This window comes from Phyllobates terribilis, unplaced genomic scaffold (assembly GCF_046119375.1).
Source record: "Phyllobates terribilis strain yellow unplaced genomic scaffold, ASM4611937v1 Scaffold_13__5_contigs__length_258822181, whole genome shotgun sequence".
Taxonomy (NCBI): domain Eukaryota; kingdom Metazoa; phylum Chordata; class Amphibia; order Anura; family Dendrobatidae; genus Phyllobates; species Phyllobates terribilis.
Window position 1 is genome coordinate 109,984,114 of NW_027362773.1, and position 61,364 is coordinate 110,045,477.

Genomic DNA, 61,364 nt, shown 5'->3' on the forward strand with positions numbered 1-61,364 from the left:
GACATTGCCCCGGCGAAGGGCCGCACCGAGGTTAGCAGCATTGTCGCACACGGCCTTCCCTGGTTTCAGGTCCAGTGGAGACAACCATTCATGAAACTGGTTCTCCAGAGCTGACCACAACTCCTCAGCTGTGTGACTCACATTTCCCAGACATTTCAAAGTAAAAACTGCCTGATGACGTTGAGCCCTGCTGCCAGCATAGTAAGGAGGTGTGCAGGATCCCTTCTGCGCAGTTAGAAAGCGTGTGGCATGACCAGACAGGCTTTGGGTGCAGGTGGAGGACCGAGAGGAGGTTGAAGAGGCAGAAGCAGTGGAGGAACTTCGAGATAAAGAGGATTGACGCACAACTCGTGGGGACGGCAAGACTTGGACAGCAGCCCCTTGTCCTGCTGTCACCATAGTTACTCAGTGCCCAGTCAGCGACATGTAATGCCCCTGTCCATGCCTACTCGTCCAAGTGTCTGTGGTGAAATGCACCCTGTCACACACAGAGTTTCTCAAAGAAGCGGTGATGTTGTGTGCGACATGCTGGTGGAGCGCAGGCACACCTTTCTTTGAGAAGTAGTGCCGACTGGGCATCTGGTACTGGGGCACTGCGACGGACATAAGGTCTCGAAAATCCTCTGTGTCCACCAGGCGGAAAGGCAGCATTTCTGTAGCCAAGAGCTTGCCGATGGTGAAATTCAACCTCTTAGCTTTCTCATGGCTAGGCGGAAATGGTCTTTTATTTGTCCACATCTGAGGGACCGAGGGCTGGCTGTTGTGCTTAGACGGGGTTGATAAGGGTGTCCCCGGCAAACTGCCGGTCTGTGAGGAAGATGCAGGCGGACATGTTAGGTTGCCTTGATCCAAAGGTGGTGATCTCGATGTCGGAGAGCGCTCAACACCAGCTGGTGTTTCCACCTCCAAAGAAAATGATGACCTGCCAATCACGCTGGCTGTTGCAGGTAAAGAGGTGGCAGGTCTGCATCCCAAAACAGGTGTGACTGCTGTCCCCCCAGTCACAGAGGATGAAGAGGCCGCGGATGCACAAGATGGGGCAGACAGTGGTTGGCCCGGCCCACTAGGCCGCATTGTAGCACAGTGAGCTTCCCACTGCAACTTATGCTTCATATCCATGTGACGGTTCATGCATGAAGTACTCAAACTATGGATTTTTTGGCCTCTACTTACCTTTTGGTGACAAATGTTACAGATAACACGAGTTGGGTCATCCTTATCGATCTGAAAAAATGCCCAGGCTATGCAAGGCTTAGCACCCATGCGACCTGAAGAGCCACCACGACTTGTGGTCAGAGGCAGAGTTGTGTTTGAGGATGCAGTTGTTGACGTGCTTCCAGTACTACGTCTCTGTCCAGGAAGACGCAACCTGACCTCGTCGTCACTAGCATCCTCCTCCACCTCCTCTGCTGACCTCATCGACTGGCTGACTGTGGGTTGACAGTAAGTGGGATCTGCAACCTCGTCATCATAACCCTGTGTGTTCTCACACCCGTCGTCCTCAGAGCCAACCTCTTCCTGCCCTGACAAAAAACTCAAGTTGTCATTCCAATCAGGTATTTGAGTCTCATCATCGTCTTCCTCATTGTCTCCACCAACAGGAGTTACAGTTTGGGAACGAGGGTCTACATTATGGTCAGAACCTTCTGCGTCTGGTCCTGGATCCGACTCATAAAGATTCTGGGCATCAGTGCAGATCATTTCCTCGTCTGGATTCACAGAAGCTCTGGAGCCGACCTCTGATTCCCAGGCTATAGTATGAGTAAACAGCTCTGAAGACTCAACCATCTGTTCTACCCCATACTCAGACGGGCAGCTGGAGACTTGGGAGCTGTGAGGAAGCAAGTGCGATTGGGGTGACACCTCTGAGGACTGGAGTATTTGTGATGTTGAAGTTGAGGTGGAGGACAGCCCACTTAAAGGAGCACTTGATATCCGTTGTAGCACCTGCTGTTTTTGTGCCTCATCTGGAATTTGTAGCGATTGGCGTGGCCGTAAGAAAGGGATTGTATCACATTGTCAGGTAAAAGAAGTAGACATCTTAGTTTGGCTGGAAGATGGTCTTTCTTCTGCAGATGTTACTGTTGCTTTAACACCTACCCCACGGACACAACCTTTTTTTCCCTTCCCAACATGCCTATTCCCCTTTCCACCAGCAGCAGGCCTTTTTCCACTCATTTTGGTGGTTAACTAATTGACAACTCTGGAGTTGTTTGCACAAAAAACGATGGATGGGAACCGAGCAGAGCTGAGTGGCCAAACTGTGGTATTAGCCCAAAAGGATTGGCTGGGTTAGATGCAGTAAAACAATTTTATTACATACACAGGTGGTGGAGCTTAGTATAGATGGACTAATAGAATGAGTCCCACACACTGCTACAAGCCCAAAATTATTTTCCGAGCTAGATGCAGATAAAAATTATTTGTAATTTGCAAGCTGGAGGAGCTTAGTATAGATGGACTAAGAATAAGTCCCACACACTGCTACAAGCCCAAAATTATTTTCCGAGCTAGATGCAGATAAAAATTATTTGTAATTTGCAAGCTGGTGGAGCTTAGTATAGATGGCCTAATAGAATGAGTACCACACACTGCTAATATGCCCAAAATTATTTTCCAAGCAAGATGCAGCTAAAAATTATTATTAATTTCAAAGCTGGTGGAGCTTGGTATAGATAGCCTAATACAATGAGTACCACACACTGCTACTATGCCCAAAATTATTTTCAAGGCAAGATGCAGCTAAAAATTATTAGTAATTTGAAAGCTGGTGGAGCTTAGTATAGATGGCCTAATAGAATGAGTACCACACACTGATAATATGCCCAAAATTATTTTCCAGGCAAGATGCAGCTAAAAATTATTAGTAATTTCAAAACTGGTGGACCTTGGTATAGATGGCCTAATACAATGAGTACCACACACTGCTACTATGCCCAAAATTATTTTCTGAGCTAGATGCAGATAAAAATTATTTGTAATTTGCAAGCTGGAGGAGCTTAGTATAGATGGACTAAGAATAAGTCCCACACACTGCTACAAGCCCAAAATTATTTTCCGAGCTAGATGCAGATTAAAATTATTACTAATTTGCAAGCTGGTGTAGCTTAGTATAGATGGCCTAATAGAATGATGCTATGCCCAAAAGGTTTTACTTGGTTAGGTGCAGTAAAAAAAATTGTATTCTATACACAGGTGGTGTAGCTTGCAACACAGATATGCTACTCCACTGACTAACACACACTGCAAGAGGCCAAAAAGGATTTGCTTAGCTAGATTTAGCCAAATGCTGTGAAAAACACTTGCACAACACTGGCACAGACCTGCCTGGCAAAAAGTCCTAGGAAATGCTGTAAAATAGTCCTCAAAAGGACTGCAATTACAATTAGTCTCTACACCCAACCTATCTATTTAAGAGCACAGACCTGCCTGCTAAAAGTCGTAGGAAATGCTGTAACCTAGTCCTCAAAAGGACTGCAATCACAACTTTTCCCTACTCCCAAGCTATCTGTATACTTCAGAGAAAATTGGCTTGAAATTAACACTGAAAGTATAGCGCACACAGCAACAGCGGTGCCGTCTAACACGCAGCTGCAGCAGTGAGAAAATGGTGGCGACGGGGAAAATGGCTGGGTCTTATAGGGCAAGGACATGTGACATACACATCCAATGACACATGCCCCTTTTGTGTGAAAAAAAAGCACTTCGCTCCGTGTGTGCGCTGCTGATAGGCTGACAGATTGCACCTCCCCACTGTAAATGCGGGAAAGAGAAAAAAAAATGGAGATCTTCATTATTTCTGCAGAGATCCATCCCCTGCCCCTCCCCCCACCCCGCTGTACACTCAAACTGCGTATTAACATTAATTTTCATCATTACTGAGAAAAAATCCAGTTATGATTTTGGTGCACGAACAGTTATCGAACATAACCTCGAACAGCCAGATTTTTCTCAAATCGTTCGTGTTCGCCGAACGGCTCGAACACCGCCCAAAACAGCTCGAATTTGAGATTGGTGAACAGTTTGAGTCGAACAACGCTCATCTCTAGTCGTGTCTCTTCGTTCAAACAGGTGGAGATGTTCAGGAAAAAGACTGTCAAAGATTGATGCCCTCCCAACTCCACCTTCAATGAATAATCAGAAAAGCAATTCATTTCTAAGAGATATTTGATTTTTTTTGTATTTCGTATTTCACACTTTATTAGTTGCCGCCCAGTATTGACCATTTACAAGTCATCTTTTTCATAGTTGTGGTTTCCTTCCCACATATAAATTCAGTTTTTGTAGGTTTCTCTTTTACTTGCTACATTTGAGCAGTCATTGCAGTTCACACTTGATTCTTCGCGATGCATTTTACATTCTTATTACTCGCACCTTTGTGTGCTTTTATACACGCGGTCTTCGGGAAAGCTGAAGTGGTGATTGCTTCTTTACAAATATTTTTGTATACTTTCTCCTTTCTACCATTCTGCAGTAGCAGCTTTCCCCTCTTTCCTATCCAGAATCTTTTTGACATCTAATGCATTCTCATTTTCTCATATATCTTTTATTTTTTTTCCCAGAAAGAATTTGAGAAGTTTATCAAGAAATATAATAAGGTTTACAAGAGTCCGCAAGGTAAGTATGGATGAAGTTTCTCAATTATTTGTGTATTATGCTTATTTTTTCTAATATATATATTTCAGTGATTTTGAGACAGACAAAACATAGAGAGACCTATCAAAGCTCCATTTTTAAAAATGATCACAATGTAAATTTAATAGGTTCATTTCGCTTGATATTCTCATTAACAAAATGTTTACACCATTGGTAACGTTATGCCAATTGGCTAAGAAAGTCCGATGACGGCACAACATAATTCATTGAGAACATCATCATCGTATTGCTTAGGCCACTTTCATATATCTATTTTTGGGAATCCAAGGATGGATCGTGAAGCATGAAAAGGTCCACAGGTTTCTTGACCCAAACTGTCTAATTTGGGTCATGAGAACCGTGATCAGTCTATGAACTGTGGTCAGTACTTGGACCATGAAAAACCTATGTGTTAAACTAACCTTAAAAACTGATGGCAAAAGACTGCAAATCAGGTTTAAATCTGTCCTTAGACAAACAATTATCGCTAACGATTTTAATTTTTTTATAATGGCTGAAGGAGAAGTTCAGATTTAAAAAGAAAAACTGCAACACGTGTTGCAGATAGAGCTCGTTTAGTCAAAACAGTGAGCTCAAACAATAACGTTGCAGCCGTGGAGAGTTGTGGCAAACCACTTGGCATGTCAGAATCCCACAACACGAAGACTTGGGTCCTTTACAGGCTGCAAAATAATACTGTCATTTTTTTTTACCCCCTCAATTTTTTGCCAATTTTTGCTCCTGCGCATTGTTTTTTCTCCTACCCTTCTTTCAAAACCCATCATTTTATATATATATATATATATATATATATATATATATATATATATATATCTCGCATCTTCATGTCTGTATGAGGGTTTGATTATTGGGGGATGAGTTGTTTTAAATGACACAATTAATTTTAGCATTTAATAGATTGGAAAATAGAATTTCAAGTGTTGCAAAATGTTTTTTAAAAAACCCTATAGGTCCGCCATAGTTTTTTTCAGAGTTTTAGTTGCAGTAAAAAAAACAGCAAATTTATATATATATGTATGTATGTATATAATATAATTTTGCTGTTGCTGGATTTTTCTCCTATATCTTCCACATTTTTTTTACTGCAACTAAAACTCTAACAAACTATGGCAGAACTGTAGGTTTTTTCAAAAATTCGAAATATAGATTGAAAAAAAAAATATATATATATATATATATATACTGTATACTGTATATATACTGTTTACTGTATATATATATATTATAGGGAGATGTACAGATATATATAGATATATAGATATATACACTGCTCAAAAAAATAAAGGGAACATTTAAACATCAGAATATAACTCCAAGTAAATCAAACTTCTGTGAAATCAAACTGTCTCAATCGGATTCAGGTCTGGGGATCGGGCGGGCCAGTCCATAGCTTCAATGAGTTCATCTTGCAGGAACTGCTGACACACTCCAGCCACATGAGGTCTGGCATTGTCCTGCATTAGGAGGAACCCAGGGCCAACTGCACCAGCATATGGTCTCACAAGGGGTCTGAGGATCTCATCTCGGTACCTAATGGCAGTCAGGCTACCTCTGGCGAGCACATGGAGGGCTGTGCGGTCCTCTAAAGAAATGCCACCCCACACCATTACTGACCCACTGCCAAACCGGCCATGCTGAAGGATGTTGCAGGCAGCAGATCGCTCTCCACGGCGTCTCCAGACTCTGTCACGTCTGTCACATGTGCTCAGTGTGAACCTGCTTTCATCTGTGAAGAGCACAGGGCGCCAGTGGCGACTTTGCCAATCTTGGTGTTCTGTGGCAAATGCCAAGCGTCCTGCACGGTGTTGGGCTGTGAGCACAACCCCCATCTGTGGCGTCGGGCCCTCATACCACACTCATGGAGTCGGTTTCTAACTGTTTGTGCAGGCACATGCACATTTGTGGCCTGCTGGAGGTCATTTTGCAGGGCTTTGGCAGTGCTCCTCCTGTTCCTCCTTGCACAAAGGCGGAGATAGCGGTCCTGCTGCTTTGTTGTTGCCCTCCTACGGCCCCCTCCACGTCTCCTGGTGTACTGGCCTGTCTCCTGGTAGCGCCTCCAGCCTCTGGACACTACGCTGACAGACACGGCAAACCTTCTTGCCACAGCTCGCATTGATGTGCTATCCTGGATGAGCTGCACTACCTGAGCAACTTCTGTGGGTTGTAGAGTCCGTCTCATGCTACCACGAGTGTGAAAGCACAACCAACATTCAAAAGTGCCCAAAACATCAGCCAGAAAGCATTGGTACTGAGATGTTGTCTGTGGTCCCCACCTGCAGAACCACTCCATTATTGAGGGTGTCTTGATCATTGCCAATAATTTCCATCTATTGTCTATTCCATTTGCACAATAGCATGTGAAATTGATTGTCAATCAGTGTTGCTTCCTAAGTGGACAGTTTGATTTCACAGAAGTCTGATTTACTTGGAGTTATATTCTGTTGTTTAAGTGTTCCCTTCATTTTTTTGAGCAGTGTACTGTATATATATAAAACATCACATTTATTAAGATATGACTAAAAACAAAGAAAGAATAAAGAAATATAAAATAGCATGGTGGACACTGGGGCAATACGTTTTGAGCCTTACAGGCTCTTAGTCTTGAAAAAATGTACCTGGCGCCATGCCGGTCAGGTTATTTTTATTGGTACCATTTTCAGATGCATAGAATGTTTTGATCACTTTTTATTGCATTTCGGGGGGGGGGTGCTGAAAAATGGAAATTCTGAAGTTTAAATTTTTTTTTACCATATGAGTTAATTCATTTTATATTTGGATAGATCAGACTTTTGAGGACATAACAATACCATATTGTGTTTATGGAGGAGGAGGGGGTGATCAAAACTTACATTTTAATTCGTTTTTAAAAAGTTTTTTTTTTTTACTTTTTGCTTTTTTTTCGTCCTCCTAGAGCTCTTGAAACTGCGATTATTTGATTATTGATATTACATACTGCAATACTTCTATATCTCCCATCATTTAAGATATTGGGAAATTGGCCTAATAAATGTGGGCTCGAGGACTTAATGCAGGACTGTGAACTCAGCCTAACTGTGTTTGTTATGTTCTATCTCCGCAGAATATCGATACAGATTGTCTGTTTTTACCAAAAATTTAAACACTGCCCATCAACTACAGAAAGAGGAACGAGGAACAGCAAAATATGGGGTCACCAAATTCAGTGACCTTACAGGTAAGTCATTTGTGAAATGAAAATTTAAAAGGATATTTTAGGGAAGAAAATTCATAGTTTATATATTACAATAAATGTATTTTCTTGAAACATCTCTTTAACCCCTTTGCAACTGCAAAAATGTTCATTTTTATCTCCTTTTCTTCCAAAAGGAGATAAAATTAAATTTTTCCATCAACATAGCAGTAACATAATATACTGAAAAATAGGGAAAAAAATCCAAGTAGGACGAAATTGTGAAAAAAAAAATACAATTCCGCAATTGTTTTTTGGTTTTATGACATTCATTGTGCAGTATAAATGACCTGGAAACTTGTTTTGTTTCCGGTCAGTAGGATTACAGAAATACCACACTGGTATAGTGTTTCTTTTATTTAAAGGGGTTGCCCAGGACTGGGGCACAAGTCTGAAGTCACGCTGTCAAGATTCTCCGATGGCGGGAGCTGGAGGGCGCGTGACCGCAAATATGCAATTTGCATACATACGGTCATGTGCCAACTAGACGTGCGTGGCCTCACTCAATGCAAAATATATTGAGGGAGGCCAGACATATCTAGTCGGAATGTGGCCAGAAGTATGCAAATTGCGAGTTTATACAAAGATCATGAATATGGAGTACTCTAGTAATAATCTCCTGCTGATAGAACTGTGATTTTATTAAAACTGCAGCAAGCAGCCTAGTAAGTGATACATCACTGGAATTGGGATCACTGTCTCTACATCATGATGCTCTCAGATTAAGGCCATGGACCCTACTATCAGTATTTGGTCAGTATTTTTCTCAGGAGTGGGAGCCAAAACCAGGAGTGGGTGATAAATGCAGAATTGGTGACTTGTTTCTATTATACCTTTTCTCTGATTGCTCCTCACCTGGTTTTGGCTCCCACTCCTGAGAAAAAATATTGACCGAATACTGACCAAATACCGATAGTGGGGCCGTTGCCTAAAAGGTAAAAACCTGGTGAGAGATTCCCATTAAGAAACAAGAGGGATGTCCGCTCTCTGATCTCCTTTAGTCCCACCTCTCCAGTTGTCTGCGCCTTCTCCATGGTGTATCTGCACAATTATTTTATCTTATTGTCTCATCGACTGTTTTTATTCTCTTCTTTTTGGCTTGTAATTGCTTGTTGAATTTCCTTGATATGTTTAAAAATCTTTAAATAAAGACCTGAATTTGAAGAAACAAGAGGGAAACACCTACCAGTTATCTTTCCAGAGTTTCTTAAGACTTGTAAAGTCCCCATTTTGCTTACATGTTCATTGTGTGTTTAGATGAAGAATTTACAAGAAACACTTTGACTTACGTTGATGCCCTTCCTTCAAATAATGTGAAGCAACTGAAGGTAGAGGCTACACCGGTTCATGAATCTTGTGACTGGCGCAAAGCAGGGGTCATTTCAAAAGCCAAAAATCAGGTAAGAGACAGATACTATGTTAATATTAAATTACATTAGGAATTATGAAATTGCTTCATCATTAGTAATCGACTAATACTTATCTACACTGATTCTTTCAATGGCATTAACAATTTAATTAAAAAGAGAGTTGCCGGGGGAAAATTACATTCTGATTCAGTGTTGGACTGGGATGCCAAGGGCCGACCAGTAACCAATTTTTTCAACTACATGCAGATGTGCCATTATCCTCAATCACAAATTTATATAACAATGAACTAGGCGAATTCAAGTATATAGTGCCAAATACTGTTCATATAAAAGGGTGGTGGCCCACCGGAGGATTCTCCTGTTCTCCTGTGGGCCAGTCCAAGCCAGGGTATAAGCTTCTCCAAAAGCAGCATCTGCATCCAGATTTGGTAAATTAAACCCCCAACTAAACGCACATAGGAAGGAGTTAATGAGGATCTGTCAACACCCCTTACATGTTTGTATTAATAAATAAATTAATTTCTTAAATAATATTCTAAGGAATATAGTATTAAGCTTTTTTTTCTTTGTTTATGTAATGGACATTTTTCTTTACTTTTTTTTCATTCTTTTTCATTCATCTTACCTTTTAGGTTTTTTTTTTCATTCTCATTCAATATAATACTCGTGTATAGGCAGCTGCAAAGGCAAACCTCAGCAATTAAAGATGTCCCATCAAAATTTGTATTTCTTAATGCCTCATAATTACTTATGTAATCATGTGTAAATACATTAAAATACTTACCGATCGCCGACTTCTCCAGTTTCCAGCGCCGCTCTGGTCTTACGTGACCGTTCCTATTTTTGGCCAGTTCACAGTGGGACCATTGTGTGGGGCAGAGCTATTTAATTCACTATAGGCCTACGGAATGGGGCTCCATAGACGTACATTGAGAAGTTGACATCCGGTTTACACATGAACAAACCCTTGTGTGTTCTGGTTAGTCTGTTTGCAGGGGACTGGAGCAGTGCTGGAAACGGGAGAAGACGGTGATGGGTAAGTATTTTACATCAGTACATAGGCAATTAGGAGGGATGAGGAAATAAAAAATTTGATGTGACATCTTTAAGATTGAGGAATAGCTCTCATTTAATGTGTAATAAAACACATAATATGTTGCATATAACATCTCTCTTTAAAATTAATTCTCCAGAGCACATGCGGTTCCTGTTGGGCTTTTACGGCTGTTGGAAACATTGAGGCACAGTGGGGAATCCTTGGACGTCCAGTAAATTTATCAGTTCAGCGTACGTGTCTGCCCTTCTTTGTCACAAATTTGCTCCTGAATTTGTGTTACATAAACCCTATCAATTTTGGGGTTAATTCTCTATTTTTCTTTACTATCAATTCCCTTGGCAAAAAAAAAAATCCAAGTTCACTTACATCTCAATGAAACACTGTTTTATATGAACCATTTTAAACTTAAAAAAATGTCCACTGACCGATGACCGATGTCTTGTGTATGCAATGTTTCTCTGGTGGGAGTCCCAATAACTGTTTCCCATGACTCCACTTCTTAATATAAAGTGATACTTTCCATTGGGGAAATGTATAGGGTTCTGTTAGTTTCTTACAGAGAAAGAATTAGAGGAAAACACAACCCCATGATCTAAGTAGATTGATGGCCTTCAAACATCTGTCTCACCCATCATAGTCCTGCAAAGAACAATGCAAATAACAATGGGTACATTGCTAGGTTTACCCATTTCTGGTTCAATAAAATTCCAGTAATAAATCATATGTACCCCCAATGGTCACAAAAAAATACAACTTGTTCATCAAAAATACAAACCCCATACAGCTACATTGGTGGAAATATTTAAAAGGTAGGGGTCTAAGATAACGACATTCCCAAATATATTTATTTTTTTAAATCATGCTTTTATTACTAAAACAAACAGACACATATATATATATATATATATATATATATATATATATATATATATATATATATATATATATATATATATATATACTGTATCTCCATTATTATACTGACTAGCAGAATAGAGCAAACAATTATCTTTTAACACATAATCAATGGTGTAAAAATGCAAAAAAAAAGCAATGGTGGAATTGTTTTTCCATTTAATAAAAAAATTAAAAACACAAATATTATATTATGTCATATACTGTATATATATATTGGCCAATTTATGTGCCAAGAACCTTCGTTTTTTGTAAGTACAGCTTACTGAATAACAGTTTAGATCAAATGTTTCCATTGTTTTTATGTATCTTGGCCCCTATGGAGTGCTGCGCTAGCTTTATATATATATTGTGCAGTTTCTGCAGCTGGCACCTGTTCACACTTAGGATGTGCTGGTCAGTAATTTTACTATATTTTACTATAGGAGGTTGAAACTGCCTCCTGTCTGACCTTGCACTCCTCCCATTAACCAGCAGGTGATGTATATTCTGTTCTACCAGCCAATTTAAATTGTAGGTGTTTTAGCCCAGAAGTGACATGTTTGTCCAGAGTTGTAGGCTTATAGCCCAAGAGAGGCATGTAGCGTAGAGCAGTACACATCAGATGGGTCACCTTGCCGCGGTTCATAGGCACACAAGAATTGGCCAATCTATGAACTAAGAACCTTTGTTTTTGTAAGTACAGCTTACTGAATAATAACACAGTTTAGATCAAATGTTTCCATTGTTTCCATTATATATATAAAGAAATAATGCAGCATTATTTTTTGCCGATTTTTGCTCAGCAACAAGTACTTACAAAAAACGAAGGTTTTAGCGCATAAATTGGCCAATTCATGAGTGCCCATCAACCGCGGCAAGGTGACCTCCTCCTCATGGGTAACTACTCTGCCTTACATGCCACTTTTGGGCTACAAGCCTACAACTAAATGGACAAACATGTCTTCTTCTGGGCTAAAAACACATACATTTAAAGGGCAAGTAGAGCTGTTTATGCAGTTCAGGATTTTTTTTTTTAGGTCGTTACTCGTGTGGTAAATCTGATAAGGCAGTGTTATTGTTCGGGTCAGTATGATTATGGCGATACCTCATTTATGTCACTTTTTATGTTTTTGCGCTTTTACATAATTATTTTTTCTATAAAAGTTTTTATGATCTTTGCATCGCTGTATGCTGAAAGCTGTAACTTTTTAATTTTTCGGCTGATGGAGTTGTATGGCGGCCTGATTTTTGAGGGACAAGATGGAGTTTTCAGTGGTACCATTTTTATTTACATTTGTCTTTTTGATCGCGTTTTATTCCACTTTTTCCAGCAATATGATGAAAAAGCATAGTTTTCCATGTTGTTGTTTTTTGTTTTTTTTACGCCATTCACTGAAGAGGTTAACTAGTGTAACATGTTTATAGATTGAGTCGTTCCGGATGCGGCGATAGAAAATATGTGCACTTTTTTTGTTTATTTTTTTACATAAAACTGTGCATTAGTGTACTATTTTTTATTATTTTTTTACTTTTTTTTTACTTAGTCCCATTATGGGACTTTCACTTTTTCCACAGGTATAATGAATTTCAATGTACTAGATTGCAGTGCATTATACCTGTGCAGAATACTTCTGAGACCATGCTATGAGCATGGTCTCAGAGGCTTTCCATAGCTTAGTGACCCGGGGGTCGTCATAATGACCCCAGGTCACCATGGCAACGGTTGGGCCCCCGCGATAATGTCACGGGAGCGCCAATCTGAAGGCAGAGGGAGCTCCCGTCCCTCTGCCTGCCCCCTGAATGCTGCGATCGAGCGCGATTGCAGCATTCAGGGGGTTAACAGCCATGGCACGGCGCTGACACCGCTCCTGGCTGTTAGTGCAGGAGCTCAGCCACTGGCAGTGCTGCGCTCCTGCTCTGATCGGGCAGGAGGTGCTGATATTTCAGCATCTCCTGTGCGATCTTGCTGTGATCGGTCAGTGAGAGCGACTGACCGATCACAGCAATCTGGGTGCGGGGACCGCCGGCATGGGTCCCTGCACCTCTTCCCATACCAATAAGGTGTCTGTGACAGCTGTCGGCACAGAACGGTCACTGTGTGTTTACCGTCCTGATGCGCAATCTACCATCCTGCCATGATGGGTTATCCCCATCATTGAACGGAATGAGGTTAATTTGAAGTTATAAAAAAAAAAAGTTTTTAATTGTGTTAAGTGTCTTCTTCATGATATATTCTAAGCTTTAATTTACCTGTGCTTTTATATTAAATCACATAAATGTTTTCTTCCAGAGGTTCTGGATTGTGGTCCTTGTGAGGCCGGCTGTAGAGGAGGATATGTTTGGGACGCTTATGTAACTGTCATGAAGCTACGTAAGATACATTTTGTATTTTTGTACAGTAAATATAGTGTATCATGTAGGATAAGAAATCATCTCAACTGCTACTAGAAGTTTGCCCAGATTGGGTAAAGCAGTGACTAGCCATTTAACCTATGAAGTCACACGCAGAAAAGGACAGCTTCAAATGAATACTTACAGTCAGACATAAAACTGCGAGGGGACTACATAGTAAAAAATGACAGCTCAATCTCAGTAAGGGCTCGAGCACACAACGGATTTTCTTGGACAAGTGCTTTCCGTGGTTTTCATGGATAGCAATCGTACCTATGATATTCTATGGGGCTATGCACATATTGGATTTTTTTTCTTCGGACTGAGTGGTACGCGGAAAAAAAATTGGAGACACGTCCGACTGTCGCATCAAATTCTGCACTGCAAGTGTATGGGTCCGTGGAAAAAAAAAAATCGGACAGCACTCAGATGACATCTAAGTGAGGTCCAGTTTTCACACACTGACAAAATGGAGAAGGTAGAGAAACTTTTATTTCCTATCCACATCTGAGAAAAACTAATGCAACTCTGATCAAAGTCTGATCAAAATAATCCCACTGTTTTTCTCTGAGAAATCTGCAGTGTGACCATACCCTAACAATCACCCACCACTCTTTATCTACATGGGAGAATTACGTCCAAGAGAAATCTTCAGTCGGTGTTGTAATAGTTTTTTCTGTTCCCATATATGATGCAATCTCGTTGAGATAAGGAATATACTCAGAGTACAGATGCACTTTCTACTGTATTATTTTCTCAGGACTCTACAAGGGAGCATAGTCCAGAATAAGGAGACGGAGGGGGAGGACATGAAACATTTGAGGGAGGACAAAAGACAAAAAAATGTAAAACCAGGCATTGTTGGGTGGATTCCTGTAAGGAAATGTAAAAATTGATGGATGACCAAACTACCATTTTTGAAAAAAAAAAAAAAAAAGTTATTCTATCGAGAACGTATAAAACAACAATTCTGTAAATTATTTGGATAAGGCCACACAATACATGTTACCTTTGTAAATACATTTTTATTTTATATTGAAGATATTGGCGCATACAACAACTGCAGGCTTATACTGTAGAGGGACTATGTTAAACATAGAGCAGATGGAGTGAACTGTTATGATAAACGCGTTCAGTGTGAAAAAAACAAGCCCTCACACAGCTTCACCGACAGTCCCAGATGTGAGTCTTTATTGCATTATATGAAATTTATTGTTTTTCTCCTTTTTCCTCTACAGAAGGATTGGTAAATGAACGTGATTACCAATATGTAGGGGTAACACAGAAATGTAGAAGTACTAGTTCTTCAAAAACTTTCATATATGACTTCATAATGCTCCCTAAAAATGAACACGGTAAGAATTAGAATACTGAGACAAATTAATTTTTTGTGTGGTGCAAGCTTTTATTGCAAAGAAATACTCCTGATATTCCTGCATACAAGTTATATACTGTGGTATAAAGAACTGATACAGTTATTCACGATCAGTATCTGGCATCTGACAGGACTCTCGAGGAACGGTACATCCATAGATGGATATGGTTCTCTTCGACAGTATCAAGAATAGGAAGTCCACAAATCCAAAACGACAAAGGACTTCAGTGGCAATCACCAATTGCTTTTAGAACCTCTTGTGACGCTAGTCACTACTCACAGATACTCTTTGAGGCTGGGTAGTTGAGATATCCGAGGTCAAAAGCCAGGAGGGTACGTCATAGAACGAGAGGTGAGACAAAGGCATTGTCAGGTAACAGTCTGAGGTCAATATTCCAAGAAGGTAGCGGAACACGACAGAAGGGCTAGGCAAACGGATGGTCAAGGCAAATCCAAGGTCAAGCAGCAAAGATCAGAATACAAGACTAGGAGAACAGAGCAAACACGCACCTCTTGAGCAAAGCTACAATTGGCAGGAATATAAGTCAGTGAGGTGACTAAATGGCCAGGTAATTACTGTGAACAGGAGCCATATGGATGAAGCCCCGGCCTGATTGGACGGCTAAACTGTCACTGAAGACACTTACAGGTCAGCACACCCCAGCATCCGATTGGATGGCTGAGCTTTCAATCACCATACTGAAAGCTCAGCACCTCCCTGTCCTATATTGGATGGCAGAACTGACATTCACTGTGTCAAGACACACTGATAGGAGGAATTGTGAAATCTCTATTGTACTTTACTAAATGCAAGTATAATGGAGGAGCTGTGCACCCAGCTCAGATGGGAGTGCCACTCCCAAAATAAAGGTTATAAAAGGGACAGATGGGTAACACTGAAGTTCTTTGTATTATATAGTGTGGTACTCTTAACAGATCTTAAAAATATTGTGAAGATCTTAGATTGTGAGCTTTAATAATCACCTAGGCAGGTTAACTATGCAACAATATTTTATTCTTCACATGCAAGGTAATACAGCAATTCCAGGTAAATGTACAAAATACAATTGTCTCAGTCCACAAGATCCCCTTCCCGGGACAGTAGTTCCACTGCATTTGTGCCAATATAATTTGTAGTCACAGTCCTAGATCTCGCCAGGCGACAGGTAAAACGATGAAAGTACAGGTATCCAGTAGCAACAATCCTTTAAGAAAGTTTAAATCCAAACGACAGATCCCACAAAGGGTAGCATGTCCTATTCCTTCGATGTCATTCCACACAACTCCTTGACCAAAAATGTGGTTTCTCTTTTCTTCCTCCCTGGGATCAGTCCCCTCACCCTTAGACATTTGCTTTTAGCTGTAAGAATGAAAAATCTTTCAGACACCCATCACAGGTGACCCCTGTGGTGATGGCTCCTCTGAGAGAACAGTTGTTTAAGGCTCTGGAGATATGGTCATTGAATGGAAGCATTGATTCCTGAAGCTGAACTGATGAGCAAACAAATCAATAATGAGATTACTGGAATGCTGGACACTTTACAAGTGAAGTTAGTGAACATACTGACGAGCAAGCAGAACTCTATAAAACATAACAAGTAAATCACTAATAAAACATAATAATAATATCGACGGAACCAGTGCTCCGTGCTGGAAAAAGTCTGCATCTCTTAGAACAGCGGACTCCGCTCCACTTCCATTAGTCCAATAGTCTTAGAACAAGGCCAACTCCTCACAAATATATAGGCTTATTTTCCTATATAGGTGTGAAAAAAATAATCTAAAAAGATAAATGGCTTTCTTTTAATTACTATTATTGGCATTTCAATTTACACGCCACACATGTTTCATTGGTGGGTGTCTGAGGACTTGACCCCCATCCAAACCAAAAGACAGATGCCCAAATGTTCATTACCAGCGTAGAGGTACACCAGTGGGAAATAGAGAGGCCACAAATTGCACCGGATCAGATTCTTCTATGTCTCACATAGACTACAATAAACTTCACAGATTTTTTTTTAGTGCTTCAAAATAAGATCTCAGAGCTCTGTGCTTCACAATCCCAATTTCTAGGCCTCCTTGGGCATCAGGCAATGATCAAAGAACAATAAAATTGGTCTCCAATTGTTTAACCCCTTAGATGTTGTGAATAATCAAATGCTGGTTCAAGTATTTTAAGCAGTTAGGAACTTAAGAGACCTGTTAATTCAGGTCAGTGGACAAGAAGAAGCCACCGGGTACTCGCCTGTCAATCTGTCTACAGTGAAACCTTGGTCTTTGGCGGCTTTTAAAGTATGTTTTTCAAACATATATAGCTGCGTTCATACTGCTAGTACCTGATACATGCTCCCGCAGATTGGGCAGCACGTATCAGGTTCACTTTGTTAAAATTCTGATTATAGGTAGGGCACCCTATTATTATTGTTAAAGAGGACCTTTCACCAGTTTTGAGCATGTTAAACTGGCCACATCATGGAATAGAGGCTTCAGAGCTGAATAAACCATAGTTTTAGAACATGTTTTTAAGGCCCTACTCAAACATCTGTTTTTCACAAACGAGTTCTAGCTGAGAATTTCATGGATAGAACATGTATCCATTATAAAATATTCAATGAAACTCTGTGCTAATAGCACAAAAGGTAACTCTAAAAAAAAAAGCAGTGACCTTAATTAAAATGCAAATGACAAAGACGTTAATGGTCAAAATAGACCACAATACTAAACACTATTAGTACCCCAAAACTATACAACCATGGTAAACATGAGTTTACCAAATATGTTAAAAATAAACATAAAATATGAATTATGGTTGGATCTCTATGTAACATGGGGAAGAAAAAGACTGAAATAATAAGCGGATTGCCGAGTGCATATACCCTTAGTGTGAGACACGTAATGACTGAAAGTCTGCTCTTCTCACTGATCTCACTGTAAAGCAAAGTGTCCAGAATATACAGGTGCATCTCACTAAATTAGAATATCATCAAAAAGTAAATTTATTTCAGTTCTTCAATACAAACAGTGAAACTCATATATTATATAGAGTCATTACAAACAGAGTGATCTATTTCAAGTGTTTATTTCTGTTAATGTTGATGATTATGGCTTACAGCCAATGAAAGCACAAAAGTCGTTATCTCAGTAAATTAAAATAATTAACAAAAAACACCTGTAAAGGCTTTTTAAGAGTTTATAAAGGTCCCTTAGTCTGTTTCAGTAGGCTCCACAATCATGGGGAAGACTGCTGACTTGTCAGATGTCCAGAAGGCAGTCATTGACACACTCCACAAGGTCCCAGAGTTCCAATTTTCATTTGGAAATCAAGGTCCCAGAGTCTGGAGGAAGAGTGGAGAGGCCACAATCCAAGCTGCTTGAGGTCTAGTGTGAAGTTTCCACAATCAGTGATGGTTTGGGGAGCCATGTCATCTGCTGGTGTAGGTCCACTGTGTTTTATCAAGACCAAAGTCAGCGCAGCCGTCTACCAGGAAATTGTAGAGCACTTCATGCTTCCCTCTGCCGACAAGCTTTTTGGAGATGGAAATGTCATTCTCCAGCAGGACTTGGCTCCTGTCCACACTGCCAAAAGTACCAATACCTGGTTTACACACAACAGTATCACTGTGCTTGATTGGCAGCAAACTCGCCTGACCTTAACCCCATAGAGAATCTATTATAATCTATGGGGTATTGTCAAGAGGAAGATGTGAGACACCAGACCCAACAATGCAGACGAGCTGAAGGCTGCTATCAAAGCCATCTGGGCTTCCATAACACCTCAGCAGTGCCACAGGCTGATCGCCTCCATGCCGTGCCGCATTGATGCAGTAGTTGATGCAGAAGGAGCCCCGACCAAGTATTGAGGGCATTTGCTGAACATACATTTCAGTAGGCCAACATTTCGGATTTTAAAAACATATTTCAAGCTGTTGTTATAAAGTATTCTAATTTACTGAGATAATGACTTTTGAGGTTTCATTGGCTGTAAGCCATAATCATCAACATTAACAGAAATAAACGCTTGGAATAGATCACTCTGTGTGTAATGACTCTATATAATATATGAGTTTCACTTTTTGTACTGAAGAACTGAAATAAATTAACTTTTTGATGATTTTCGAATTTAGTGAGATGCACCTGTAGCATAAATTACTAACACGTTTCAGCTCTCTTCTCACGGCAGTCAGTGTAGGGGGCAGCAGATACAGCCGAGCTGAGCTTTGTCTCATTACAAACACTTCTAGCTCTCCTCTCACAATGTTGTCAGCTCTGCTGTATTCCATCACTTACACTGACTGCTGTGAGATGAAAGCTGGAAGGGATTAGTAATATCTGTTCTACTGCCAGCATTTTGTAATCACACACAGGCTATCTACCATTGCATGTCTCACACAGGAGAAACCGGCTCTAAGCTATTGTGGGGGCGTGTTCTTCTTTCCCCTATATGTTGCCGCCTGCTTATGCTTGGTCAAGGTCATGCAGAGGAAGAAGTATACACCCTCAGTGAAAATCTCTGGTAACACTCCCTAATTATAACCTAAATTATACAAGTAAATATCTCTGCAATGGAGAGGAGAAATAAAAAAATAAAAACTACATTTCACTCAGCTCAGCAGCCACTATTCCATGATGTGACCAGTTTAACCTGCTCAAACTGGTAAAAGGTCTTCATTAATATGATGAAGGAGGAAAGGTGGTAACAGTTAAAGTAATAGAGGTGAAGAACAAAATTACTACATTCATGAAAAACATTTAATTGCATATTGATTTTGTTTATTTCTTTAAGCAATGGCCAATTATCTCAGGAACAATGGGACCATTGCTGTGGCCATCAACAGTACTCTTCTAAAGGTAAATATGGTGTAAGGATTACGTGTACATAAATATGTATTTTCATAGATACAGTTATGGCCAAAAGTGTTGCCCCCCCCCTTTGAAATTGTTCAAGAAAATGAAGTAATTCTCCCAGAAAATTATAGGTAATTATATATGATTTGTTATACATATATCTATTTCCTTTGTGTGTATTGGAATAACACAAATAAACTGAAAAAAACAAAAACAAATTGGACATAATTTCACACAAAAAGGGCATGACAAAGTTGTTGGCACCTCTCCAAAATCGTGGGTAAACAACTGTGTTTCAAGCATGAGATGCTTGTTCAAACTCACCTGTAGCAAGTAATAGGTGTGGGCAATATGAAGATCACACCTGAAACTAGATAAAAAGGGGAGATATTATGTATATATGTTGTTTTTCCTAGTGGAAGAATAAAAAACAATGGGACAAAAATATATTACATACCTAGTTTGCTGATACCAAAAAACTCAGGTTTGCAAGAGATGGCAGCCAGAGCCATTCAATTGAAAAGAGCAGTTCTGTTATGACCTTGGCCAAGGAGCTTCCATGTAGTTGAAAACTGTGATACTATGGTCTGTGGGGTTTCCAAATTCAGACACCTACCAAACATTAAAGAGTAATTATTTTTTTTATTTATTTTTCAAATTGTATGCTGCAGTGCTATTTTAATGTCCAGCTCATGCTCCTTTCAACAGCTTCTCTTCACAGCTCCATACACTATATTCATACAATCTCTGTACAGGAGTGCCCTGTCAAAGAATGGGGTGTGGAGCAAAGAGGCCGATACAGGGAAAGTCAAAATCACAAACTGTTTGAATATAGTGTACTGATTTTTACAGAGCAGCAGCTGAAAGCTTATAAGGGAGCATGAACTGGGCACTGAAGTACTGTAGCATAGTGTTTATATAAATAATACCACCATACTGATCATTAACAAGATCTTCTCTACTAAGACCAATATTACCCCCATATAGTGACCCTCTGGTGTTAGATTGTAGTTATACAACTGAGCTCTGTAAATAGTATATAATGTATAGTGTACAGATAAATCCAATGACTCACCAGTGATTATTCCAGTTGAAATAATTTTTCTTTTCTCTTTTATTCATCTGGCACAGATTAATATGACTTCTCCCAGCCATGACTCAAGTCTACAAAATTGAAACACACAGACATCTATGGCTGATGGCTTCTAAAGCACCCACCCCACTTTTTCCCCCACTTCTAAGCAAACTTTCTAGAGCCATAGAGCTATGTCATGCCTGATACAGAACCTGTACCTCCTGCCCCCCCACAGTAACAGTATCCCCCAATATATGATATATTACAGGAGTGATGTTCCCCTTTGTGACCCTCTCACAGTAGAAAGGTTTCCCTTGGTGGCCCCCATACTCTAATAATGTCCACATTCTGGCCCCATAGTCTAATAATGTCCCCACTGCGGCTTCCCATCTACTATATAATCGGCTTATCCCGTCTGTCTGTCCGTCCAGGAAATCCTGCGTAGCGGATTGGTCCGGCCACAGCCAATCAGCGACGCGGGATTTCATAACAAGATGGCGGCCGTTAGCGGCTCATCTGCCGCACGGAGGTCAGCGGTGATGCAGCCGGGAGATGACCGGCGCTAGCAGGTCATCTCCCGGCTGCTCGCAGCAGAAGTACCCGCACAGGCAGCGCCGCTCCCCGGTCCTCACTAACAAGGTTCACTGATTGGTGGCGTCCGCCGGCCAATTGGCGCCGGATTTAAAATAAGTACGCCACCATCGGGAGATAGCAGGGCTGACTCCGCCCATGTGGTCATGTGACTCACCAACTGACCATGACGTACTGAACATGTTTTGTCAGTCACAGTGTGTGATGTACTTCTGTCACGTTCAATGAATACGTTCTGTCAGTCACAGTGCGACATAGTTCAGTCACGTTTACTAAACACTGTCAGTCAGAGTGTGATGTACTTCTGTCACGTTCAGTGAACACGTTCTGTCAGTCACAGTGTGACGTACTTCTGTCACGTTTACTGAACATGCTCTGCCAGTCACAGCGTGCTGAACAGACTATTTAATTAACCCCCCAATGTATCCCCCCGGGGCCCCTAATGAATTTTGTAATTACATTATGTTGTCAATTCTGCTTGTGACAACATCGCTGACCAACGCACGCGCATTCATTGACAGAGCGCGCGGTGGATGCTGGGTGTGACACGATGGGGGATAACCCCGCCCACAGCCCATCATTCACCGTGGTAGGTGGAACAGGAGACCCCTGGCTGCAGCCGCAAATAGTCGTGATGTAAGCGGAAGCAAGAGCTGGCTGCAGCCGGGGGAATTACGTGCTGGCTGTGCGTGGTCAGCAATGTTGTCACAAGCAGAATTGACAACATGACGTAATTACAAAATTAATTAGGGGCCCCGGGGGGGATACATTGGGGGGTTAATTTAAAGTAGTGCACAACCCATTTAACCCCTTAATAACATCTGACGTACTAATACGCGTCTGTGCCCTGGGACTTAAGAGCCAGACCCGTATTAGTACGTCATGGCGATCGCGCGCGCACACAGGCTGTGCGGGCGCGATCGCCGCCGGGTGTCAGCTGATTGTCACAGCTGACACCCGGTACTATGTGCAGGGAGCGGTCCTGCACCGCTCCCAGCACATTAACCCCCGCGATGCTGCGATCGAAGTCGATCGAAGTCGATCGCGGCATTGCGGGGGCAAGGGGAGGTGATCGGCGATACTCACCTCCTCTTTCGGCTTCCAGCGCAGTCTGCAAAGGCTTCCCGGGTGTTGCCATGACGACCCGATGTCGTCATGACAACATCCGGGTCACCAGATAGCAGGAAGATTGCTTGGGCATGCGCAGTGCATCTCCAAGCAATCTTCACACTGTGCACTTCTGACAGCCTTCATGGCATAGGGATGGTGCTTCTGTTATGTTCTGCTACCAGAGCTAAGGAAAGAGAGGAGATCTGTCCCTACGATAGAACTCAGCTGAATCCCTACGATGTAACAGGGGACCTGATCCTGCGATGAGACCTGCTAAAGTCCTAAGCTAGTCTGTACGGAGACCTATAGATGTGGGGAAGGAATCCCTACAAGTACTAAGGACTGGGAGGAATATGGGACACCTCCTAACAGAAATAGTAGCAGACAGACGAACAAACAAAATATATAGAACATAGAGGTCAGTAGACCAAGCAAACTAACAGAGCAAGACACAGAGCACAGGCTAGCTAGAAAGTAGATATACAATGAAGTCCAGCAAAGCCAGAAGGGCGGAGCAGGATTAAATAGGCCAACAAGGTCATGTGACCAGCAAAGGAAAAAAAACCTAAGAGCAAGGTTCTAACAGTACCCCCCCTTCTAAGAGGATCCTCCGGATCCCCTAGGACCAGGCTTATCAGGAAATCTCCTGTGAAACGCTCTGATAAGTCTGGACGCGGAAACATCATCCGACCTCACCCAAGAGTTATCCTCGGGACCGAAACCTTTCCAGGCCACAAGATACTGCAAACTACCTCTATACCGTCTAGAGTTAAGGATGCGAGAAATTTCATATTCCCCGTCCTCCGCCACCGGAGGAACAGAGGCAGAGGCGTCACAATCCGATACAACAGCTTTTTTCAACAGAGAGACATGAAATACCGGATTAATTCTCCAGGAGGTAGGAACCTCCAACCTAACAGCAGATTGGTTAACAACCTGAAGCACCTTAAAGGGCCCTACAAACTTGGGACCCAATTTCTTTGAAGGAATCCTCAACCGCAGATTCCTAGAGGACAACCAAACCATGTCACCAACAGCGAACAAAACCTCCTGTCGTTTCCTATCAAAGTAGTCTTTAGATTTTCTGTTGGCCTCCTGAAGATTACCACGCACATCCGTCCAAACTCTCTCCAAATCACCGGAAAAATTCTCCTCCTCAGGCACGGCAGATCCCAACTTGGAGAACGACCCAAACGACGGATGTCTCCCAGAACAACAAAAAAAAGGCGAACAACCAGCAGAAGAAGATGTATGATTGTTCAGAGCAAATTCAGCAAGTGGCAGAAACTCAGACCACCCCTCTTGATTGTCTGCCACAAAACAACGCAAGAACTGCTCAACATCCTGGTTTTTCCTTTCTGTCTGGCCATTAGATTCAGGATGATATCCGGACGAGAACGACAAATGAACTCCCAACCTATCACAAAAGGCACGCCAAAAACGAGCCACGAACTGAGGACCCCTATCAGAAACAATGTCAGTAGGAACGCCATGAAGTCTGACAATTTCCTTGACAAAGGCCTTAGCGAGAATTTTAGCGCAGGGCAGTTTGACGAAAGGAACCAAGTGACACATCTTGCTAAAACGGTCCACGACCACCCAGATGACAGTAAAACCCTCAGAGGGGGGAAGGTCAGTTATAAAGTCCATAGCCAAATGTGTCCAAGGAGCACTGGGAACCTCCAAAGGACAAAGCAACCCCGCAGCAGGAGTATGTGAGGACTTAGATCTAGCACATATAGTACATTGACGCACCCACTTAATGACTTCCTTCTGCCATCCAGGCCACCAAAAACTGCGACCCACCAGTCTCTTGGTCTCAGAGATTCCGGGATGACCTGCCAACCGAGATTCGTGACACTCAACAAACAAATCTCTCCTAAAGGTCCCAGGCACAAACAACCTCCCATGAGGAGTGTTAGAAGGGGCATTCTCCTGTGCTTTAAGAATCTCATTTTCCAAAACGGAGTCCAAAGCAGCTATCACAACACCTTCTTGTAAAATGTTCTCCTCTTTCTCAGCACCGACTATGGGAGAAAAACTGCGAGACAAGGCATCCGCCTTAACATTCTTAGTACCAGGGATGTAAGTAACGGCGAAATTAAACCGCGAGAAAAACAGTGCCCACCTAGCCTGACGGGCATTCAGGCGCTTGGCAGCATCAAGATATATCAGATTTTTATGATCCGTAAGAACCTGAACGGGAAATTCCGCACCTTCCAAGAAGTGGCGCCAGTGTTCAAATGCGAGTTTAATAGCCAATAATTCCCGATTACCAATATCGTAATTCAGTTCAGTCTCCAAAAAATTTTTTGAAAAAAAGGCACAGGGATGTAATCCATCCCCGTTATCCTGAGACAATACTGCGCCAACCCCCACAGAGGAAGCATCAACCTCAACCAAAAACGGCCTAGTAACATCAGGCTGCATAAGGATGGGAGCAGAGGTGAACCTCTCCTTGAGATACACAAAAGCTTCAATGGCCTCAGAAGACCACTGAACCGCATCAGCACCTTTCCTGGTGAGATCAGTCAGAGGTTTGACAATACTAGAAAATTTTTTTATGAATTTTCTGTAGTAATTGGCGAAACCCAAAAACCTCTGTATCGATTTCAAACCAATAGGCCTAGGCCATTCCTGCACAGCCTGAACCTTAACCGGATCCATCTCAAAACCTTTGCTGGAGATAATGTAGCCCAAAAAACTAATTCTCTGTACAGCGAACTCACATTTCTCCAGCTTAGCAAAAAGCGAATTGTCCATTAATAACTGTAATACCTCACGCACGCTCCGCCAATGAGACTCCAGATCCGGCGAATAAATCAAAATGTCATCCAAATACACAACCACATTTTTACCGATCAAAGGTCTAAGGATGTCATTAATCAGATTCTGAAAAAATGCAGGAGCATTAGTAAGACCAAAAGGCATAACCAGATTCTCAAAATGACCCACAGGAGTGTTAAAAGCAGTCTTCCATTCGTCACCCTCCTTCATGCGCAACAGATTGTATGCCCCCTTAAGGTCAATTTTAGAGAACCACTTGGCCCCCATTAACTGGTTAAACAGATCAGGAATCAATGGCAGTGGGTAAGGATTGCGTACAGTAATTTTGTTAATCTCACGAAAATCCAGACAAGGACGTAAACCGCCGTCCTTTTTTTTTACAAAAAAAAATCCAACCGCCACAGGAGACTTAGAGGGCCTAATGTGACCGGCGGCCAAACTTGTCTGTATGTATTCCTCCAAAGCCTTCCTCTCAGGAATAGTAAGGTTAAATAAACGACTTTTAGGAAGAGTCGCTCCAGGGACAAATTCAATAGAACAATCATAGTCTCTATGGGGAGGCAAAACCTGCGATTCCTTCTCAGAAAAAACTCTCCAAAAATCCTGAATAGGAACAGGCAATTCTCCCCTATCCAAAGCTGCAATACGCCCGTTACAACACTTGTCATAACATTTATGGCTCCAGGATTTAATTTCACTGGTAGACCAATCCAGTACAGGATTGTGAAATTTTAACCAGGGCAATCCCAATATTACTGGAGAAGGCAAGTTATTCAACACTACCAAATCCAATTTCTCATGGTGAACACCATTAATAGTGAGAGGAAATTCACAGACCTTGAGAGTAATATTCTTCAAAGGGGAACCATCCACAGAAACCACAGCAATGGGGGATGATAAAGGTTCAGGTTTTAAATTGAGTCTTTCCACGAATCCCCCATCAATTACATTCAGAGTAGACCCGCAATCAACAAACACCCGAAATTCCATTAATTTTTTCTGAGCAATCGTGGAAGCCGCTAAAAATATACCCTTGGAATTTAAACAGGCAATACGGGCATGACTGACCTTTTTTTTTTCTTTCTTCATACGAAGCTCACAGCCTTTAATCAAATGACCAGATTTTCCGCAATAGAAACACAAGCCTTCAGAAAATCGACGGTCTTTTTCTTGAGAGCGAGGTGCCACCGATCCAATCTCCATCGGTTCACCACTGTTAGTACACACATTCTCATAACCAGAAACTGACATAGCAGAGGATTTGCTCTCATTAACCCTTGCACGCAGTCTTCTATCCACCCGTATAGCTAATTGCATAGCCTGTTGCAAATCTTCAGGTGTAGGATAAGCAATTAGCAGGTCTTTAACCCTTTCACTGAGCCCAGCAAGAAATAGACTTTTCAGAGCAGAATCGTTCCACCCCGTTTGAGTAGACCAACGACGGAAATGAGTACAATATTTTTCCACATTACCTGATCCCTGTTTTAAACGTCTCAACTCAGTCTCAGCTGATGCGACACGGTCAGGATCATCATATAATAGTCCCAAAGCAGAAAAAAAACTATCCACTGATCTGAAGCATGTATCACTAGGTTGCAAAGAAAAGGCCCACTCCTGAGGCTCTTTGCGCAAAAGTGACATTATGAACCCTACGCGCTGGGATTCATCCCCAGAGGACTTAGGTCTCAAACGAAAATACAATAAGCAAGCATTTTTAAATGAAAAAAATTCTCGGTGTTCACCAAAAAATAAATCCGGCAAACATACCTTAGGCTCCAAGAAATGTGCTCCAGGACAGTTACTCACGTGCTGACGGAGCTCGGCCACCTCCAGAGAGAGTCCCTGCAGGCGATGAGCCAAATCCTGAACCGACACCATGATGGAACAGAAAAATCTTTCCTTAGAGAATTTGCAGGCTGGACTTACTGTTATGTTCTGCTACCAGAGCTAAGGAAAGAGAGGAGATCTGTCCCTACGATAGAACTCAGCTGAATCCCTACGATGTAACAGGGGACCTGATCCTGCGATCAGACCTGCTAAAGTCCTAAGCTAGTCTGTACGGAGACCTATAGATGTGGGGAAGGAATCCCTACAAGTACTAAGGACTGGGAGGAATATGGGACACCTCCTAACAGAAATAGTAGCAGACAGACGAACAAACAAAATATATAGAACATAGAGGTCAGTAGACCAAGCAAACTAACAGAGCAAGACACAGAGCACAGGCTAGCTAGAAAGTAGATATACAATGAAGTCCAGCAAAGCCAGAAGGGCGGAGCAAGATTAAATAGGCCAACAAGGTCATGTGACCAGCAAAGGAAAAAAAACCTAAGAGCAAGGTTCTAACAGCTTCATTCCCGTGCCATGCAGGCGATCAGAAAAAAAAAAGTGAAAGTCCCAGAGTGGGACAAAGTAATAAAGTGTATAAACTGTGTGAAAGAGGAAAAAAAAAAAAAAGGTGCAAAAATATTATAAAAAAATAAAAAAAATAATACACTAAAAATAAAAAATATAATGTACCCATCAATAAATATTATTATAAAAAAAAAAAACAACAAACAATAAAAGTACACATATTTGGTATCGCCGCGTCCGGAACAACCCGACCTATAAAACGGTCCCACTAGTTAACCCCTTCAGTGAACACGGTAAAAAAAAAAAAAAAAAACGAAGCAAAAAACAATGCTTTATCACCATACCGCCAAACAAAAAGTGGAATAACACGCGATCAAAAAGACGCATATAAATAAAAATGATACCGCTGAAAACGTCATCTCGTCCCGCAAAAAACAAGCTGCCATACAGCTCCATCAGCCGAAAAATAAAAAAGTTATAGCTCTCAGAATAAAGCGATGCTAAAAAATATTTTTTTCTATAAAATAGCTTTTATTGTGTATAAGCGCCAAAACATAGAAAAATGATACAAATGTGGTACCGCTGTAAACGTACTGACCCGAAGAATAAAGCTACCTCATCAATTTTACCACACGCGGAACAGAATAAGAAAAAAAAAAAAAAACAATTCCTGAATTGTTGTTTTTTGTTTATTCTGCCTCCCAAAAATCGGAATAGAAAGCGATCAAAAAATGTCACGTGCCTGAAAATGGCACCAATAACAACGTCAAGTCATCCCGCAAAAAACGAGCCGTCACATGACTGTCTGCCAAAATCTGGAAAAATTATAGCTCTCAAAATATGGCGATGCAAAAACTAGATTTTACAAAAAATGCGTCTTTTAGTGTGTGACAGCTGTCAGTCATAAAAACCCCATATGATTCTGGCATTGCTGTAATCACACCGACCTGAAGAATAAAGTCGTCTAATCACTTATGCCGCACAAGGAACGGCGTCAAAAATAAACTCTTGGGTTAGGATTGGGCTAGGGTTAGGGCTGGGTTTGGGGCTAGGGTTGTGCTGGGGCTAGGGTTGTGCTGGGGCTAGCGTTGTGCTGGGGCTAGGGTTGTGCTGGGGCTAGGGTTGTGCTAGGGCTAGGGTTGTGCTAGGGCTAGGGTTGTGCTAGGGTTAGGGCTGGGGTTGGTTTTTTTTTCAAAAGTAAGAAAAAAAGATGACGATATGGCGACTAGTGTTGAGAGCAAGTGCTCGCTACTTGAGTTTGCATCGGGTGCTCTGGTATGCATTGAGTATCGTGGGTATTTGAGTGACATGCTCGAGTCTCTGCCCCATATGCTTCGCGGCCAAAAAACTTTACGGGGATTGCCTGCCATGCACGAGCGATCCCCGCATGTTTTTTTTTGGGTGTCTAATAACCGTGAAACATGTGGAGCAGGGACTCGAGCATGTCACTCGAGCACACGCTGTACATGGTGCATACCTGAGTACCCGATGCAAACTCAAGTAGCGAGCACTTGCGCTCAAGAATAATGACAACTTATTCAATATGAGGACCTAATGTAAACAAATTCTGTGCCGTACCTCTGGGTTCAAAATGTTCACTATACACCTTAATAAAATCCTTGAGGGGTATAGTTTCCAAAATGGGGACACTTGTGGGGGAGCTCCACTGTTTAGGCACATCACGGGCTCTCCAAACGCGACATGGTGTCCGCTAACAAATTGAATGGAAAATCGGCTCAAATTGTTAGCGGACGCCATGTTGCGTTTGGAGAGCCCCTGTGTGCCCAAACATTGGAGCTCCCCCACAAGTGACCCCATTTTGGAAACTAGACCCCCCAAGGCACCTATCTAGATGCATAGTGAGCACTTGGAACCCCCAGGTGCTTCACAAATTGATTCGTAAAAATGAAAAAGTGAAAAAAAAAAAACACTTTTTCATTTTTATGAATCAATTTGTGAAGCACCTGGGGTTCCAAGTGCTCACTATGAATCTAGATAGGTGCCTTGGGGGGTCTAGTTTCCAAAATGGGGTCACTTGTGGGGGAGCTCCAATGTTTGGGCACACAGGGACTCTCCAAATGCAACATGATATCCGCTAACAAATTGAGCCGACAATTTGTTAGCGGATATCATGTTGCATTTGGAGAGTCCCTGTGTGCCCAAACATTGGAGCTCCCCCACAAGTGACCCCATTTTGGAAACTAGACCCCCCAAGGCACCTATCTAGATGCATAGTGAGCACTTGGAACCCCAGGTGTTTCACAAATTGATTCATAAAAATGAAAAAGTGGTTTTCTTTTCACTTTTTCATTTTTACGAATCAATTTGTGAAGCACCTGGGGGTTCCAAGTGCTCACTATGCATCTATAAAGGTGCCTTGGGGGGTCTAGTTTCCAAAATGGGGTCACTTGTGGGGGAGCTCCAAAGTTTGGGCACACAGGGGCTCTCCAAACACAACATGGCGTCCGCTAATTATTCAAGCAAATTTTACAATCAAAAAGTCAAATGGCGCTCCTTCCCTTCCGAGCCCTGCCGTGCGCCCAAACAGTGTTTTTTCCCCAAATATTGGGTATCTGTGTGCCCAGGGGAAATTGCACAACAAATTTTGGGGTCCATTTTTTCTTGTTACCCCTGTGAAAATAAAAAAAATTGGGTCTAAAGTAACATTATTGTGAAAAAAGTTAAATGTTCATTTTTTTCTTCCACATTCAAAAAATTCCTGTGAAGCACCTGAAGGGTTAATAAAGTTCTTGAATGTGGTTTTGAGCACCTTGAGGGGTGCAGTTTTTAGAATGGTGTCACTTTTGGGTATTTTCTGTCAAAAAGACCTCTCCAAGTGACTTCAAATGTGATGTGGTCCCTAAAAAAATGGTTTTGTAAATTTTGTTGGAAAAATGAGAAATCGCTGGTCAACTTTTAACCCTTATAGCTCCCTAACAAAAAAAAATTTGGTTCCAGAATTGTGCCGATGTAAAGTAGACATGTGGGAAATGTTATTTATTAACTCTTTTGTGTGACATATCGCTCTGTTTTCAGGGCTTAAAAATTAAAATTTTGAAAATTGCAAAATTTTCAAAATTTTCGCCAAATTTCCGTTTTTTTCACAAATAAACGCAAGTGATATCGAAGAAATTTTTCCACAATCATGAAGTACAATATGTCACGAAAAAACAATCTCAGAATCAGGGGGATCCGTTGAAGCGTTCCAGAGTAATTACCTCATAAAGTGACAGTGGTCAGAATTGTAAAAATTGGCCCGGTCATTAACGTGCAAACCACCCGCGGGGCTTAAGGGGTTAAACACTGCTTCGCTGATTAGTCGCGCCCGGTCGGCCGCATACATATTCTAGAATATCCGATGCGTTAGAATCGGGCCACCATCTAGTACTATAATAATCTCCCCATTGTGACCCCCCTATGTCAATAATGGCATCCATTCTTTAACAATTTCCCGCATTGGGGCCCCATTACACTAATAATGTCCCCACAGTGAACCTCTTCAAAAAGCTATTTAAAAGTTGGGTCCTTTTGCCTGACTTTAGGGACATTTCTGTTAATAAGCTATATTTATTAAAATTACTAGTTTGTAGATGTTCATTAATTTTTTAGATACTCTTTAACTTCCTCCTTCCTAATCAATCCTATCTTTAAAAGTAAGGCAACCCTTATCATAGTTACTCCATAAATAACTTATAATCTGCACTGTAAGAATTATACTTCTATTTTTTTTGTATTTTACTAGTTTATCTAGCATGAAAAAGGCTCAACTGTTATGTATTTCAGGTGTATATGTGTGTATAGCTATCACAGGAACGTGACTTTATTATACCCTAACATATTCTGTACGTCCTAAGCACAACCACTAAGGAACTACTGCAAACTGGACCCCTAAGCAAACTTCTCATAGCCTGAGCAAACAAATGCTGGTACTGCCATGCTGAAGTTACCACTATTTTATAGACTTACCCCAGGCATTTTTTGTTGCAACAGATCACACGTTTTTTGTGAGCCTCACAAGATTTTTTTTTATTCCTTTTAATTATGTAAATTATTATTATTTATTATCAATTATTATAGCGCCATTTATTCCATGGAGCTTTACATGTGAAAAAGGGGTATACATAATAAAAACAATTACAAAAATCTTTAACAAAGCGTGACGACTGGTAAAGGAGGAGCGAGGACCCTGCCCGCGAGGGCTCACAATCTACAAGGGATGAATGAGGATACAGTAGGTGAGGGAAGAGCTGGTCGTGCAGCAGTATGGTGGAGCAATGGTTACTGCAGGTTGTAGGCTTGTCGGAAGAGGTGGGTCTTCAGGTTCCTTTTGAAGGTCTCCATGGTAGGCGAGAGTCTGATATTTGGGGTAGAGAGCTCCAGAGTAGGGGGGATGCACGGGAGAAATCTTGTATGCGATTGTGGGAAGAGGAGATAAGAGGGGAGTAGAGAAGGAGACATTGTATGGTAAAATGAATAGCATCATTCAAAACTACACCTTGTCCTGGAGAAAAAAAAAGTACCACAATGTTGACAGATAAATAAAAATGTTATGGCTCTCGGATGAAGGGGAGAATAAAACGGAAAAGCAAAAACAGAAAGTAGCCTGGTCAGGAAGGGGTTAACAAAGAAAAATTTAAGCTGTTTTTCAATGGTATGATTCAAGAGAATGAGGAGAGGAAGTGGAGATAAGTTAAAGAAGCATGTTTTTACTGATAAGATGTGTTGCAAAGTTCCTTATATTCACTCTAGCTGCTGATTTAGGCTAAAAGTTTAGTGACCATTTAAAATATCCAATTGAACCTCAAGCTCCCATGTAAGTATTGGTTTACTCACAGGTACAATGGGAATACAGAGGAGATTATTATTATTATAGCGCCATTTATTCTATGGCGCTTTACATGTGAAAAAAGGGGGTACACATGATAAAAACAATTACAATAATCTTGAACAAAACAAGTAACCGACTGGTACGGAGGAGCGAGGACCCTGCCCGCGAGGGCTCACAGTCTACAAGGGATGGGTGTGGATACAGTAGGTGAGGGTAGTGGTGGTCGTGCAGCGGTATGGTGGAGTGGTGGTTACTGCATGTTGTAGGCTTGTAGGAAGAGGTGGGTCTTCAGGTTCCTTTTGAAGGTTTCCACGGTAGGCGAGAGTCTGATATGTTGGGGTAGAGAGTTCCAAAGTAGGAGGAAGCATGGGAGAAATCTTGCATGTGATTGTGGGAAGAGGAGATAAGAGGGGAGTAGAGAAGAAGATCTTGTGAGGATCGGAGGTTGCGTGCAGGTAAGTATCGAGAGGTCACAGATGTATGGAGGAGACAGGTTGTGGATGGCTTTGTATGCCATGGGTAAGGTCTTCAACTGGAGTCTCTGAGTAATGGGGAGCCAGTGAAGGGAGTGACAGAGGGGAGAGGCCGAGGAATAGCGGGGGGACAGGTGGATTAGTCGACCAGCAGAGTTTAGGATAGACTGGAGGATGGATTGGACCACGTTCTTCAAACATCGAAGACTGAATTTTGAATAGCATAGCTGCAATATAGACTGCAACTATACATTTGAGATTCTTGGTACATATTTTGATCAATTTGCATAAACCCACAAGCCAATCTCTTGAGATTAGATCATACAATAATAGTCTGACTTCTGCTGGGCCTAGGCCTACAGGTTTAAAGGACAGGTAGGAGTCCAGCATCGTAGAGATGTAAGAGTGCTTTGTCACTACTCACCAAATGTACACAGAAAGAAATGAAAAATTGACAAGCATTTCCGAGCAAAATGCAAATGGGTGTACACAATTTGATCAAAATGTGCTCTACATACCTCAAATTTTTAAATACAATTTATTTAACAGCAATGCAATTCAAAATTCACATATTCAACGTTTCCACAAACCTCAGTATCATAGCAATCTGAAGCTGTACATTTATTTACGGTTATTTTGCTGGGAAGTGCTTGTCAATGTTGTTGTTTTTTCCCTACAGAAGTGAATATCATTGAACTCTACAGTAGATATGACTAATCTAATCATAAATTATTCTTTAAATTAATACAGGATTACATAGGAGGAGTGATTGAACAGAAATCATGTGAGCCAAACTCTGTAAATCATGCAGTTTTACTAGTGGGGTATCATTTAAAAGGTAATAATAAAACCTATTTCATGTCTAGTTGCGGTAGTTCCGAATATGAGGTGTCCATAACATGCTTTAAACAAGTTACCTGATCACTGATTTCTTTTCTGTTAGGGATTATTTTGCACAAAGCATTGTTTTAGAAAAAATGCCATGTTTTTGTAGCAGTATCTTGCGCTAAAGAGGAAATATATTGTTAGCAATTCTAAAGTTCATGGCTATGAGACTTTTTATTCTTAGCCTAAATTGTAAAACTATAGTAAATGATAGATGGCTGGAGTGCAAATGTAGTAATTCCATAAAAAAAAAAAAAAGAAGAAATAATTATTAAAACTCAATTAATATACAGTTGTGGTAACAAGAGAAAAATTCCTTAGCCAGCGGTGTAACTAGAGTCCAATGGGCCCTGGCGCAAAATTTGGACCTTGGAACCCACCTGCATTTTGGTCAGATGTATGAGGCCTTGTAGCATTCTAGATCCTAAAAAGACATATGTGCTCACCCCCCATATGATGATGTCCCCATCCAGGGCCCCTTCCAGTAATAATGTCTCCCATACTGGTATAATGTTCCCCCCCATCCTAAGCCCCTTCCAGTAAGGAATGTTCCCCATCCTGGACCCCTTCCTGGTACAATGTTCTGCCATCCTGGTCCCTTCCTTGTACAATGTCCCCGATGCTGCTGCTCTTCCCCAACACATTTTAAAAATAAATAAACAATTTTTCTTACCTTTCTCCACTTTCACGACACAGAGGCTGGCAGTGGACTTCCCGTGCCAGTCAAGGGAGGCACATGACGTTAAAGCCATGCGCTGTCAGTGAAGGGCACACTGGCATCAGCAGCTGGCCTCTGATTGACTGGCAGTGTATATTGCAGTGCTGGCAGCCAGTGGGTCTCTTCGCCGCAACACATTTCAGCTGAATGTGCGTTTTCGGACACACCTATAGCTAGCTTGCTTGAGGAGTCTTTTGGAGCAGGTCACTGGAAGTTGTGATTGTTTATACTATATACTGCAATTTTATAGTATAGTATTGCAGGCACACAAGTGGTCAAAATTGTTGGTACCCCTCGTTTAATGAAAGAAAAACCCACAATGGTCACAGAAATAACTTGAATCTGACAAAAGTAATAATAAATTAAAAATCTATGAAAATGAACAAATGAAAGTCAGACATTGCTTTTCTGCTTCTACAGAATTTAAAAAAAAATTAAACTCATGAAATAGGTCTGGACAGAAATGATGGTACCCCTGAAAATAATGTGACAAAAGGGACATGTTAAATCAAGTTGTGTCCACTAATTAGCATCACAGGTGTCTACAATCTTGTAATCAGTCAGCGGGCCTGTATATAGGGCTACAGATACTCACTGTGCTGTTTGGTGACATGGTGTGTACCACACTCAACATGGACCAGAGGAAGCAAAGGAAAGAGTTGTCTCAGGAGATTAGAAAGAAAATTATAGACAAGCATGTTAAAGGTAAAGGATATAAGACCATCTCCAAGCAGCTTGATGTTCCTGTGACTACAGTGGCACATATTGTTCATTTTCATAGATTTTTAATTTATTATTACTTTTGTCAGATTTGAGTCATTTATGTGACCATTGTTGGTTTTTCTTTCATTAAACGAGGGGTACCAACAATTTTGACCATGTGTGTATATAGCGGTAATAACAATGTCCTAAGAAACCCAGCCTGTTAAGTACTGAAATGGTTTCATGCCATGTGAATGTGCCAGTGAAATAACGCTTTCAGCATTTGACCACGGCATTAACAGCAGCAATGAGAGCTGCCTCCTCTTGCTGCTGTATGAAGCAGGTGCAGACTGAACAAAACAACTGGTACTTGTATGGAGCGACCTCAGCTACTGAGCAGACGCCATACACCCCCAGCGCCCATATAACATATTTATATTTTATGGTCGCGAAGAGGCTAAGGACCTTTTATGGATGATAGGAGAAGACTTTAATAACTGTGGCCCTTTACTTCCGCCTTACCGACATGTTTTTATCAGAAAGTTCACAACTATTGTTCATCGGCTTGATCTAATTTTTTTTATATATGCATAATGTTTAGAATTTTCTGGCATTCAGTTTTAAGAATTGACATTAGCGATATTAGCATGGTTCGATAATTTGCTGCTTTTAGCCAAGGAGGCTCACCTACAATAAGCCAGATAAGACATTTAAAGTGACATGCAAACTGAATAGTATTTTTTATTTTACTAGATAAGAAACAACCTCATTGGATCTTAAAAAACAGCTGGGGGGAAGATTGGGGAGAAAATGTAAGTATTAGCCCATGGCCCCACTATCAGTATTTGGTCAGTATCTTTTCTCAGGAGTGGAAGCCAAAACCAGATGAGGAACAATCAGAGAAAAGGTATAATAGAAAAAGTCACCAATTCTACATTTATCACCCACTCCTGGTTTTGACTCCCACTCCTGAGAAAAAATACTGACTGAATACTGACCAAATACTGATAGTGGGGTCGTGGCCTTAGTTGTACTATTTGGTTTTTGGGCCTCACTTTGACAGTATTCTTTATGCAGTAGAAATAAACTGGTTACATAATTCCGCAGTACCCTGATGCGAATACCAAACATTTAGAGGTTTTTTTTTTTACTATTTTAGTGACTTAAACAATTCTGAACTGATTTTATATTTTAATAAGTCAGATTTTTATAGGGCTGGCAATTCCAAATATGTTTTTTTTATTTCTAACTGATAGGGTTGAGTCAATTTTTATTATCATCTTTTTTTATATTCCAATTTACTTTTGCAGTCCCCATAGGGAATGCTTGCTCACTTGTTCCTTATACTGGAATACTTCAGCATACAAAACAAACCAGAAGAGTACTAAGATGGTGATGACGTGTGTCTTCATCAGGCTTCTGAATGCCATGGTAATCCATCGGCAACCGGCGATTGCGTGGTAGGGTACTGATGGGCGCCCAAATGGATTTAATGGCACAACTTAAATGCAGCTGTCAGTGATAGACAGCAACTTTTAAAGGGCAAAGCAGCAGTGATCAGATCATCTTTCACGAATTGTTTGACAGCAGAAGGTTGAGAAACCTCCATCAGTTTTCTTTTTTCATTCGAAAAAAAACTGAAGATACTCTGACCAAACCTTGATGGTAAAAACAGCACTGACCAAACTCTGATAACACTCTGTTCAAAAACATTTCTAAAATTCGGACCGTTTTTTTGCGTTCAAGAAAAATCCCTGATGACTGAATGAACCCTAACATTTATCCATCTACTCCCGCATGTTGTGCTACTTTTACTGTAAACTATGATGGATTCTGTGATGGTGGATCTGCATGGCGTCTCCAACACGGATGTTAATAGAACCTTCAATGTTTATACATTAACTCTAATATGAATACTAACAATTGTTCTTTCTTTTACAGGGATTTTTTAAACTCCATTTTGGTTCGAACATGTGTGGTGTTACAACTTGGCCTCTAAGTGCTGTTGTTACCTACCCAGGATCCACATCTTACACATGTCCTCCCTAACAACATGTGCTTCAACTTCAATTCCTGTGCTACGCTAAAGGGGTTATTGGCAACCAACAATGACCAATCCAGGAGGGAGAATATGATAAAATAATAAAAGCATTACTTACCTGTTAAATGGCTTGTGCTCCACTGCTGGGTCTTAGTTTAGTGTGCAGCTAATGTGACTGCTGCAGCCAATCATCGCATCACAGGGGTGTGACCGCTGAGGCCAGTGATTGACTGCAGCACAGTAATCAACCAAGAATGGCGAGCAGCAGAGGAGTGGCAGTACTGGAGCAGCAAGTGATTTACCAGGTAAGAAATTATTATTTTATGGCATCCCCCAGCCTGGTTTTGTTATTCCAAGCCAGCCCCTTTTTTTGACAACCAGGAAAATATTGTTGTATCAAACTTAGTAATTAAATTAAATGTTAAATATACCAAGATGCGCTGCACTGCATTATATTAAACCTGCTTACGCTTGATTTATCTGCAAAATCAATGTGGAAAAATATTAGAGCATTTCTAGCAAATAAAAAAAAAAAAAAAAAAAGCCTTTTTTTCTGCATGTTTCCGGAAACTTGAATGACTGCCAATATAGCCACTGTCATAGCTCGCATACTTTCTGATTCAATATGTGGGTGAGAAATTAGTAACTAACACTGCACATCACCTGAAAACACCATCCCCACTGTCAAACATGGTGGGGATGCTTTTTTTTCAGTAGGGACAGGGAATGTGGTCAGAGTTGATGGACAGATGGATGGAGTTAGAAGCCAATCCTTGAGGAAAACCTGTTAGAAGCTGCAAAAGACTTGAGACTGAGGCATAGGTTTACCTTCTAGCAGGACAACAACCCTAAACATACTGCCAGAGCTACAATGGATGGTTTACATCAAAGCGTATTCATGTGTGTGAATGGCCCAGTCACAGTCCAGAACTAAATCCCATTGAGAATTTGTGGCAAGACTTGAAAATTGCTGTTTACAGACGTCTCCATCCAATCTCACTGAGTGAGAGTGAGTGTGCAAAGAAGAATGGGCCAAAATGTCAGCCTCTAGATGTGCAAAGCTGGTAGAGACAGACCCCAAAAGACTGCTGCTAAAATTAGTCCGACAAAAGTATCAGACTACAGGGGGCTGAATACAATTGCACGTCACAAATTTCAGATTTATATTTTAAATATTTAGAAAACCCTGTATCATTTCCTTTACACTTCACGAATACTTGCTACCTTGTGTTGGCATCACATGAAATCACAATTACAGCATGGGTTTAACATGACAAAATGTGGAAAAGTTCACGGGGTATGAATAATTTTTCAAGAGACTGTATATCAAGCTGCTGCAGCAATTTGGGATTGAGCGGCTTTCTGGTGTGTTATAGTGGTTATATAAAGATGTGACAGCTCTTGCATTTGGTAAATCATCGATTGGAGATGATCCATATTATATACCAGGTATTCTGTTACTTTTAATAGGGCTTCCAGGAGCAGACATGGCACATGCCACTCTGCCTAACAGGTCCCAGGGACATCGGTTTTCATCCACTCTCTCATACACAGTGCTCTAACCTTTTTTGCAGACACCCCCATGGTTGAGTTAGAAGGATTAGCTGTTTGCCGGGCACAAGAGTTCAGGTTAGAATAGTCAGCAAGGTCAAAACTAGAGACAAAATTAATAGCCAAAGAGTTGAACAGGGGAATAGCCTGGGTCAAGTCCAAGGGGTCAGGCAGAGACGAAAGGCAGATGTGTCAAAAAGTAGGCATCAAGAATTCCATTGTCATATCCAACAATGGGTCCATGGAGTTTCTTTAGTGTGTTCAATCAGAATAAAAGATCACTTAAGTTAAGGTGCAATGTGAACAAGTACGATAAGTTACATTGAACAGGTGTCACAAGGTTGAAAACAGCTGTTGGAGGGATAGGAGTAATAGTCTGCGCTGCTCTGCTAGATTCAAGAAAGCCAGGGATTAGATTACACGGTTTATTCTCAACGCGTTTTGAAATTGAACCAACTTCTTCAGCAGGAGAACCACAATGTGGCTCCTCCAATGAGTTTGTGGAGCGTTTTTGATACTGCAGATTTCCTGGAGAATTTTTGTATGAATTAGGTAAATTTAGTTACTTGCGCTCTTTGAGTGCCTGTTATGCACACGCCTGTACTGACTGGCGTGAGCGTGGTTAGTGATCCCACTGGACCATGAACAGAGGAGTGCCTGGAGGGGCGTGACTAAGTATCAACTCGGTCCGACCAAGGTCGCACGGCGGCTCAGTCAACTCCGTGAACCAGAGAGTAACCAAGCAGAGGGACCAGGTGTTACTCCAGGTCAGACCCCGGTCACAGCTGTTGACCCACACCGGGGAATGCAGGAACAGGCAGGTTAGGCTGGCATACTGACAGGCGGGTACTGGCAGGCACGGCTGGTATGCAAACAGGTGGGTACTGGCAGGCACGGCTGGTATACAGACAGGTGGATACTGGCAGGTAGAAACGCAGGCAGGATAGGGACCAGTACTGACTGGAATACAGGAACAGAGCCGCAGGTGCGGCAGACAAGCAGAGCAGAGCAAAACCTGCAGGTGAGGTAGACAAGCAGAGCAGAGCAAAACCTGCAGGTGCGGTAAACAAGCAGAGCAGAGCAAAACCCGCAGGTGCGGTAAACAAGCAGAGCAGAGCAAAACCCGCAGGTGCGGTAAACAAGCAGAGCAGAGCAAAATCCACAGGTGCGGTAGACAAGCAGAGCAGAGTAAAACCCGCAGGTGCGGTAGACAAGCAGAGCAGAGCAAAACCCGCAGGTGCGGTAGACAAGCAGAGCAGAGCAAAACCCGCAGGTGAGGCAGACAAGCAGAGCAGAGCAAAACCCGCAGGTGAGGTTAAAAGCAGAGCAGAGCAAAACCCGCAGGTGCGGTAGACAAGCAGAGCAGAGCAAAACCCGCAGGTGCGGTAGACAAGCAGAGCAAAGCAAAACCCGCAGGTGCGGTAGACAAGCAAAGAGCAAAACCCGCAGGTGCGGTAGACAAGCAAAGCAGAGCAAAACCCGCAGGTGCGGTAGACAAGCAGAGCAAAACTCGCAGGTGCGGTACACAAGCAGAGCAAAACCCGCAGGTGCGGTACACAAGCAGAGCAAAACCCGCAGGTGCGGTACACAAGCAGAGCAGAGCAAAACCCGCAGGTGCGGTAGACAAGCAGAGTAGAGCAAAATCCACAGGTGCGGTAGATAAGCAGAGCAGAGCAAAACCCGCAGGTGCGGTAGACAAGCAGAGCAGAGCAAAACCCGCAGGTGCGGTAGACAAGCAGAGCAGAGCAAAAACTAGCAGGTGTGGTAGACAAGCAGAGCAGCTACACACAAGGTACTTACAATGAAGTAGCAAGTGAACACTAAACTCACAAACAGAAGTACACAGACAATGAGTTGGCGTTAGGTGCAGGTTCAGACACTGCAGGAAAAAGGAGATTTTTGTGTACTCACCGTAAAATCTCTTTCTCTTAGCCTCTAATTGGGGGACACAGGACCATGGGTGTTATGCTGCTGTCCACTAGGAGGCGACACTATGCATAATCTGAAAAAGATTAACCGTGGCTCCTCCTCTGCAGTATACACCCCTGGACAGCATCAGCCTTCTCCAGTTTTGTGCAAAAGCATTAGGAGGAACGTAACATGAATAACATAACACCATGCCTATAAGAAGGCAACTATGTACGAGCTCAAAAAAACAATATGAGAACTCAACATAACGGCCCGGAACGGGCGACAGGGTGGGAGCTGTGTCCCCCAATTAGAGGCTAAGAGAAAGAGATTTTACAGTGAGTACACAAAAATCTCCTTTATGCTGTCGCCTCATTGGGGGACACAGGACCATGGGACGTCCCAAAGCAGTCCCTGGGTGGGAAGCAATGGACGAATATTGTGTAGACAGGCCCCTACAATTGGGGTACCGCCGCCTGCAGAACACGTCTACCCAGGCTCACGTCTGCTGAGGACTGGGTATGAACCCTATAGTGTTTGGTAAACGTGTGTAGGCTAGTCCAGGTGGCTGCCTTATACACTTGTTGTGCCAAAGCCTGGTGCCGAATGGCCCAGGAGGCCCCTACCGCACGTGTAGAGTGTGCCGTAATACCTGCTGGAAGAGGAGAATTTTTGAGGCGGTTGGACTCTTGTATGGTGGATTTGATCCACCTGGCAAGTGTAGCTTTGGAAGCTGGCAGACCCTTGCGGCCGCCTTCCAGGAGAAGGAAAAGAGAATCAGACTTCCGGAAGGGCGCAGTCCTAGACACATAGATACGCAATGCCCTGACAAGGTCAAGCGTATGCAGAGCCTTCTCCACTCTATGAACCGGGACCGGACAGAGGGATGGCAGTGAAATTTCCTCATTGAGGTGGAAGTTGGACACAACCTTCGGAAGGAAGGATGGGACCGTACGGAGAACTACCTTGTCCTGGTAAAAAGCCAGGAAGGGCCGTCTGCAGGAGAGTACTGTCAGTTCAGACGCCCTGCGTAGCGAGGTGATTGCCACCAGGAAAACCACTTTCTGGGATAGAAGGCAGAGTGGGACTTCCCTAAGGGGTTCAAAGGGTGTTTCCTGCAATGCTGTCAGCACCAGGTTGAGGTCCCACGTTTGTAGTGGTCGTCTGTAGGGGGGAACCAATCGGGAAACCCCCTGAAGAAGTGTCCTTACTTGCGGCTTGTTAGCAATGCACCACTGAAAAAGCACTGAGAGCTGACACCTGGCTCTTAAGGGAGGCCAGGGACAGTCTGGCCTCCAGACCCAATTGGAGAAACCCAAGAACCCTGGGGAGGGAATAAGGGAATGGGGTCTGGCCACGAGATTCGCACCAGGTAAAGAAGGCTTTCCAGATACAGTAATAAATCTTAGCAGAGGTTGGCTGATCATGGTTCCAATGATGTCCGGCGAGAACCCTGACTGGGTTAGAACCCAGGTCTCAATGGCCACGCCGTCAAATTGAGGGCCCCTGAGTTCTGGTGGTAGAACGGGCCTTGTGACAGAAGATCCGGGCGGTCGAGGAGACGCCAGGGGACGTCTGCTGTGAGCTGTACGATGTCGGCATACCATGTACGTCTGGGCCAGTCCGGTGCGATTAGGATGGTTGGAACTCCCTCTTGCTTGATCTTCCTCACCACTCTGGATATCAGGGGGAGAGGTGGAAAAATGTACAGGAGCTGAAACTGGGTCCAGTCCTGAACCAGGGCGTCCGCTCCTAGCGCCCGCGGGTCGTGTGTTCTGGCCATGAAGTTGGAGACCTTGGCATTGAAGTGGGATGCCATTAGGTCCACGTCCGGAGTCCCCCAGCGATGGCAGATCTGTCGAAAAACTTCAGGATGGAGAGACCACTCTCCCGAGTCCATTCCTTGCCGGCTGAGGAAGTCTGCTTCCCAGTTGTCCACACCCAGAATGTGGACAGCAGAGAGAACCGAACTTGCGTCTTCCGCCCAGTGGAGAATGTGTGTCACTTCTCGCATCGCCTGGGCACTGTGGGTCCCCCCTTGGTGATTCACATATGCCACAGCCGTGGGATTGTCCGACTTTACTCTGATGTGAGAGGCTGCCAGTAAGTGATGGAATTTCCAAGATGTTGATGGGCATAGCTGCTTCCGCTGGGGACCACTTGCCCTGTGCTCTGTGGTGTAGGTGTACCGCACCCCAACCCGTCAGGCTCGCGTCGGTGGTCAGAACCTTCCATTGACCCATGAGAAAGGATTTCCCCTTTGTTAGTGAGGTTGGCTTGAGCCACCAGTGCAGGGACCTCCTGGTTGACGACGTCAGCTGGAACTCCCTGTCGAGAGAAAAAGGGTTCCTGTCCCAAGACTTGAGGATGGCTAGTTGGAGAGGCCTGAGGTGAAGCTGGGCAAATGGGACCGCTTCTATTGCTGCCACCATCCTGCCAAGGACTCACATGGCAAACCGGAGAGATCGAGGGGGTTTGCTGAGGAGAGTGCGAACTCCTAGATGGAGAGGCAGTGCCTTGTCCTTGGGAAGGAGCACTAGACCCCTGAAGGTGTTGAATAGCATTCCCAGGAAGGTCAGAGAATGACTCGGGGTTGGTGATGACTTTTGTAGGTTGACTAACCAGCCCAGGCGACTCAGAGTGTCGATTGTGATTGAGAAGCTGAGCTCGCAGTCCTTGAAGGTGGGAGCCTTGATAAGGAGATCGTCCAGGTATGGAATGACTACTATGCCTCTGGAGTGCAGGACGTCCATGGTGGCTGCAATGACTTTGGTAAACACTCTGGGAGCCGTGGTGAGTCCGAACGGGAGAGCCACGAACTGGTAGTGGTCCTGGTCGATGGCGAACATGAGAAATCTCTGATGGGCGGGTGCAATTGGTATATGCAGGTATGCGTCTTGTATGTCTATGGAGGTGAGAAATTCTCCCTTATCCATGGACGCAATGATGGACCGAAGGGACTCCATGCGGAAGTGACGTACCCGTACATATTTGTTGAGCTGTTTTAGGTCCAGTATGGGCCGTACGCCGCCTCCTTTCTTGGGGACTACGAATAAATTGGAGTAGAACCCTCGGAAGTGCTCGGCCGCGGGGACCGGTACTATCACTCCTGCTTGAAGAAACGAGAAGACCGCTTGGCGGAAGGCACGAACCTTGGCTGGCGGTTTTGGGGGAACAGAAAGAAAGAGTCTGTTTGGTGGGTTGGAAGTGAACTCTATCTGGTTTCCCGAAGACACTAGTTCCCTGACCCACCTGTCTTCTGTAATAGGCAGCCAGACTTGAGGAAAAAGAGCAAAAGTCGGCCGCCTACAGGTGGGGTGTCTTCCGGAGTCCGTGAGTCATGATGAGGAGGAAGTCTGAGATTTTCCTCCTTTGGACTTTGACTGGCCTGCTTTTGACTTGTCCGACTTTTGCGTCGACCGCGAGTTGTCCCTGCGTGGGGAGCGGTTGCTATTTTGTGCTGGCCGCGAGATGGACCAGCCCAAAGAGTTCCGAAAGGATCGGAATCGAGTTTGGTTACGCTTCTTGTAAGTGCGTTTGGGTTTCAGTTGGGGGAGAGAGGTACTATTACTCCCGGTGGCGTTGGATATCATCGTGTCCAACTGTTCACCAAAAAGTCAACCACTGAGGTACGGGAGGTGCGTGAGGGACTTCTTTGAGGCTGCGTCTGCTTTCCATTCCCGCAGCCAGAGGATACGCCGAATAGTGATGGCGTTTGATGCTATCCCCGCTGCACCCCTTGCAGAATCCAGAGCTGCATGAAGCATGTAATCTGCTACAACTGCTATTTGAACCGCTTGGTCCGACAGCTCAGGAGCAGATACTTGGAGGACAGCTTGTAAATTTTGGGCCCAAGCCAGGATGGCCTTGGCAGCCCAAACTGAAGCGAACGCGGGAGCCAGGGAGGCCCCTGCGGCCTCGAAAATTGAACGAGCCATGCGTTCTACCTGCCGGTCTGCTGCGTCCCTGAGGGTTGAGCTATCTGGCAGTGAAAGGAGTGACTGTGCTGCTAGCCTAGAGACTGGGGGATCCACTTCGGGTGGATCTGTCCATTCCTTGGTGGCCTCCTGTGGGAAGGGGTACTGCGCCTCCAGATATTTGCGATTAGTAAACTTCTTCTCAGGCTGTGAGAACTGCTTAAGGATCGACTTAAACTCTGGGTGGTCAAAGAAGACCCTAGGCGGCTTCAGAACTCCTTCAAAGGAAATCTTGTGTTGTGGTGCCTCCGGGGGCGGATGAGAAATGTCCAGCACCCGATGGATGGACGAGATTACATCCTCAACTAGCGCTGTATTGCTAGGGGAGATTGGGATCAGGGACCCTTCAGCTTCCTTGTCTGAGTCGGAATCACAGATGCCTTCCGAATCCTGTGTATCGCTAAGGCATCTCCTGCTGGGTGAACCGGGGTGGAGGCCTTCTCTGGTCGGGGATTGTTGCGGAGAACTGCATTGTCTGTCCCTGGTAGGGGACGGTCTAGATGACCTGGAACTACGGTGTCTCTCCCTAGAGGGGGATGACCGTGTGCTATGGGATGATGCAGATGAACGTGACCTGTGGGTCAGCTTGCATCCTGACCTAGACGTGGATGTGCCCGGGTCGTCATGTCCCTGAGTCGAGCCTTCCCTTTGCTGGGTAGCGTTCATAGCCGAGGCATGACTCTGCAGAGCCTGAAGCAATGTGGAGGTTAGGTTATCTATAGACTGCGTCATAGATTGCGACATCTGAGTGACCCATTCCAGCGTGGCATTAGACACCGAAGCATTGGCAGGGGCTTCTTGGGGCTCTGGCACAGTAGTCTGGATGCAGTCCTGGCAGTGCGGGTACGTGCTGCCACTGGGGAGAGTATTGATGCAGGCTGTACAGAGTGCATAATAGCAGTCCTGCCTGGTTCTCTTGGACCTTGAGCCCGGCATAGTGCACTGGGATGGCTATGCAGAGGGCCCTACAGTGGTGGCTATGCAGAGGAGCCTATAAGCAATTATGGACTCACAGCCGAGGAAGAACTCAAGCTGTGATCTTATCCCACCAGTGTGCCCCTAGTTCCAGCGCCGAAGATCCACAGTCCTGTGCCCCCCCGGAGACTGGCTGGTCTTCCCTTATCCTGCAGCAGATAATGGTCGCCGGAGTAAAGTTAAGAAAGAAGGGGGGCGGAGAGCTGAAAAGGGCGGCAGAACTGTGTGAAATCGCGCCCTTTCAGTCTCGATCCGCCCCCTCTATGACACTGTAGAGTGTCATATTTGTCATCCGGGGGGCGGGCCGGGGAGAGGAGGTGGCGGCTTCGGCTAGGCCGAAGCCGCGGCCTAAATTAGATGCCTGATGCCCAAAGGGACTCCAGGCCGGCGCGGAAGTCCGGGAGGGGGCCGGATCTGAACCGGACCCCCCCGGATTTAAAGGCAGGATAGCGGTGGGGTATAAGCGGAAGGGGGGGGCCCTGTGAAGAGTCCCCCTGAGGCACCATAGAGCTGGTGCTGCCGCAGAAACAGGGCGTAGGGAGGCTTGTGCCTCTGTTGTGTCATGCCTGCCTGCACTCCCCCCGGCCCCGACAGGAGCCCGCAGCAGGGCTGGGGTCCCTGGATTCAGCCGTAGTGTGCTGGCTGCTGGGAGCTGCTGCCTGTACAGGCCCTCCCTGAGGCGTTTCAACCTAATACCCCCAGGGGGGGATTAGGGAGGTGCTGCTGTCACCGTCAGGGGGCTATATCCTCGCCTCAACCTCAACCCAGAAACCAAAAGGAATTGGGGAAGGATGGGGGTCTCGACTTCGAACAAGCACCCGAGGGGCTGGGGAAGGAACGACATGGGGAATAGCCATCTCGACTTCAACCGTGCACCCCGTAATAAGGGGCCGAGGAAGGAGTCATGCCGGGAGTCTCGCAGTAGACCCACTTTTCTTCATCTGTAACTCCGTCGGTGAAAACGGAGTAAAAAACTGGAGAAGGCTGATGCCGTCCAGGGGTGTATACTGCAGAGGAGGAGCCACGGTTAATCTTTTTCAGATTATGCATAGTGAAGCCTCCTAGTGGACAGCAGCATAACACCCATGGTCCTGTGTCCCCCAATGAGGCGACAGAGTAAGGGAAGATACGAACATAGAGACAAACAAGTAACGGGCTAGGACACTGTTCAGACAGGAACTGAACCAGGAACAAGATACAGGAACGAGCCTGGGTACTCAGCCCCCAGGGTGGCGGAAACAGACTAGAAGTCACAGATACAGGTAACGGGCCTGGGTATACAGCCCCCAGGGTGGCGGAAACAGACAAGATACAGGACAGGACCTGGCAACTCAGTTGCACAGAATACACTGAAAGAAAGTGTTGCTCAGGCACCTCCTACTGGGTGGAGGGGGTTTAAGTATCCAGTGACTCACAACAATAGGCTGGGGACGCATTAGGAGTGCGCACACAGTAACTATAAGGATGCGTTTCCGCAGCGGAAACGCATCAAAAACGCATGGTAATCCGCACCCCATGGTCCCCAATGGCATTCTGCAATGTCAATGCACATGCTGCGGATTTTTCCGCAGCGTTTCTGCAGCGCTCATAAATCCGCAGCATGTTCATTAATTTTGCGGAAGCGCAGCGGAATGGCCACCATTGACTTGCATTGAGACGCATAATATCCGCGTCTGTACATTTGTACACACGGATTATATGCGTTTCAATGTGCGGATGGTACCCAGTTCTGGAGGAGAGAAGACTCTCATCCAGACCTGGGTACCATTGTACCTGTGAAAAAAAGAAAAGAATAAAAAAGTTTATATTCACCTGTCTGGCGGCCCCTGCAGCACTTCTCCTTCCAGGACCTGAGATGACGTTGCGGTCATGTGACCGCAGGCTGTCTCGCGATGTGCCGGCAACCCGGAAGAAGCCAGGACGAGCGCAACAGCACACGCGGCGGGGGATCGGAGGTAAGTATAGCTTTATTTTTTTATTTTTAGGGTCACACTATATAAATCCATGCTCTTTGCATGGATTTATATAGTGTGACCTAGTTGTCAAGCACTTTCCAAGTGATGCTATCACCTGGAAAGTGCTTGTCAGTCCGCATGCGGAAACACATGCGTTAACGCATGTGGATACGCATGTGAATCCGCATGTATTCCGCAGGAAAAACGCATGCACAATCTGCATGCATTTTTTCTGCCAGGGAGATGCAGAAATGCTGCAGAAATTTTCTGCTTCATTTCTGCATCGTGGGCACATAGCTTTAGAATCAGGCAGTAACTGCGTCGCCGCCCTAAGCAATCAGACAAGAGACATGAAAACAGCAGGTACTGGAGCAAAGTGTGCAGCCTGGACTGATAAGTAAGATGGCGGTCTTACATGGTGGGAGGTGGTAAGCCATGCCAGCACGCCGCCAGGGATGTTACAGTGCCTCTTTAGTCCATGCATTTTTATCGCAATTTTTCTTCTACAGTGTCTCATTTAGAACTTGGCATGCCAAATCAATTTCCGCAATGATAAAAACAGCACAGCGGACATGAGAGGTTACATAAACCTCATCTATTTTGCCAAAGCTGCTTAACGCTCTGGGCTTGATTCACCCAAGCTTTTAAGCCATAATTCTGTCATAAAAAGCTTTGCTAAATCACATAGTTTTGGCACAACGCTAGGCTGCTAAAAATGTAGCAACTTTTGGTAGTAACACCACTTTAGCCCATCTCCAACAAAGCGGGCAGAGCTGGGGCAGGACGAGGTGATGGCAACCCCCACTCATCAAATTCATGATGAATGGTGGAGTTTCTTATGCTTCCTCCTTTCCCTGACTGAAGTTACATTAGTGGTGAGGCACATACAGAGATGCACACAGCTTTTCAGACCCCTCTGATGCAAACTGTCTCTTCAGAGAGGAAGAGGACTAGAATTCTAGCGCCACCTATTGGAAGCAGCGATCCTAAAAGTCAATATCAACTCTTTTAATGAGCCTTAGGATAAAAGCGAAACCAAAATCTCAATTTGCAGAAACTGTGTTTCAGGATGTTGCCCCTCATCAGTGCAAAGCATGAAATCTGATTTGCGTCTAAGGGGTAACGTTTCTCCTTGTGGAGAGTGACAGGCCAAGCCTGGCATGGCAGAAAGAGGAAACTTATAAGCCTTGCATGCGCCTCAGGGAAATTCAATATGCAAATTGTCTCTTCTGAGGAAGAGGACTAGAACTCTAGTGCCACCTATTGGAAGCAGTGATCCTAAAAGTCAATATCGACCCTTTAAAGAGCCTTGCCACATGATTTAGGATAAAAGCCAAACCAGAATCTCAATTTGCAGACAGTGTTTCAGGGTACTTGCATATTTAATTTCCCAGAGGAGCATTGCAAGGCTCTTCACCTTGGCATGCCAGGCTTGACATTTTCACTCTCTACAAGGAGAAATGTTGCTCTTTAGACCCCAATTAAGAGGCATGAAATTTGACTTCCCGTTGAACTCAAAAGAGGAATATCAAAACCAAAAATGGATAGAACACGCACCTATTATAGTCTACGGTACGATTAACATGTCCGTACTTAAGGCCTGTTTTCGCCTTTCAGAACCAAGCAATTTTTTGGGGGCTTTTTCACTGGCACATTCCAAGAGTTGGCAGGGAAGATCAGAAGCAATTTCAGAAAGTATCATTTTATTGAAAGTAGTGTAGTTTAGAACAACTTTCAGCAGATGTGTTTGGAAAAATCAACAGTAAGGGTATGTGCACACGATGCAGAAATGAAGCAGAAAATTTCTGCATCATTTCTGCATCTCCCTGGCAGAAAAAACGCATGCAGATTGTGCATGCGTTTTTCCTGCAGAATACATGCGGATCCACATGCAGATTCACATGCGTTTCCGCATGCAGATTGACAAGCGCTTTCCAGGCGATTTTAGCATCACCTGGAAAGTGCTTGATAACTAGGTCACACTATATAAATCCATGCAAACAGCATGGATTTATACAGTGTGAACCGAGAGAGTGTATATACTTACCTCTGATGGCCCGCGCTGTCCTGCTCACTCCGTTCTCCCGGCTGCCGGCAACTTTGAATTGAAAGACCTGCCGACGTCAGCGTCACGTGACCCGTCACATGACTCTGACGTCACCGCAGGTCCTACAACTCACTGCAAGTGCCGGGAACCAAGTGGGAGCGCTGCGCGGGCCGACAGAAGGTAAGAATACATTTATTTTTTATTTTATTCTTCTTTTTACAGCTTTTTTAATGGTACGTGGGTGTGGATGAGACTCTCCTCTCCTCCACACCCGGGTACCATCCGCACATTAGAACGCACCAATTACGCAAGTACAAATGCTGTCTTGCGGAATTGGCGCGTTCTAATGCAAGTCAATGGCGGCGAAATCGCCGCGTTTCCGCAAAATTAATTGACATGCTGCGGATTTTTGACCGCAGCGTTAACGCTGCGGAAAAATCCGCATCATGGGCACAGCACATGCGGATTTCCATTGGGGAACATTGCTGCCCTTCTACCATGCGTTTTTCATGCGTTTCCGCGGCGTTTACGCAACTGCAAAAACGCCGCGGAAACGCATGAAATACGCATCGTGTGAACACAGCCTAAGTGAATATAAACCAGTCCAGGGATAAAACATGTACCAGTATCTACCTTAAAGATAAAAAGAATTTAAGGGCAGAAAAGACAGATCTCATTTCTCACTTACTATGTTTACATTTTTCCAGCCCTTTGTCAAACTCCTCAGATGTAGCGGCCAATACTGACTGCTGCTTAAAAGGGGTTAATTCAGAGATAACGCTGGTTCCGGTGGGTTACCGCCAAATAATGAGCCGTAAGATCTTGTAGACTCACAGAGTAGCACCTACAAGGTCACAGTGATAGATATTGTCTATTTATTGATGTGCAGGATCAAACACCCATCAATGACCGTTACACTTTATGCCATTTTTCTCAATTGACCTTGGTCATTAAGGTTCACAGTTATCATTTTCCACATACAGAGTCTTCTACTGAAGCTTTTACAGGAAGAGCTGCTAACCCTTTCACACGTAGGAATGATTAAAATAGAATAACACCTACTCATAAAAACTGATCACACCATTTACCACTTACGTTTCCCGGAAGTTAATATCTGCAAAAGATCAGAAACAAAAAGATGGATGAAAAATAAGCATCAAGAAAAATAAAAGATATATATGCTTCAAGAAGATTGTTATAAAGCCACCATTATATATATTACATACTAATGTGCTATGTTTATATGAAATGTAAAATTAGCCTAAGGTTTTAGTAATATTAGTGCATTTATATAACTGCTTCCGGACCACCCATAGACTCTAAACATCTGGGCGGTCCGGCATCTACTCTGCAGTGACGTTCTATAACATCAATGCAAAGAAGCGCAGCTACACCCGATTGTGCAGCTATTGGAGCGGGGATCTGGCTGAAGAAGCACTGTGTACACAGTAATAGGAAGCGCTGTCTGCGCATTCTCCTCCATATACAGTGACGGACCAGGAGTTTTGGGTCATAGGAGATCCAGTGAGCTCTGCTATGCAGTCAGCAGGCAGCATTTCCCCTGTAACTGGGGCCAATATACCAGCCCTAGTTACAAGAGAAATATAATGAAAATAAGAAAAAAAAAGATTTCAATATTTAAATGCCCCCCAAAAGGTCTTTTATGACTTTATGGGGGTCACTGTGTAAAGTAAATGCAAAAAAATAAATAAAAAAATGCTAAAAACATATCGACAGACGTTTATCACTAACAAAGTATAATGTGTCACAAAAAAAAAACTGACTCCAAATCACTGGTATATGTAGAAGCCTTTCAATGTTATTAGCACATAAAGTGAAATGTCAGATTTAAAATATGGTTCAGGTTAGGAATGCCAAAACTGGCAGTGGTGCGAAGGGGTTAATAAATGATTGCAACGTCAATAATAACTTTGAAAAACTTATATACATCCCAGTGATTGTCAGCTTATTTCTCTTTTTTTGTGACACATTGTACTTTATGTTAGTGGTGTACTGATGTCAATATGTTTTGCTTTATTTTATGAAAATATCTGACATTTCCAGAAGTTTTAAAAAAGTTATTGTAACATCCCTGGCGGCGTGCTGGCATGGCTTACCACCTCCTACCATGCAAGACCGCCATCTTACCTATCAGTCCAGGCTGCACACTTTGCTCCAGTACCTGCTGTGTGCATGTCTCTTGTCTGATTGCTTAGGGCGGAGGCGCGGTTACTGCCTGATTCTTATAGTTACTGTGTGCGCACTCCTAATGCGTCCCCAGCCTATTGTTGTGAGTCACTGGATACTTAAACCCCCTCCACCCAGTAGGAGGTGCCTGAGCAACACTTTCAGTGCGTTCTGTGGAACTGAGTTGCCAGGTCCTGATCTGTATCTTGTCTGTTTCCGCCACCCTGGGGGCTGTATACCCAGGCCCGTTGCCTGTATCTGTGACTTCTAGTCTGTTCCCGCCACACTGGGGACTGAGTTCCCAGGCTCATTCCTGTATTTTGTTCCTGGTTCAGTTCCTGTCTGAACAGTGTCCTAGCCCGTTACTTGTTTGTCTATATGTTCGTATATTCCTTTTCCTGCAGCGTCTAAACCTGCACCTAACTCCAACTCGTTGTCTCTGTACTTCTGTTTGTGAGTTTAGTGTTCACTCGCTACTTCATTGTAAGTACCTTGTGTGTATTTGCTCGTCTACCGCACCTGCGGGTTTTGGTCTGCTCTGCTTGTCTACCGCACCTGCGGGTTTTGCTCTGCTCTGCTTGTCTACCGCACCTGCGTGTCTTGCTCTGCTCTGCTTGTCTACCGCACCTGCGGGTTTTGCTCTGCTCTGTCTGACGCACTTGCGGCTCTGTTCCTGTATCCCAGTCTGTACTGGTCCCTATTCTGCCTGCGTTCCTACCAGCCAGTACTCACCTGTTTGTATACCAGCCGTGCCTGCCAGTATCCACCTGTATGCATACCAGCCGTGCCTGCCAGCACCCACCTGTCTGCATACCAGCCGTGCCTGCCAGTACCCACCTGTCAGTATGCCAGCCCAACCTGCCTGTTCCTGCATTCCCCGGTATGGGTCAACAGCTGTGACCGGGGTCTGACCTGGAGTAGCACCTGGTCTCTCTGCTCGGTTCCTCCCTGGTTCACAGAGTCGACTGAGCCGCCGTGCGACCTTGGTCGGACCGAGTTGATACTTAGTCTCGCCCCTCCAGGCACTCCTCGGTTCATGGTCCAGTGGGATCACTAACCACGCTCACGCCAGTCTGTCCGGGCGTGTGCGTAACAGTTAACAAATTTTCGAGTTTTAGGCCCTTAAGACAAATGAAGATTGAAAACTGCAAACAATTTTTTTTTTTTTTTAATCAAATGTTTTTTATTACTTTTGATAAAGATTTTCACAAAGGTAAAAATAAAAAAACAACAACAACAACCAGACAAACATTGGAGAAACCCAGTTCTCCACCCCCCAACCTTAAGAAGCATTATACATGAGTTATTTATACATCTTGGCTCTGCAAAACCAGCATAATTAGATGAACAATAGTCAATCCAATTACATATAACTTGTGGAAGTACTAATAACATTTTTATTAATCTTCAAAGAAGTTTAATTTGAGGCATCATATAAACCTAACTCAAAGCAAGCCGAGGCGAAATCTGCTCAGTTACAAACATAATTTTAGTACCTAATTCATGGTGCCTAGCTTGTGCATCTGGAAACAAAACCCCATAAATTGTTGAGTGGGTTCTCTTTCCAGAGCAATTCCATGCATGGGGAACATTAAATTAGGATTGGGCAGGCCTCTGAATGGAGGATGAGCCATTTCATTTTAGGAGCTCTGGTTTAGCTGAATTGTTTTTGTTTTTTTTTGTTTTTTTAGGAGCCATGTCTCTTTTTTCAGAGCCTTTGAACTACCAATAAAGTGACTTTTCCCAGCGCCGGTCTCCTAGACTGAAGGGTCTCTCCCTATAAACATAGTAAGCGTTTCAGTTAAAGAGGTTGTCAACTACTTTTTGATTGATGACCTATCCTTACAATAGGTCATCAATGTCTGATCGTCCGGGGTCCGACACCCGGCACCCCTGCCAATCAGCTGTTATCGGTGGCAGCAGTCGCAAGTACTCCCTTGCGGAGCTGGCAGTCTTCTAATAGTGACCGCCACAGGGTACTACACATTTGCTTACTACTGATTTGAGTAGGAGGCGTATGTGAAGTACAAAGCCTCGGCCACTACCAGAAGACGGCCAGCCCTACAAGCGAGTACTTCCGGCCGGCGACACCCATAACAACTGATGGGTGGGGGTGGCAGGTGTCGCACATCTCCTGACCAGAGAGTGACAGCTTCATAGAAATATTTGAAGCTGTCACACCCAGGTTAGGAAATGTACGGCCAGCCTGTGCATTGAGATTCGACATTGGAACAATTATCATGTATGTCTGAAACAGCCCTTAAAGGGGTATTCCCATCTCCAAATCCTATCCCAATATGTAGGAGGTGTAATAATAATATAAACAAATACCTCCTATTAGAAATGTAGTATAGTTTTTCTGATTTGCTGAATCTCTTTCCTCATGTGCAGGGCATTGCAGGACCTTAGGTATCCATAGTTACGACCACTGATATAGTGACAGGTAGTTGCTAGTGGTCGTAACTAGTGTTGAGCGAATTTGTTCGGCATTTCAAATTTGTGTTCGTGTGCGGGGTTCCGACTTGTTCACGCCAAAAAAATCGGCTCCGCCCATGAACATCCCTGATTTGCCACGCAGATGACATCTGCGTGACAGTGTGCGAGCCGATTTTTTGTCGCAAACACGAATTGAAATGCCGAACAAATTCGCTCAACACTAGTCATAACCATGGATACCGAAAGTCCTTCAATGCCGGCACATGAGGAAAGAGACATAGCGAATCAGGAAATAATATACTACATTTCTAATTGGAGATATTTGCTAATATTATAAGTACACCTACTACATATTGTGATAGTATGTTGGAGATGGGAATAACCCGTTAACCCCTTTACAATCCAAGGTGGTTTGCACGTTAATGACCAGGCCAATTTTTACAATTCTGACCACTGTCACTTTATGAGGTAATTACTCTGGAAAGCTTCAACAGATCCCGCTGATTCTGAGACTGTTTTTTCGTGACATATTGTACTTCATGATTGTGGTAAAATTTATTTGTGAAAAAAATGGAAATTTGGCGAAAATTTTGCAATTTTCAAAATTACAATTTTTATGCCTTTAAATCAGAGAGATATGTCACACAAAATAGTTAATAAATAACATTTCCCACATGTCTACTTTACATCAGCACAATTTTGGAACCAAAATTTTATTTATTTTTTATTAGGGAGCTATAAGGGTTAAAAGTTGACCAGCGATTTCTCATTGTTCCCACAAAATTTACAAAACCATTTTTTTAGGGACCACATCACATTTGAAGTCATTTTGAAGGGTCTTTTTGACAGAAAATACCCAAAAGTGACACCATTCTAAAAACTGCACCCCTCAAGGTGCTCAAAACCACATTCAAGAACTTTATTAACCCTTCAGGTGCTTCACAGGAATTTTTGGAATATGGAAGAAAAAAATGAACATTTAATTTTTTTCACAAAAATGCTACTTTAGACCCATTTTTTTTTATTTTTGCAGGGGTAACAGGAAAAAATGGACCCCAAAATTTGTTGTGCAATTTCCCCTGAGCACGCAGATACCCCATAAGTGGGGAAAAAACACTGTTTGGGCGCACGGCAGGGTTCGGTAGGGAAGGAGCGCCATTTGACTTTTTGAATGTAAAATTTGCTTGAATAATTAGCGGACGCCATGTTGCGTTTGGGGAGCCCCTGATGTGCCTAAACAGTGGAAACCCCCCACAAGTGACACCATCTTGGAAACTAGACCCCTCAGGGAACTTATCTAGATGTGTGATGAGCACTGTGAACCCCCAGGTGCTTCACAGAAGTTTATAACATTGAGCCGTAAAAATAAAATTTTCACATTTTTCCCACAAAAATGTTTTTCAGCCCCCAATTTTGCATTTTCATAAGGGTAACAGGAGAAATTGCACCATGCAGTTTGTTGTGCAATTTCTACTGAGTAAGCAGATACCCCATATATGGGGGAAAACCACTGCTTGGACATACGGCAGGGTTCGGAAGGGAAGGAGCACCATTTGACTTTTTGAATATAAAATTTGCTTGAATAATTGGCGGATGTGCCCCTGATGTGTCTAAACAGTGGAAACCCCCCACAAGTGACCCCATTTTGGAAACTACACTCCTCAAGGATTTTATCAAGGGGTATAGTGAACATTTTTAACCCAGAGGTACGACACAGAATTTGATAACATTAGGTCATCATATTGAATAAGTTGTCATTAGTCTTGAGCGCAAGTGCTCGCTACTTGAGTTTGCATCGAGTACTCAGGTATGCACCATGTACTGCGTGTGCTCGAGTGACATGCTAGAGTCCCCGCCCGCATGTTTCACAGTTATTAGACACCCAAAAAAAACATGCTGGGATCGCTCATGCATGGCAGGCAATCCCTGCGAGGTTTTTTTAGGCCGCGAAGCATATGGGGCAGAGACTCGAGCATGTCACTTGATCACCCACGATTATTAGTGCTTACCCAAGCACCCGATGCAAACTCAAGTTTGCACCTGTGCTCAACATTAGTCGCCATATCATCATCTTTTTTTTTTACTTTTGAAAAAAATCCCAACCCTAACCCTAGCCCAACCCTAACCCTAATCCCAACCCTAACCTTAGAGTTTATTTTTTACGCCGTTCCTCGTGCGGTATAAGTGATGAGATTACTTTATTCTTCGGATCGGTGCGATTACAGCGATACCAGAATCATATCGGATTTTTATGATTGACAGCTGTCACACACTAAAAGACGCATTTTTTTGTAAAATCTAGTTTTTGCATCGCCATATTTTGAGAGCTATAATTTTTCCATATTTTGGCCGACAGTCATATGACGGCTTGTTTTTTGCGGGATGAGTTGACGTTTTTATTGGTGCCATTTTCAGGCACGTGATATTTTTTGATCGCTTTCTATTCCGATTTTTGGGAGGCAGAAAAAACAAAAGCCAACAATTCAGGAATTGTTTTCATTTTTATGCCGTTCCGCGTGTGGTAAAATTGATAAGGCAGGTTTATTCTTCGGGTCAGCACGTTTACAGCGGTACCACATTTATATAGTTTTTTGGCGCTTTTACACAATAAAAGCTATTTTATACAAAAAATTATTTTTTGGTATCGCTTTATTCTGAGGGCTATAACTTTTTTATTTTTCGGATGATGGAGCTGTATGGCGGCTTGTTTTTTGCGGGACAAGATGACGTTTTCAGCGGTACAATTTTTATTTATATTCGTCTTTTTGATCGCATGTTATTCCATTTTTTGTTTGGCGGTATGATGATAAAGCATTGTTTTTTGCTTCGCTTTTTATTTATTTTATTTTTTTACCGTGTTCACTAAAGGAGTTAAATAGTGGGACAGTTTTATAGGTCAGGTCGTTCCGGACATGGCGATACCAGATATGTGTACTTTTATTGTTTTTTTTTTCATAATATTTATTGATGGGTACATTATATTTTTATTTTTGGTGGATTATTTTTTTTGTAATATTTAAAAAATTTTTTTTTTTTTTTTCATTTTTTAATACTTTTTTTACCTCTATTCTTTGTCCCACTCTGGAACTTTCACTTTTTTTATTCTGATCGCCTGTATAGCATAGGGATGGAGCACCATCCCTGTGCTATACAGGCTGTCAGCGCTGCAGATGCAGAAGATACTTTGGTCATGCATTGCGCATGATCAAAATATCTTCCGGTTGTCTGGTGACCAGGATGTTGTCATGACGACATCGGGTCGTCATGGCAACATTGGGGAAGCAGCGGCAGACAGCGTTGGACGCCGGCAGGAGAGGTGAGTATCGCTAAAAACCACCCCTTGCCACCGCAATGCTGCGATTGACTTCAATCGCAGCATTGCGGGGGTTAATGTGACGGGAACGGTGCGGGCCCGCTCCCAGCACATAGCACCGGGTGTCAGCTGTGACAATCAGCTGACACCCGGTGGCGATCGCGCCCACACAGCCTGTGTGCCGGCGCGATCGCCATGACGTACGAATACGTATCAGGCTCTTAAGTCCCAGGGCACAGCTAAGTATTAGTACGTCTTGGGCTTTAAAGGGGTTAACTTAAGCGCACCTGCTAACACCTCCACTTTTATTTAAGTAATTTATTGAATCGAAATTTCCTCGACCTGATGGCCCAAGGACAAATATTAGTAATGGTTTTGATTAATTTAGCAAGAGGAAGAGCTAAACACAGAAGTTTCTGAATATGAAGATATAAAAAGAAGAATCATTTTAGTATTCATCTTTACAGGTAAATGTACTGTTATATATAGTACAGACCAAAAGTTTGGACACACCTCATTTAAAGATTTTTCTGCATTTTCATGACTTTGAAAATTGTACATTCACACTGAAGGCATCAAAACTATGAATTAACACATGTGGAATTATATACTTAACAAAAAAGTGTGAAACAACTGAAAATATGTCTTATATTCTAGGTTCTTCAAAGTAGCCACCTTTTGCTTTGATGACTGCTTTGCACACTCTTGGCATTCTCTTGATGAGCTTCAAGAGGTAGTCACCAGAAATGGTTTTCACTTCACAGGTGTGCCCTGCCAGGTTTAATAAGTGGTATTTCTTGCCTTATAAATGGGGTTGGGACCATCAGTTGTGTTGTGCAGGAGTCTGGTGGATACACAGCTGATAGTCCTACTGAATAGACTGTTAGAATTTGTATTATGGCAAGAAAAAAGCAGCTAAGTAAAGAAAAACGAGTGGCCATCATTACTTTAAGAAATGAAGGTCAGTCAGTCCGAAAAATTGGGAAAACTTTGAAAGTGTCCCCAAGTGCAGTTGCACAAACCATCAAGTGCTACAAAGAAACTGGCTCACATGAGGACCGCCCCAGGAAAGGAAGACCAAGAGTCACCTCTGCTTCTGAGGATAAGTTTATCCGAGTCACCAGCCTCAGAAATCGCAGGTTAACAGCGGCTCAGATTAGAGACCAGGTCAATGCCACACAGAGTTCTAGCAGCAGACACATCTCTACAACAACTGTTAAGCGGAGACTTTGTGCAGCAGGCCTTCATGGTAAAATAGCTGCTAGGAAACCACTAAGGACAGGCAACAAGAAGAAGAGACTTGTTTGGGCTAAAGAACACAAGGAATGGACATTAGACCAGTGGAAATCTGTGCTTTGGTCTGATGAGTCCAAATTTGAGATCTTTGGTTCCAACCACCGAGTCTTTGTGCGACGCAGAAAAGGTGAACGGATGGACTCTACATGCCTGGTTCACACCATGAAGCATGGAGGAGGAGGTGTGATGGTGTGGGGGGGCTTTGCTGGTGACACTGTTGGGGATTTATTCAAAATTGAAGGCATACTAAACCAGCATGGCTACCACAGCATCTTGCAGCGGTATGCTATTCCATCCGGTTTGCGTTTAGTTGGACCATCATTTATTTTTCAACAGGACAATGATCCCAAACACACCTCCAGGCTGCGTAAGGGCTATTTGACCAAGAAGGAGAGTGATGGGGTGCTACGCCAGATGACCTGGCCTCCACAGTCACCAGACCTGAACCCAGTCGAGATGGTTTGGGGTGAGCTGGACCGCAGAGTGAAGGCAAAAGGGCCAACAAGTGCTAAGCATCTCTGGGAACTCCTTCAAGATTGTTGGAAGACCATTTCCGGTAACTTCCTCTTGAAGCTCTTCAAGAGAATGCCAAGAGTGTGCAAAGCAGTCATCAAAGCAAAAGGTGGCTATTTTGAAGAACCTAGAATATAAGACATATTTTCAGTTGTTTCACACTTTTTTGTTAAGTATATAATTCCACATGTGTTAATTCATAGTTTTGATGCCTTCAGTGTGAATGTACAATTTTCATAGTCATGAAAATACAGAAAAATCTTTAAATGAGAAGGTGTGTCCAAACTTTTGGTCTGTACTGTATACTTATACAGTTACTTAGCCAGTTCATTATGGTTTAATTTTCATATTCTAAAAAAATAAAACCTATTTTCATTATTATGCAGATATTAATAATTATAAATAGTAATTTCTAAAGTGGAAGAGTAAATGCAGAAAGGGCTTAATATGCATTTTGAAAAAAGCTGAATTTTTTTACATGAATTTGTAGTTGGTTAAGTTTAGATATTTTTGCACCAGATTCTAATTTTATGCTTAACTCCTTCATGACCAAGTGATTTTTTCTTAATCTTTCTGGTTTTGTTTTCCCCCTTCTTCCAAGAGCTAAAACTTTTTATCTTTGAATAGACATAACCGTATGAGGGCTATGTCCTTGCACCATTCATTTTCTTGTTATATGATATATTGATATATTGAAAAATAGGAGAGAAAAAAAATACAAAGTGAAAAAAAATATATATGAAATTCAAAAAATGTTCAAATTGTGTTTATGGCATTGAATTTGTAGTAAAAATGACCTGGAAAAATGATTTTCCAGGTCAGTGCGAATACGGCGATACTAAACTTGTACAGTTTTTTGTGTATTTTAATGGCTATTTAAAAAAAAAATCAAAAACTTAAAAAAAATATATTATACATAACCGAATTCACTGACCACTAAAGCTTTGCTTACCTTATACGGCAAGATATAAGGAGAAAGGTGGAAATGTATCAAAGCTGTAATATGGTTTAACAAAACGTTGCTAAATTTATATCAAGAGGATAAATATATAGTGAGAATTAGAACTGTTACATTGTATCTGTAATTCTAAAAAAAAATTGTACATATCAGTAATACATGTGAAGCTTAAAGGGGTATTCCCATCTCCAAGATCCTATCCAATATGTAGAAGGTGTAAAAAATAATAATATTAACAAATATTTCCAATTAGAAATGCAGTATAGTTCTTTTGATTCGCTATCTCTCTTAGCCCATGTACAGGGCATTGCAGTAGCTTAGGTATCCATGGTTACTACAACTCATATAGTGACAGTTAATTTGTTAGCTAGATGCTAGTGTTCGTAACCATGGATACACAAGCTACTGCAATGCCCTGCACATTGGGTGACATAGCGAATCAGAAGAACTATACTAAATGTCTAATTGGAGGTATTTGCTAATATTATTATTACTACTACTACATATTGGAATAGGATCTTGGAGATGGGAATACCTCTTTAATATATGAAATTTTGTACTATATATTAACATTCAAAACTACATAGTTTTGCTTTTCTTGCAATCTCAGTGAATGTTTAAAAACCTTACAGTCATAAGAATAAACTCTAATGTATAATACTAATGTAATGTGAACAGAACCTTTGTTTTCAAAATTAAACTTTGACGGTAAGGGCGCATTCAGATCAGATTGTTGTATAAATGGGACAGAGATCGGGATGCAATGTCCGGACTGGCGGCGGGTCTCCTGACCTGAGCGTGACAGCTGCATAGAAATATATGGGTCTGGAGAGCAGCGGCCAGTCCCTGTCTATTGCGATCCGATCTTGGACTGATTTGTACGG

At 43.0% G+C, this 61,364-nt stretch overlaps 1 protein-coding gene across 1 annotated transcript; it reads left to right on the forward strand.

The window, feature by feature from the left end:
• Nucleotides 1–4,297: 4,297 nt before the first annotated feature.
• On the forward strand, nucleotides 4,298–37,847 carry LOC141174547 (cathepsin W-like). The gene is made up of 11 exons (XM_073659483.1): nucleotides 4,298–4,418; nucleotides 4,563–4,617; nucleotides 7,736–7,849; nucleotides 9,122–9,264; nucleotides 10,428–10,521; nucleotides 13,479–13,559; nucleotides 14,818–14,934; nucleotides 19,738–19,802; nucleotides 33,769–33,856; nucleotides 36,077–36,135; nucleotides 37,265–37,847. The coding sequence occupies exons 1-11, from the start codon at nucleotides 4,347–4,349 to the stop codon at nucleotides 37,370–37,372; spliced, it is 996 nt and encodes a 331-aa protein (XP_073515584.1). The 5' UTR covers nucleotides 4,298–4,346; the 3' UTR covers nucleotides 37,373–37,847.
• Nucleotides 37,848–61,364: the final 23,517 nt, after the last annotated feature.

What these genes read in the sequence shown, in the direction of transcription:
- LOC141174547 (XM_073659483.1), top strand. Translation starts at nt 4,347, where the DNA reads ATGCATTTTACATTCTTATTACTCGCACCTTTGTGTGCTTTTATACAC. An exon ending in CAAATTCAGTGACCTTACAG is followed by an intron (nt 7,850 to 9,121) that starts GTAAGTCATTTG and finishes TTGTGTGTTTAG; the next exon opens with ATGAAGAATTTACAAGAAAC. An exon ending in GGGAAGATTGGGGAGAAAAT is followed by an intron (nt 36,136 to 37,264) that starts GTAAGTATTAGC and finishes TTTCTTTTACAG; the next exon opens with GGATTTTTTAAACTCCATTT.